The 72,089-nt window shown below is 44.3% G+C and overlaps 1 pseudogene; it reads right to left on the bottom strand.

The window, feature by feature from the left end:
• Positions 1-32,517: 32,517 nt before the first annotated feature.
• Positions 32,518-54,437, bottom strand: LOC120066545 (annotated as a pseudogene).
• Positions 54,438-72,089: the final 17,652 nt, after the last annotated feature.

Raw genomic sequence — 72,089 nt, 5'->3', positions numbered from 1 at the left:
AATTACCTTAATTACCTTGACACTGGTGCCCTTCACATTGACACGTTGTCTCTGAACCGGTACCCCCTGTTTATAGCCTCGCTATTGATATTTACTGCTGCTCTTTAATTATTTGTTTTTCTTATCTCTTACTTTTTTTAGGTATTTTCTTAAAACTGCATTGGGCTTGAGGGCTTGTAAGTAAGCATTTCACTGTAAGGTTGTATTCGGTGCATGTGACAAATAACATTTTATTTTATTTTATTGCATCAAGAAATTCCTCCTCTGTAATTTGGCCTTCACATGAGTCTTTCTGTACAGTTGTTAATTTTACATTATTAGTAGAAAAAAAATCCTTACAATTATCTTCAGTTAGTGGAGATGGAGGAGACTGAACCATATGCTTAAAGTACTTTTCTTCCTCTTTCAAAATATAGTTTGGTGAATCCTGGGTGACTCCATCATTTGTAACAAGTTTCAGCAAATTATATTTGGTAGAATTTCTATGTTGAAGATTTAAAAATAATTTGGTGCATTTTTCCCCATATTCCATCCAGTTCGCTATTTTTTTAAAATAATACATTACACTTGATCTTTCTTGAATAAATTACTCAATTTCTTTTTGTTTTTCCTCTGACTTATTCTTTGCCTCTGTGGTACAGTGTATTGTTATCTATCTGCACTATGTCACGTTCCTGACCTGTTTTCTCTTGTTTTGTATTTATTTAGTATGGTCAGGGCGTGAGTTGGGTGGGTTGTCTATGTGTTGTTTTCTATGTTGGGGTTTTGTGCGTTCGGCCTGGTATGATTCTCAATCAGAGGCAGCTGTCAATCGTTGTCCCTGATTGAGAATCATACTTAGGCAGCCGGGGTTCACGTGTGTGTTTGTGGGTGTTTGTCTTTCGTGTCAGTATTCGTGCCACACGGGACTGTTTTCGGTTGGATTCTATTTGTTAATTTGTTTCATTGTAGTGTTCAGTTAATTTTATAATAAATTATGGACACTTTCCACTCTGCGTCTTGGTCCGATCCCTACACCTCCTCTTCAGATGAAGAGGAGGAAATCTGCCGTAACAGAAACACCCACCACCAAAGGACCAAGCGGAGTGGAAAAGGGCAACAACAGCAGCAGCAGCAGCGGCAAAAAACCCAGGACTCCTGGACTTGGGAAGAGATCCTGGACGGCAAGGGACCCTGGGCTCAGCCAGGGGAATATCGCCATCCCAAGGCAGAGTTGGAGGCAGCGAAGGCAGAGAGGCGCTGGTATGAGGAGGCAGCGCGGCGACGCGGTTGGGAGCCCGAGAGTCGGACCCAAAAATGTCTTGGGGGGGGGGGGAACACGCGGAGTGTGGCAAAGCCGGGTAGGAGACCTGAGCCAACTCCCCGTGCTTACCGTGGAGTGAGAGGGCGTCGTACTGGTCAGACACCGTGTTATGCGGTGGAGCGCACGGTGTCCCCAGTACGCGTGCTTAGCCCAGTGCGGGCTATTCCACCTCGCCGCACTGGTAGGGCTAGGTTGGGCATCGAGCCGGGTGTCATGAAGCCGGCCCAACGCATCTGGTCTCCAGTGCGTCTCCTCGGGCCGGCGTACATGACACCAGCCTTACAAATGGTGTCCCCGGTTCGCCAGCATAGCCCAGTGCGGGCTAGTCCACCTCGCCGCACTGGCAGGGCTACGGGGACCATTCAACCTGGTAAGGTTGGGCAGGCTCGGTGCTCAAGAGCACTTGTCCTCCTTCACGGTCCTGTAATTCCGGTGCCACCTCCACGTACCAGTCCTCCGGTGGCAGCCCCCCGCACCAGGCTGTCTCTCCGTTTTCTCTCTCCAGTTGCTCCCACCTGTCCAGCGCTGTCAGAGCCTTCCTCCACTCCAGCGCAGCCAGAGTCTGAACTGCCTGCCTGCCCAGCGCTGTCTGAACTGCCTGCCTGCCCAGCGCTGTCTGAGCTGCCTGTCTGTCCCGAGCCGTCAGAGCTGTCCGTCTGTCCCGAGCCGTCAGAGCTGCCCGTCTGTCCCGAGCCGTCAGAGCTGCCCGTCTGTCCCGAGCCGTCAGAGCTGCCCGTCTGTCCCGAGCCGTCAGAGCTGCCCGTCTGTCCCGAGCCGTCAGAGCCGTCCGTCTGTGTTGAGCAGCCAGAGCCGTCCGCCAGACAGGAGCGGCCAGAGCCGTCCGCCAGACAGGAGCGGCCAGAGCCGTCCGCCAGACAGGAGCGGCCAGTGCCGTCCGCCAGACAGGAGCGGCCAGTGCCGTCCGCCAGACAGGAGCGGCCAGTGCCGTCCGCCAGACAGGAGCGGCCAGTGCCGTCCGCCAGACAGGAGCGGCCAGAGCCGTCCGCCAGACAGGAGCGGCCAGTGCCGTCCGCCAGACAGGAGCGGCCAGTGCCGTCCGCCAGACAGGAGCGGCCAGTGCCGTCCGCCAGACAGGAGCGGCCAGTGCCGTCCGCCAGACAGGAGCGGCCAGTGCCGTCAGCCAGCCAGGATCCGCCAGAGCCAGCCAGCCAGGATCCGCCAGAGCCAGCCAGCCAGGATCCGCCAGAGCCAGCCAGCCAGGATCCGTCAGAGCCAGCCAGCCAGGATCCGCCAGAGCCAGCCAGCCAAGATCCGCCGGAGCCGCCAGCCAGCCAGGATCCACCAGAGCCGCCCGCCAGCCAGGATCTGCCCCTCAGTCCGGGGCTGCCCCTCAGTCCGGTGCTGCCCTTTGGTATAGTGGGATTGACATGGAGGGTGTTTGTTAGGAGGAGGCCACGGGGGCGAGTACGGAGGCGGACAAAGACATTGTTAAGGTGGGGTCCACGTCCCGCGCCAGAGCCGCCACCGCGGACAGACGCCCACCCAGACCCTCCCCTAGAGTTTTAGGGGGTGCGCCCGGAGTTCGCACCTTGAGGGGGGGGGGGGTTATGTCACGTTCCTGACCTGTTTTCTCTTGTTTTGTATTTATTTAGTATGGTCAGGGCGTGAGTTGGGTGGGTTGTCTATGTGTTGTTTTCTATGTTGGGGTTTTGTGCGTTCGGCCTGGTATGATTCTCAATCAGAGGCAGCTGTCAATCGTTGTCCCTGATTGAGAATCATACTTAGGCAGCCGGGGTTCACGTGTGTGTTTGTGGGTGTTTGTCTTTCGTGTCAGTATTCGTGCCACACGGGACTGTTTTTGGTTGGATTCTATTTGTTAATTTGTTTCATTGTAGTGTTCAGTTAATTTTATAATAAATTATGGACACTTTCTGAAGATGGGAGAACCTTCCAGAAGGACAATCATCTCTGCAGCACTCCACCAATCAGGCTTGTATGGTAGAGTGGCCAGATGGAAGCCACTCCTCAATAAAAGGCACATGACAGCCTGCTTGGAGTTTGCCAAAAAGCACCTAAAGGACTCTCAGACCATGAGAAACAAGATTCTCTGGTCTGATGAAACCAAGATTGTACTCTTTGGCCTGAATGCCAAACATCACGTCAGGAGGAAACCTGGCACCATCCCAACGGTGAAGCATGGTGGTGGCAGCATCATGCTATGGGGATGTTTTTCAGTGGAAGGGAATGGGAGACTAGTCAGGATCGAGGGAAAGATGAACGGAGATCCTTGATGAAAACCTGCTCCAGAGTACTCAGGACCTCAGACTGGGGCTAAGGTTCAACTTCCAACAGGACAATAACCCCAAGCACACAAAAAATGTCTGGAGCATTGAAGGTCCCCAAGAACACAGTGGCCTCCATCATTCTTAAATGGAAGAAGTTTGGAACCACCAAGACTCTTCCTAGAGCTAGCCGTTCTTCTTACAACAGGACATGTACCCTAAGCACACAGCCAAGACAACACAGGAGTGGCTTCGGGACAAGTCTTTGAATGTCCTTGAGTGTCCCAGCCAGGTCCCGGACTTGAACCCGATCAAACATCTCTGGAGAGACCTGAAAAAAGCTATCTCAATCTGACAGAGCTTGAGAGGATCTACAGAGAAGAATGGGAGAAACTCTCCAAATACAGGTGTGTCAAGCTTGTGTCATACCCAAGAAGACTCAAGGCTGTAATCGCTGCCAAAGATGCTTCAACAAAGTACTAAGTAAAGGGTCTGATTACTTAATCAAATGTGATATTTTATAAGTTTGTATAAATTTTCAAACATTTATAAAAACCTGCTTTGTCATTATGGGTTATTGTGTGTAGATTGATAAGGAAAAAGTAGCAATTGAAACAATGTTATAATAAGGCTGTAACTTAACAAAATGTGGAACAAGTCAAGGGGTCTGAATACTTTCCGAATGCCACTGTTTATCCACTAGTTCCAATGTATCATGTATCCATGAGGGCTCTCAAGTGGAGCAGCAGTCTAAGGCATTGCATCTCAGTGCAAGAGGCTGCATCACATTCAGCTGTGATTGGGAGTCTCATAGGGTGGTGCACAATTGGCCCTGCGTCGCCGGGGTAGGCCATCATTGTAAATAAGAATTTGTTCTTAACTGTTTTGCCTAGTTAAATAAAGGTTAAATAAAAAAAATAGGGTGATAGTTTGTAGTGTGATTCCATTTACGGTCCATTGAGGTACTTAAAACAGGATTATAATCTCTCACCATAATAATAGAGTCTTGTTTCGCTTGTAGGTTTGATAAATGATTATATATATTTTCAAAGATAAATGGATCATCATTAGTTGGACCGTATAGATTATTTAGCCATATATGTTTATTGTCAAATAACATACTTAAAATCATCCATCTACCTTGCGGATCTGTTTTGACAATTTGCATATTCGGATCAAAATTATAGTTCATTAATATCATCACCCCTTTTGACTTTCTTTGCCCAATGGAGAAGTATATTCCCCCCCAACTAAAGGACTTGATGTGTGAATGCATATGCTGTACAGTTGCAGCTGTTTGAGAAGGCATGTCAAATTGAGCAAATAAGCAACATTTGGGAAATTTGATTAACCAATGTCAAGTCCTAGCTGATGGATCTCTGATACACCCCCATTCCCCTGAAACACACACACGCTGGTCCCCCGTTGTTACCATTTCCCCAAGCATCTCTGTGCAGTCAGACCTTTGATTATTTCGTGCCACCAGGGCCACAGTAATTTGCCCCGTCTCTGATTGTTTGAGTGTGAACCCCTCCCCATGGGTTACTGCAGCTAGTTTTGCCAGCAATGCCACTACCAGGTTGGGGGCACCCCACTGGAATCCCCACTGGCTAGGTACAAAGTCGTCAAGGTTCTCATTAGCAGCTTTGAGAAATACCTTGCATATTATGCTCACCCATCAGAGGGCTTTGGCTTTGTAGGACTAACCCTGCCAGGCAGGAATATTGAGGGGCGGTGCTGCTTTAGTGGGTCTCTGACCACATTCATCTTTCTGTTTTGGATGCGTACAGGCTACTTAAAGTAGGTCCATAAAACAGATAAGGGTTTCTCTTTAGCGCATGGGTTGCTCGAGTGAGTGTCTAGAGGATAGGGTTGGGCACAGATCCATCATGATTGGACAATAAATAAATAAACTATATTCATAATTTATTTTAAAATGTATTTCCCATATCTGCACAAAATTGAAATCTCTCTCTCACAGCCCCTACTCGCAGACGCACACGGGCTCTGGTATTCACAACCATTTTCCCTTTTCACTCACTTAACTCCACACTTTTCCATACAACACCCCCCCCCCGCAACACATACTGTGCCTTCTATGTCCTCTGTTTGCTGTGTTTTTGTCCCTACCATGTTGATTCTGAGTACTTTTGTGTTCGAGTTCCTTATTATTTGAAGATGTACTATTTAGCTAATGGTCCTTTCTTGTAATGCTGTATTATCTGTTCATGAAATACTAAATACTAATTTTATAGAAAGTCGAATACTAATTATTTTACAACATTCCCGATCTTGAATCGTTTGGTCTAGATGTAGTTTATTTCTTTATCAATTGATGTATTTTGTTTTCCTATGTTAGCAGTCAATGTACAGAACGTAGCACACGTAGCTCTGAGTTCTGGAGTGACATTCCACAGATTCTAAACAGCTGTTGAACTGAACTCCTATTTACAATTAACTACTGACCATTAGTATTCTACTTTTTAGTCCTCTCATCCTCTGCATTGTGTATTTATCTTCAAAATATTCTTATACCTAAAATATATATTTTTTATTACAATCTCTAGCATGGATAGTATTGGGTATTCCATTATTTGACTCCATTATGGGAACTTTGTAATATTTAGAATAGCCATGGAGTAGTCTTGGTGTCTCGGTACATTTGGTTTTCAATATACAGTTTATCAACTACGAGAGCTACACGTTTCCCTTTTAATCTATTCTCCTTGAAGAGTGGGTACAGAACTTTGCGTCATTCTGCAATTTCCTTTGGGAACTGAATATTTCCTATTTTCGTGCCAGCAAGTCTTTTACCCAGGCTTTTAAACATTATTTTAACTTTATTAAAGAATGCGTATTTGGCAACGATTGGGCGCTCATATCTCTGTCCTCTCTGTCTGAGACGGTGTACACGTTCGAGTTGGATTTTGTCGACAACATCGCCTGGGATCTGTAGAGCAGTAAGAAATAATTATTTCACCATGTTTTCAGGATTTTTGCCTTTTTCTTTGATACCAGTAAGTACCAGATTTTCTATTACGCATGTCAACTAAGGCTTTTCAGAAACATGTCCTATTTTATAAGTTCATTAACGTCCGTTTCCATCTTATTGACTGTACCTTTAAACTTGTTTGTTTCTTTCTCCATTGTCGCAGCTTTTTCATCACTCATCTCGAGGCTCGCCTTCAACTCCTTTATATATTTACTGACTAATTCAAGTATGCCCAGTTTATCATTATCAACTTCAACAGATCGGTTTTCACCCTTACCATTCCGGTTGGTGAAAATAATAAATAATCTATGTCTGTCGAAGTCTCGTTTTCTTTTGGGGATTGGTTCTCCATGTTTACTCTCCATCATGTTTGGGTGTTGATTGTTTCGGTAATATTAGTCGATAAATTTCTCTCGCCTTATAATTTGTTTTGTTGTTACCCAGATTGAAGGTTATTACCCACGAGTATGTGGAGTGAAGTGCTAATATTTAGTCAAACTCATAGATATTGAATATTACGTTTTTATCTTGGGGCGAGCTGCACCACTGTGTTCAGTCCGCCGTCTTTATGCCACACCTGATCTTAATCAAAAGGGCTTTATTACAGACAGAAATACTCCCCAGCACACCCCCCTGGTTGTGAGGCCGGCTAAATGTACTGCCAAATTCTCTAAAATTAACATTCAATTCTCTGGCAACAGCTCTGGTGGACATTCCTGCAGTCACCAGGCCAATTGCACGCTCCCTCAAAACTTGAGACATATGTGGTGTTGTGTGTCCCCAGCACAAGGTGCATCCGTATAATGATCATGCTGTTTAATCAGCTTCTTGATTATGTCACACCTGTCAGGTGGATGAATTATCTTGACAAAGGATAAATGCTCACTAACAGGAATGTAAACAAATTTGTGCCCAAAATTTGAGAGAAATAAGCTTTTGTGAGAATGGAAAACGTCTGGGATTTTTTTATTTCAGCTCATGAAACATGGGTGTCACGAACGTGTGTAGAGACGGACCAAGGTGCAGCGGATGTTGAGTTCCACATAATTTATTAGAAAGTGAAACTTAGCAAAAAAAAACAATAAACTAACAACGAACCGTGACTACAGAGGTGCTACGTGCACTAACTCAAAACAATATCCATAAAACACAGGTGGGAAAAACAACTACTTAAATATGATCCCCAATTAGAGACAACGATTACCAGCTGCCTCTAATTGGGAATCATACAAATCACCAACATAGAAATAATAACCTAGAATACCCCCCAGTCACGTCCTGACCTACTTCACCATAGAGAAACAATGGTTCTCTATGGTCAGGGCGTGACAATGGGACCAACACTTTACACGTTGCATTTATATTTTTGGTCAGTATACATAAAAGTATTTGAGATACATGTGACCCTGCTCCAGTCCTTATCAGAGGAGGCTGGTAAGGGGAAATATAGGAGGACGGGCTCATCCTAATTCCTGGAATGGTCTCTATGTGTTTGAGAACTTTCCATGTATTCCATTCCAGCTATTACAATTAGCCCGTCCTCAGATATTTCCACCCACCAGCCACCACTGCTCCAGATATATACCTACTTTCTATAAAGAGTGGTGCACTGGCTGTGAGGTCTCTGATGCTCATGGTGTAGTCTCCTGTATGGCTAGCCCTCACATCCTTTATCTTCAGGGTATAGGTCAGACCATCCTCAGACACTGGCATGTCAAACTTTTCACCCCTCTTCACCTCCTTGCCCTTCACCTGCTACCACACAAAGAGAACAAGATAGTAACAAGTGTTTGTTTTTTATTCTGAAAACTGGAAGCTTAACCCTTTGAAGATAGTAGACCCGGGGCATGTTCATTAGGCACCAAACTGAAGAAAATGGACTGAATCAGAGAATCGGGGACCATCTGGATGTGTCAAATAAGAAATGCTTCTTTCTGTTTTCCATTGCAAAACATTTACGTTGAAAAACAACCCTGGTATTTTCAGTGATCATGGCGATTCTGACCACGGGAAAAAAGGTATGTTTTTATGATACTTGATTTTACTTTGATTTTATTTATTTCGTTCGTGCTCGCAGTCAACAAGACTACATTTTGCAGAATGCACAGTTACATTTAGACAATACTTTTTTTTGCCTACTGTGTGGTTCCTGTACCTTCCAGACCAGCGGGGCATCTGTCCTCTTGGAGGGAGACACCTCGAACACAGCCGTCTGGCGCTCTGTCACATGCATGGGCTTCAGATCAGAAACAAACCAAATCAAACCAAACCAAATCAAATTTTATTTGTCACATACACATGGTTAGCAGATGTTAATGCTTGTGCTTCTAGTTCCGACAATGCAGTAGTAATCAACGAGTAATCTAACCTAACAATTCCACAACTACTACCTTATACACACAAGTGTAAAGGGATAAAGAATATGTACATAAAGATATATGAATGAGTGATGGTACAGAACGGCATAGGCAAGATGCAGTAGATGGTATCGAGTACAGTATATACATATGAGATGAGTAATGTAGGGTATCGAGTACAGTATATACATATGAGATGAGTAATGTAGGGTATGTAAACATATTAGGTGGCATTGTTTAAAGTGGCAAGTGATACATTTTTTACATCAATTCCCATTATTAAAGTGGCTGGAGTTGAGTCAGTATGTTGGCAGCAGCCACTCAATATTAGTGGTGGCTGTTTAACAGTCTGATGGCCTTGAGATAGAAGCTGTTTTTCAGTCTCTCGGTCCCTGCTTTGATGCACCTGTACTGACCTCGCCTTCTGGATGATAGCGGGGTGAACAGGCAGTGGCTTGGGTGGTTGTTGTCCTTGATGATCTTTTTGGCCTTCCTGTGACATCGGGTGGTGTAGATGTCCTGGAGAGCAGGTAGTTTGCCCCCGGTGATGCGTTGTGCAGACCTCACTACCCTTTGGAGAGCCTTACGGTTGTGGGCGGAGCAGTTGCCGTACCATGCGATGATGCAGCCCGACAGGATGCTCTCGATTGTGCATCTGTAAAAGTTTGTGAGTGCTTTTGGTGACAAGCCGAATCTCTTCAGCCTCCTGAGGTTGAAGAGGCGCTGCTGCGCCTTCTTCACAACGCTGTCTGTGTGGGTGGACCAATTCAGTTTGTCCGTGATGTGTACGCCGAGGAACTTAACTTACTACCCTCTCCACTACTGTCCCGTCGATGTGGATAGGGGGGTGCTCCCTCTGCTGTTTCCTGAAGTCCACAATCATCTCCTTTTGTTTTGTTGACGTTGAGTGTGAGGTTATTTTCCTGACACCACACTCCGAGGGCCCTCACCTCCTCCCTGTAGGCCGCCTCGTCGTTGTTGGTAATCAAGCCTACCACTGTAGTGACGTCCGCAAACTTGATGATTGAGTTGGAGGCGTGCATGGCCACGCAGTCGTGGGTGAACAGGGAGTACAGGAGAGGGCTCAGAACGCACCCTTGTGGATCCCCAGTGTTGAGGATCAGCGGGGTGGAGATGTTGTTACCTACTCTCACCACCTGGGGGCGGCCCGTCAGGAAGTCCAGTACCCAGTTGCACAGGGCGGGGTCGAGACCCAGGGTCTCGAGCTTGATGACGAGTTTGGAGGGTACTATGGTGTTAAATGCTGAGCTGTAGTCGATGAACAGCATTCTCACGTAGGTATTCCTCTTCTCCAGATGGGTTAGGGCAGTGTGCAGTGTGGTTGCGATTGCGTCGTCTGTGGACCTATTGGGGCGGTAAGCAAATTGGAGTGGGTCTAGGGTGTCAGGTAGGGTGGAGGTGATATGGTCCTTGACTAGTCTCTCAAAGCACTTCATGATGAAGGAAGGAAGTGAGTGCTACGGGGCGGTAGTCGTTTAGCTCAGTTACCTTAGCTTTCTTGGGAACAGGAACAATGGTGGCCCTCTTGAAGCATGTGGGGACAGTAGACTGGGATAAGGATTGATTGAATATGTCCGTAAACACACCAGCCAGCTTGTCTGCGCATGCTCTGAGGACGCGGCTGGGGATACCGTCTGGGCCTGCAGCCTTGCGAGGGTTAACACGTTTAAATGATTTACTCACATCGGCTGCAGTGAAGGAGAGTCCGCAGGTTTTGGTAGCGGGTCGTGTCAGTGGCACTGTATTGTCCTCAAAGCGCGCAAAGAAGCCTAAGAGACTTGTCTGCGAGAAGGATGAGAGAAAGAGAGGGGAAGGACGTATGTTTATCTGAAGGTTATTTTGATGTTAGCTTCAGCTCAGAGATGAACAACATAGACTCAACTGCCTGTTTATTAACCAATACATATTAGTGAGGCCTCATAATGGAGTCCAACATTGCAGGGTGTGCCAAAATAAAAGTATGACTTTCAAAATAAAAGCATACCGCAGATCTTGACAGTACTACTCGATTTACCCAATTAATAAGGATGTTATGAGCCTGATTTAGTGTGTGAGAGTAATGAACTTGGCAATGACAGTGAGCTTGGCTGAAAGGCTCTTCTCTCCGACTGTCAGGGTGTATGTACTCATATCATCTAGTCCCACAATGGAGATGCACAGCATGCACTTAGTTCCCATTCACTTCTGCTCGCATTTTCCCAGAGAGTACTGGCTACGTAACAACTCTGTGCCCTGCATCACAAACAGGCTCACACACATAGGTAGTGTGGTAACCTTACATGGAATATCCACAAGTGTTTCACTGTTCATTGCCTGTATTTGCAAACTACAAAATGAAGGGGTACAGTCATATACAAACTGTAGAAAACAGGAGAGCGATATACCCAACTCAACATGAGGTAGTGTCATGTTAATACTATACATTAATACTGGGTGATGACATCACAGGAGGACAAAGGTCACGGTCAACACCAGTGTAAATAATAACAATGCTCCCGTGAATATTAATAATACTATACTGCAGTTAAGTACACCATCTATTCAGTAGGAATGATTTGTATAGCGTCCATTGTTTTGTGTATCAATTCATAAACCATGTGCCATGGAATGGGTACATCGAAAATCTCTTCCCAACTACTTTGCAATCTATATGGCACAGCTGTCAGTTTGTTGGTCCTCAAATGAAATCGGTATATGTTTTTATTTATCGCAACTTTTCTTTAACCATTTATGTTCTTTAGTACAGGGCCGACATACAAGTTCTTTACTTTTTCCCCCTTATACTCGCCTCTTCCATTTTTGGATGTCATTGTGGGTAGAGCAGACATTTCCGATTGTCTGTGTTAGCTGCATGTGTGACAACTCCACCAGTCCTATTTATGATATCATTCACAAAAATTATAACTTTTTCAAACATTTCTTCGAAAAATACGTTTAAAAAACTAGATTTGAGTTTAACCACTATTTGTTGTATTATTTGTTCTGTCTTTTCAGGTGCATTAAACTGAAATTGCAACCAACGTTCAAAGGCTTGTTTAAAAAATAAAGATATTTTGGAGATTTTTTCCTTTTCAAACAACCGAAAGTGAGCAGGTGTAATCTGAATAAAGGGGAAAGGGTCCTTCTTAAACATAGGATGAGACATTCGTACCAATTTACTAGAGAACCAGTTTGGATTTAAGTATAACTTTTGTATGACTGATGCCTTTAGTGAGAGGTCTAATGCTTTAAAATGTTATCATTTCTGCCCTCCGAATTCATATTTGTTATACAAATAGGCCCTTTTAATTTTGTCTGGCTTGCCATTCCAAATCAAAATGAATATTTTTTGTTCATATAATTTCAAAAGCATGTCACTAGGTGTAGGCAAAACCATAAGCAAATAGGTAAACTGTGATATGACTAAAGAGTTAATCAAGGTGATTTTTTTCTCACAAATAGACAGGTATTTTCCTTTCCTTGGTAGCAAAATCGTATCTATTTTTACTAACTTTCTATAAAAATATATTGTATTGAGATCATTTCTTTCTTTTGGGATATGTATACCCACACTAACACTTCTCCCCCCCCTTAATTTAAATCAACAACAGTGTTTCGTATTTTCTTCACAATACTTTAGATAACATACATTTTTCTTTGAACTATGTCTGCTGTTCAAAAACTAACACCATGAGTCTCCTAGTCTCAACCATAGAGTCAGTCTTTCAGGAGCCTTGTGACCAACTCCTGGTGTCCCACTAGACACAGTGAGGCCTGCCCCAATGGAGCTGTGTCTGAGGCCACAGGAGTGGGTCGGATGTTTTGTAAGAGAAAGTCCATCACCCTTTCCTGGAGCCACTGAATACCCCTGTTCCCCAGACACTGTTCCCTGTGGTGTTTCAACTTGTGCTGCTTTGTCTGAAAACGTTGTATTATTCTTTGTCATAGTGCAGGTCGGATATGGTCCTGGTGTCTGTGCATGACTCAACCATCAGTCAGTTGGCCTTCAAAGGATACTGGACCACTCGGAATGATACCTGACAACCAGCGTTGGCTGCTTGTGAAGTTGTGGATGTAGACCGTGTGGCTTGAACTGTCTCTCTCTCTTGCGCGGCGGCCGTGTTTCTCTTATTGTTTCAACCTGCCGTCGTTCCACTCACACTTTGATATCCGGATGCAGTAGGTCCAGGTGAGCCTTTGGCTTTCCGCCCATCAGCATCTCAGCTGGAGTCTGTCCTGTTGTTGTTTTGTGGTGTGACGCAGTAATGGAACAAGAACCGAGAGAGCTTGGTCGCGATGGTTCACCCAATCATCCTTTTGAGCCACTCTTTCAGTGTCTGCACAGCCCGCTCCGCTAAGCCATTAGAGGCCTGGCGAAATGGAGCTCTGCAGACATGGTCAATCCCGTTTCTCGATATGAATTCTTGAAACAAGTCACAGGTGAAGGTTGTCGCATTGTCTGACAATGCCTAGAGAGCCAGGCAGACCATGGGTTGAAAACACTTGACGCAGCATCTCGATGGTTATTGTCGCTGTGATGTTGTTCATAATGTGAGCTTCGGGCCACTTGGGGATCGTGTCCATCATGACAATGAACATGTAGACCCATAAAAGGGACTGCAAAGTCTAGGCCACTTCCACGGATGTAGTGGAGCGGGCGGGGCCATCTTCTGGTTGATCTGGTACTCAGAACAGAATTTTACTTGATCCATGTTTGGCCCCCAGATATAAGATCTGGCTAAACTTTTCATCGAGGAAGCACCCGGGTGAGCCTCATGAACCTTATCCATGACTTGTGAACGGCCAGGGGGTGGGACCCCCACTCTGGACCCCCAGAGTATGCAGCCATCTTGCACACGGTCTCAGTCCATCATCCTCTATGATAGGAGACCAAACCTGCATAAGGAATCTTTTCACTTGGGACAGGATAGGATCCAAGTCTGTACACTGTTTAATCTGTTTGGCATTCACAGGTGAGTTTGACAATCTCTCCGTTAGGAAAATTGTCTCAGGAGGCACCACAGTTGTGGTGGGCATCTCTAGTAGTGGGAGACGGCTGCGTTTGCATTGTCCTTCCCCCCTTTGTACACGATGGTGGTTTGGTAAGCTGAAGGTTTGAGAGCCCAGCGTTGTGTCCTTGCTGTAGACATGGGAGGAATACATCTTGATTCAGTAAAAAGGCTCCTCAGGGGTTTGTGATAAGTGCATACGCTGAAATGACGACCGTAGAGGTACTGATGAAAACATTTTACAGCAATGGCTAAACCTTCCTTGTCGATCTGTGAATATCCCTTCTCAGAACTTGGCAGCGTGCGCAATGCAAATCCAATGGCTTTTTCTGACCCATCCTCCATCTGATGAGAGAGTCCTGCCCCGACGCCATAAGGCGAGGCGTCACATGACAGGATGATCTCTTTGTCTCGGTCGAAGTGAACCAGCAGTTGCTGGTGCTGATTGTAGTAGTACTTTTACTTCCATGAACGCTTTCTCTTGTGCTGGCCCCCACTTCCAATTACAGTCTTTGTGGAGCAGCTGGTACAGTGGAGCCAACACCGTTGACAGCTCAGGGAGGAACTTACCATAGTAGTTCACCATGCCCAGGAACGAACTGATTTTGTGACCTAGGTATGTCACGCTCTGTACTTGTAAGGTGCACTTGCTACACTTCAGGCGCAGCCCTGCATCAGAGTATCTTTAACACCTGGTCCAGATTGCTGCAATGCTGCTCCTCCAGCCCCCCCTTAACCAGGATGTCATTCAGGTACACGGCTACATGAGGGATCCCATGCAACAGATTGCCCATTGTCCCTCTGGAAAACGCCTGGACTGGACACCACTCCGAAAACCAAGTGGTTGTATTTGAATGCCTTTGTGGGTAATGACTGTGCCATACTCTTTTGAATCATCGTCCGGGAGGAGTTGTTGGTAGGCGTGGCTCATGTCAAGCTTTGAAAACATCTTGCCTCCTGCAAGCCTCACAAACAGGTCCTCCACCTGCGGCAGCAGGTAAGCCTCCAGCTTGGAGACCTTGTTGATGGGAAGTTTGCAGTCCCACCTATACACACAGTGCAGTCACTTTTCAGAACGGGAACAATTGGAACTGCCCAGCTAGAGAACTGAATGGTCGTAATGATGTTTGTTTCCTGCAGCCGCTCCAACTCAACCTCCCCTTTCTTTCCCGTGACGTATGGCACTGTCCTGGTCTTTAAAAAACAAGGCTCTGCTTGAAGATCCATGAACAGCTTAACTGCAGAAACCTGCAACATGCCCAGTTCATCTCTGAAAACCTCAGGGTACTTTTCAATGACATCCTCAGTCACTTGTGTGTGTTCCATCTCACCCCAGTTGAGTTGTGTTTTGTTGAACCAGTCACGCCCTAGTAAACTAGGCACATTCCCCTTCACCACCAGGAGCCATGCTCTCGCTTCCTGGCTGTTGTATGCAATGTCCAGCTCTACAGCCCACAACAATGGTATGGTCTCTCCAGTGTATGTACAAAATCTGATCCCTGCCGGTGTGATGGCAGGAGATGGTTTTGAATCCCAGGTCTTTCTGTAGTGATGATAGATGCAGATGCAGAGATGATAGATGCAGAGACCCCTGTGTCAACTTCCATCCACATCTCTTTTCCATCTACCTCTACCGCTCGCTCACATTAAACATGTCGTATGAACAATCCTCTTCTTCTGTGCTTTCTAGGTACTCTTAAATTTGAACTTGTCCTGCCCAGTCTGCCCACCCTCTGGCTTGCTCTTAGCACTCCTGCACTTTTTTAGCTAAATGGCCCTTTTTGTTGCAATTGTAAAAGTCAGTGTGGCTTCCCCCAGCTGCATGCTGTCCTTACTAACGCCACAGACTAATCTGTCACGGCTCATGCCCTCAAACACAACCCCAAACTCACAATGTTAAAAGAGTTGACGTAATTCAGCAACAAAGTTGGCAACAGACTGACCTGTTTTCAGACAATTGCGATTAAACTTGAACCTCTGGACAATCACTGAAGGCTTCCGACAGTTGAAAGTGAAGTGTCCAGCTGATAATCACCCCAATAATTTCCTCAAAACTGAACCGAAAATCTCCTGAAACGAATTTCACACATATATAACAACAGATGAAATAAATTAAGGAGGAAAAATGGGGAGAATGGGTGAGTTGATGAGCGAGGGGAAGCGAACGATGCATAATTACGTAGTCACCGATTTAAGAATGAAGATCTAAATATAATCTTAAAATGGTATATGTACCCTATATCAGTCATCTGAATCTAATCAGTCTTATCAGTCTACTCTGGCCTACTTGGAGTAGGCTAAACAGTGAGCGCATGCGTAACTGTAAATGCTGAATGGCTTTCAATATCTGGGAAAATATCCACATCGGGCAGCAGGTGAGCAAGTGTCAGAGGCCTCACTTTGGCAAGGCGAGGAAAGTCACCACGGACAATTTGTTAAATTCACTGTCATTCGCAAACAATTTCCTTGCAAAGAAAACAAGTCTGACCGGCACCATGAACAAAGTGAGATGGGGAGCTCCCTCCCTCACAAAACAAGATACCTGCACAGCTGTTGTACTCCACAAGGGTACTGAAAAATGACAAGAAAACAGGAATACAATAAAAAGAAAACCGGAGACTATTATCCAGCACAACAAAACGAAAGTATATCAAAGTGTGTCAAGCAAGTGAAATTTACTAGAAATTGTGTCAACTGTTAGGACAAAGGATAACAGCTAAATGACATCCAACGTATGCCATCGAGTGAAGATGCACACAATATAAGCATGAGCTGACAGTAATTTACCATTTTTGACTGCTGTCATATTGACACGTCTATTCATTATAACGTAATTATTGATTTTGTGCCGAGTTTCACTATTTATAAAGCCCACCTGGCGCTTATAATGATGTTTAGGCTACTGATGTTTTAATCATTTAACTGTGGGCATTTTGACCGTGCTTATTGTTGGTTGGGGTATTTTTATTTTGGCATTATAAAATAAGCTGTTACCATGTTCCAACACCATATGCCTTCTGTTCTATAGTTCTAACAAAGACACTCCGCCAAGAACATTTCTTGAACACTTTAATGTTTTTTTGTTTTTACAGCCTACAGTAGCATAAACTAATGAAAACGCTAATGTTTTACCTGAAATAAAATAAAAATCTGAGTCTAACGTTACCGAAGGCCTTCATAAACGCAACACATTTCTAATTTTTGGTGTTACATATATTAAATATATTAACTACATTTTTAGAATGTTGCAGTCAAAATGACGGCTCATTAGCATGAAGGGGGGTCCATGGAGGCCCAGCAAATGGTACACACATAGAGACGGCAATCATAAATCTTTCACCTGTGTTGTAATTGTGTATTGTATTGTACTTGCAGTTGAAGTCGGACGTTTACATACACTTAGGTTGGAGTCATTATAACTCGTTTTTCAACCACTCCACACATTTCTTGTTAACAAACTATAGTTTTGGAAAGTCGGTTAGGACATCTACTTTGTGCATGACATAAGTCATTTTTCCAACAATTGTTTACAGACAGATTATTTCACTTATAGTTTACTGTGTCACAATTCCATTGGGTCAGATGTTTACATACACTAAGTTGACTGTGCCTTTTTAAACAGCTTGGAAAATTCCAGAAAAGGATGTCATGGCTTTAGAAGCTTCTGATAGGCTAATTGACATCATTTGAGTCAATTGGAGATGTACCTGTGGATGTATTTCAAGGCCTACTTTCAAACTCAGTGCCTCTTTGCTTGACATCATGGGAGAATCAAAAGAAATCAGCCAAGACCTCAGAAAAAAACTGTTGACCTCCACAAGTCTGGTTCATCATTTCAAAACGGCTGAAGGTACCATGTTCATCAGTATCAAACAATAGTACGCAAGTATAAACACCACGGGACCACGCAGCCGTCATACCTCTCAGGAAGGAGACGCGTTCTGTCTCCTAGAGATGAACGTACTTTGGTGCGAAAAGTGCAAATCAATCCCAGAACAACAGCAAAGGACCCTGTGAAGATGCTGGAGGAAACAGGTACAAAATCATCTATATCCACATTAAAACGAGTCCTATATCGACATAACCTGAAAGGCTGCTCAGCAAGGAAGAAGCCACTGCTCCAAAACCGCATTAAAAAAGCCAGACTATGGTTTGCAACTACACATGTGGACAAAGATCGTACTTTTTGGAGAAATGTCCTCTGGTCTGATGAAACAAAAATGAACTGTTTGGCCATAATGACCATTGTTATGTTTGGAGGAAAAAGGGGGATGCTTGCAAGCCGAAGAACACCATCCCAACCGTGAAGCACGGGGGTGGAAGCATCATGTTGTGGGGGTGCTTTGCTGCAGGAGGGGCTGGTGCACTTCACAAAATAGATGGCATCATGAGGGAGGAAAATTATGTGTATACATTGAAGCAACATCTCAATACATCAGTCAGGAAGTTAAAGCTTGGTCGCAAATGGGTCTTCCAAATGGACAATGACCCCAAGCATACTTCCAAGGTTGTGGCAAAATGGCTTAATGACAACAATGTTAAGGTAATGGAGTGGCCATCACAAAGCCCTGACCTCAATCCCATAGAAAATTTGTGGGTCGAACTGAAAAATCGTGTACGAGCCAGGAGGCCTACAAACATGACTCAGTTACACCAGCTCTGTCAGGAAGAATGGACCAAAATTCACCCAACTTATTGTGGGAAGCTTGTGGAAGGCTACCTGAAACGTTTGACCCAAGTTAAACAATTTAAAGGCAATGCTACCAAATACTAATTGAGGGTATGTAAACTTCTGACCCACTGGGAACGTGATGAAAGAAATAAAAGCAGAAATAAATCATTCTCTGTACTATTATTCTGACATTTCACAGTCTTAAAATAAACTGGTGATCCTAACTGACCTAAGACAGGGAATTGTTACTTGTATTAAATGTCAGGAATTGTGAAGAACTGAGTTGAAATGTATTTGGCTAAGGTGTATGTAAACTTCCGACTTCAAACTGTATTTGTCTTAGTGGCTCTGTATGTGGCTCAGTGCTAGTGCAAGAGCATGGCACCAGCAACACCAGAGTTTTTGGGTTTGATTCCCACTGGGGTTACGTACTGTTTTGACTGTTATCACTTTGGATACAAGTGTCTCCTACGTAAATGGCATATATTATGTATTCAAATCAAATTTTATTAGTAACATGCGCCGAATACAACAGGTAGTAGACCTTATAGTGAAATGCTTACTTATGAGCCCCTAACCAACAATGCATTTTTAAATGAAAATAAAATACACTAATAAGAATAAGAAATAAAAGTAACAAGTAATTAAAGAGCAGCAGTAAAATAACAATAGCAAGACTATATAAAGGGGGGTACCGGTACAGAGTCAATGTGCGGGGGTACATGTTAGTCCAGGTAATTGAGGTAATGGGTAGGTCGAGTTTTTAAAGTGACTATGCATAGATGATAACGACAGATAGTAGCAGCGGTGTAAAATTGGGGGAGGGGGGGGGGGGGAAATTCAAATAGTCTGGGTAGCCATTTGATTAGATATTCAGGAGTCTTATGGCTTGGGGGTAGAAGCTGTTTAGAAGCCTCTTGGATCTATACTTGGCACTCTGGTACCGCTTGCCATGCGGTAGCAGAGAGAACACTCTATGACTAGGGTGGCTGGAGTCTTTGACAATTTTTAGGGCCGTCCTCTGATACCGCCTAGGATAGAGGTCCTAGATGGCAGGGAGGTTTGCCCCAGTGATGTACTGGGCCGTACGCATTACCCTCTGTAGTGCCTTGAAGTCGGAGGCCGAAAAGTTGACATACCAGGCAGTGATGCAACCAGTCAGGATGCTCTCAATGGTGCAGTTGTTGAACCTTTTGAGGATCTGAGGACCCTTGCCACATCTTTTCAGTCTCCTGAGGGGGAAAAGGTTTTGTCCTGCCCTCTTCACGACTGTCTTGGTGTTCTTGGACCATGTTAGTTTGTTGGTGATGTGGACACCAAGGATATGGACACCTGCTCCACTACAGCCCCGTCGATGAGATTGGGGGCATGCTCGGTCCTCCTTTTCCTGTAGTCCACAATCATCTCTTTTGTCTTGATCACGTTGAGGAAGAGGTTGTTGTCCTGGCACAACACGGCCAGGTCTCTGACCTCTTCCCTATAGGCTGTCTCGTCGTTGTCGATGATCAGGCCTACCTGTCACATCGGCATAAATTATTCGGGAGACAGGCGCAGGAATGCGTAACAGGGTTTTTTATTAAGCCTTGTAAGGTCACAGGGACGAAGACCAAAAAAACACGTAACAAAACACAGGGTTGAACCCCAAACCAAACAGCAAGGAGTACCTCGAATAAATAACACGCGCACAATGATTAACACAGGGATGAGACCCGTAATCATCTGCGCAATCCGCAATGGCACAAAAGCCAAAACACACAGCACAGGTACTCACACGCACCAATGGACATTGTAACAATATTGGACAGCCCATTGGAAACCAAAGGGCACACTTATACAAGTACTAATCAGTGGGAATAGGGGACAGGTGTGCGTAATGAAAGTTCCGGATAGATCTCTGACACTACCACTGTTGTGTCATCGGCAAACTTAATGATGGTGTTGGAGTTGTGCCTTTCCATGCAGTCATGAGTGAACAGGGAGTACTGGAGGGGACTGAGCATGCACCCCTGAGGCGCCCCTGTGTTGAGGATCAGCATGGCGGATGTGTTGGGCACAGGGACTATGGTGGTCTGCTTAGAACATGTTGGTATTACAGACTCGGACAGGGAGAGGTTGAAAATGTCAGTGAAGACACTTGCCAGGAGGTCAGCGCATGCTCGCAGTACACGTCCTGGTAATCCATCAGGCCCTGCGGCCTTGTGAATGTTGACCTGTTTAAAGGTCTTACTCATATCGGCTGTTCTTCCGGAACAGCTGGTGCTCTCATGCATGTTTCAGTGTTATTTGCCTCGAAGTGAGCATAGAAGTAGTTTAGATCATCTGGTAGGCTCGTGTCACTGGGCAGCTCTCAGCTGGGTTTCCCTTTGTAGTCTGTAATGGTTTACCAACCCTGCCACATCCGACGAGCGTAAGAACCGGTGTAGTACGATTCGATCTTAGTCCTGTATTGACGATTTGCCTGTTTGATGGTTCATCGGAGGGCATAGCGAGATTTCTTATAAGCTTCCGGGTTAGAGTCCCACTCCTTGAAAGTGGCAGCTCTAGCCGTTAGCTAAGTGCGAATGTTGCCTGTAATCCATGGCTTCTGGTTGGGGTATGTACTGTGGGGACGACGTCATCAATGCACTAATTGCTGAAGCCAATGACTGATGTGGTCTACTCTTCAATGCCATCGGAGGAATCCCGGGAACATTTTCCAGTCTGTGCTAACAAAACAGTCCTGTAGCTTAGCATCTGCTTCATCTGACTCGTTTTTTATTGATCGAGTCACTGGTGATTCATGCTTTAATTTTTGCTTGTAAGCAGGGATAAGGAGGATATAATTATGGTCAGATTTGCCAAATGGAGGGTGAGGGAGAGCTTGTATGCGTCTCTGTGTGTGGAGTATAGGTGGTCCCGAGTTCTTTTCCCTCTGGTTGCACATTTAACATTTTTATTTTATTTTACCTTTATTTAACCAGGTAGGCAAGTTGAGAACAAGTTCTCATTTACAATTGACAATTGGTCCACCCACACAGACAGCGTTGTGAAGAAGGCGCAGCAGCGCCTCTTGAACCTCAGGAGGCTGAAGAAATTCGGCTTGTCACCAAAAGCACTCACAAACTTCTACAGATGCACAATCGAGAGCATCCTGTCGGGCAACTGCTCCGCCCACAACCGTAAGGCTCTCCAGAGGGTAGTGAGGTCTGCACAACGCATCACCGGGGGGAAACTACCTGCCCTCCAGGACACCTACACCACCCGATGTCACAGGAAGGCCATAAAGATCATCAAGGACAACAACCACCCAAGCCACTGCCTGTTCACCCCGCTATCATCCAGAAGGCAAGGTCAGTACAGGTGCATCAAAGCAGGGACCGAGAGACTGAAAAACAGCTTCTATCTCAAGACCATCAGACTGTTAAACAGCCACCACTAACATTTAGTGGCCGCTGCCAACATACTGACTCAACTCCAGCCACTTTAATAATGGGAATTGATGGAAATTATGTAAAAATGTACCACTAGCCACTTTAAACAATGCCACTTAATATAATGTTTACATACCCTACATTACTCATCTCATATGTATATGTATATACTGTACTCTATACCATCTACTGCATCTTGCCTATGCCGTTCTGTACCATCACTCATTCATATATCTTTATGTACATATTCTTTATCCCTTTACACTTGTGTGTATAAGGTAGTAGTTGTGGAATTGTTAGGTTAGATTACTTGTTGGTTATTACTGCATTGTCGGAACTAGAAGCACAAGCATTTCGCTACACTCGCATTAACATCTGCTAACCATGTGTATGTGACAAATAAAATTTGATTTGATTTGGCCAAGATAAAGCAAAGCAGTTCGACACGTACAACAACACAGAGTTACACATGGAGTAAAACAAACATACAGTCAATAATACAGTAGAAAAATAAGTCTATATACAATGTGAGCAAATGAGGTGAGATAAGGGAGGTAAAGGCAATGGTGGCGAAGTAAATACAATATGGCAAGTAAAAACACTGGAATGGTAGATTTGCAGTGGAAGAATGTGCAAAGTAGAGATAGAAATAATGGGGTGCAAAGGAGCAAAATAAATAAATACAGTAGGGGGAGAGGTAGTTGTTTGGAAAGACCGATTTAAGTTTCCCTGCATTAAAGTCCCTGTCCACTAGGAGCACCGCCTCTGGGTGAGCATTTTCCTGTTTGCTTATGGCGGAATACAGCTTATTGAGTGCGGTTTAAGTGCCAGCATCAGTCTGTTGTGGTATGTAGACAGCTACGAAAAATACAGATAAAAACTCTCTAGGTAGATAGTGTGATCTACAGCTTATCATGAGATACTCTACCTCAGGCGGGCAAAATCTCAAGACTTCCTTAGATATCATGCACCAGCTGTTATTTACAAAAATACATAGTCCGCCGTCCCTTGTCTTACCAGACGACGCTGTTCTATCCTGCCAAAACATTGTATAACCAGCCTCTGGCCCCTTTTTAACCGCTTTCTCTTCTCGGCCTGTTCTCGGGAAAGCAGTACGTCATTCACGTCGGGCTCGTCGGACTCGTTAAAGGAAAAAAAGTATTCTGCCAGTTCGTGGTTAGTAATCGCAGTTCTGATGTTCAAAAGTTATTTTCGGTCAGAAGAGAGGGTAGCAGCCACATTATGTACAAAATAAGTAACAAAATAAGTTACAAACAACCTAAAGAAACTAACAAAAAACACAATTGGATAGTAACACGTAAAACATCAGCCTTCTTCTCCAGCGCCAACTAATGTATTGGCCAATGTAATTTTAGTAAAGCAGTGTGAACCCCCCCCCCCCCCCCCCCATCCCACGTCAAAAAGACCAAGGCAACTTCATTTTTGGATACAAGTACTATATAGGGGATGCATTTCTTTACTTTTTTGGACCTCCTGGATTATTTGGATCATTTTGATATCCTTCCATCCACAGCTCTGTCCATGAATTTGAGAGTGCTTACATTACTCCAGCCCTATCCTTCAGCTTTATTTACAGAAACAGGGGTGATGAGAATGCTTTGTTATTATTTCAATCGCTGATTGCCGCTTTAAGTACAAAGTGATTTCATCCCTTTGTGACCAAGAGAAAGTGGTCTTGTTTCAATTCGACAAAATAATTTTGTCGAATTGAAACAAGACCACTTTCTCAGACACACATCAATACCAGTCTGCCCTTTGAGGAAATATACAGTGACACTCGCAGCCAGAGAAAATCTATTATTTGTCTGGATAGGTCAGAAAATGTGACGTGGCACTCCCTATGCAAATGAGGTGTCAGATTTCACAGGCTAAATCACAATTGAGAGCGGGAGGCAACATCTGAAGTGGGACAACCACCACTTTCACTGAGTATACAGCAATTGATGTTGCACGGTTCACAGAGCGCTCTGTACACAAAAATGTCTGTTGGAACCCGTACAGAACAGCTCAAAGTCCCCTAAATAGGGGACTTTACATCTGAGGCTGACACTTAACAAGCATCCCTCACCCATGAAACAGATTGCAATGAGAGATGCATATGTCAGCACTCACAAGTTCATTGTTTTATAATAGCTACTTAAGCCTCACTTGAACTCTCCGGCTCGTGCGAAACACAGCACTAAATCCACTCCAGAACATTTTATAGATAAAAGGACTCTGATTATGTGTTGTGTATCTCGTTTCGTCAATCTCGTTTTCCGCATGATATATGGAGTGCTGTATATGTTGAAAGCCATGGCATAGGCCCGTGGGGAAATGATGAGGTTGTGTTCAGAGTCAATGGCTCCTCCTTTGCATCCCATTCCAATCTGAAAACCGTCAGTTTTGTAGACTGATTTGAGCCATTTGTCTTTTGGTTAAATGGTGAGGCGAATGGAGCATCGGCATGTTCCAACCCTGCCTGGATTCAGTACCTTGGTCTTGTTTCCTTGGCATGAAAAGGAAAGAAACAGCACTAAATGGAGTGAAAACGGGAAGGTACTAGATTAACTTTTCCAACTTCTGTTTTCATTTTTAATTGAAACATGTTTTTCTACAGTGGGCCTTATCAACATGACCCGTGCATACCTATCAAAGAAGACCTCTGTCACATTGCAAGGTCCCTTTAGGCTTAGTTCAAGAATACTGGCAAACAGAACAATTGATAGCAATTGGAGGGAGGGTCAACAACCAAGTTAGAAGTATCGGAATAATAAGAACCTACACATCGAAACCCAACTAATTGAAGACAGTCCAAGTTTTATTTATTTATACTGAACAAAAATATCAACACGACATGTAAAGTGTTGGTCCCATGGTTTCATGAGCTGAAATAAAAGCTCCATACGTGCAAAAAGCTTGTTTCTCTCAAATGTTGTGCCCAAATTTGTTTACATCCCTGTTAGTGAGCATTTCTCCTTTGTCAAGACAATCCATTCACCGGACAGGTGTGGTATATCAAGAAGCTGATTAAACAGCATGATCATTACACAGGTGCACCTTGTGCTGGGGACAATAAAAGGCCACTCTAAACAGTGCAGTTACTCACACAACACAATGCCACAGATGTCTTAAGTTTTGAGGGAGTGTACAATTGGCATGCTGACTGCAGGAATATCCACCAGAGCTGTTGCCAGAGAAGCCACCTCCCAATGTTGTTTTAGAGAATTTGGCAGTACGTCCAACTGGCCTCACAACCGCAGACCACATGTAACCACTGGCCTCACAACCGCAGACCATATCCAGCCCAGGACCTCCACATCCGGCTTAGTCACCTGCGGGATCGTCTGAGACCAGCCACCCGGACAGCTGATGAAACTGAGGAGTATTTCTGTCTGTCATAATACCCTTTTGTGGAGAAAAACTCATTCTGATTGGCCGGGCCTGGCTCCCCAGTGGGTGGGCCTATTCCCTCCCAGGCCCACCCATGGCTGCTCCCCTGTCCATAGATTAGGCCCGGCCATTTTTTTCAATTGGCTGATTTCCTTATATGAACTGAAACTCAGTCCAATAGTTGAAATTGTTGCATATTTTTGTTCATTATATATTTTATTAGGATACCCATTAGCCGACGCCAATGGCGACATCTAGTCTTACTGGGGTCCAACACATAATGAACAATTTACATACATTTAAAAACATTAACATGTAGCGTATGTGTGTGCATCTATCAGTTACACATACAGTGGCAAGAAAAAATATGTGAACCCTTTGGAATTACCTGGATTTCTGCATAAATTGTTCATAAAATTTGATCTGATCTTCATCTAAGTCACAACAATAGACAAACGCAGTGTGCTTAAACTAATAACATACAAATTATTGCATTTTTCTTGTCTATATTAAGTACATCATTTAAACACTCACAGTGTAGGTTGAAAAAAGTATGTGAACCCCTAACCTGGAGTCCAATCAATGAGACAAGATTGGAGATGTTGGTTAGAGCTGACTAGCCCTATAAAAAATACTCACCCAATTTGAGTTTTCTATTCACAAGAAGCATTGCCTGATGTGAACCACGGCTCGAACAAAAGAGATCTCAGAAGACCTAAGATTAAGAATTGTTGACTTGCATAAAGCTGGAAAGTGTTACAAACGTATCTCTAAAAGCCTTGATGTTCATCAGTCCACGGTAAGACAAATTGTCTACAAATGGAGAAAGATCAGTACTGTTACTACTCTCCCTAAGAGTGGCCGTAAGGGAAAGATGACTGCAAGAGTACAGTGCAGAATGCTCAATGAGGTTAAGAAGAATCCTAGAGTGTCAGCTAAAGACTTACAGAAATCTCTGGAACATGTTAACATCTCTTTTGACGAGTCTAGGATACGTAAAACACTAAACAAGAATGGTGTCAAGGGAGGACACCACGTAAAGAAGTCACTGCTGTCGAAAAAAACATTGCTGCACATCTGGAGTTTGCAAAAGTGCACCTGGATGTTCCACAGCGGTACTGGCAAAATATTCTGTGGACAGATTAAATTAAAGTTGAGTTGTTTGCAAGGAACACACAACACTATGTTTTGGAGAAAAAAAAGGCATAGCACACCAACATAAAAAACGTATCCCAACTGTAAAGTATGTTGGAGGGAGCATCATGGTTTGGGGCTGCTTTACTGCCTCAGGACCTGGACATCTTGCTATCATTGACGGAAAAATGAATTCCCAAGTTTATCAAGACATTTTGCAGGAGAATGTTAGGCTATCTGTCTGCCAATTGAAGTGCAACAGAAGTTGGGTAATGCAACAGAAGAATGACCCAAAACACAGAAGTAAACCAACAACAGAATGGCTTCAACAGAAGAAAATACGCCTTCTGGAGTGGCCCAGTCAGAGTCCTGACCTCAACCCAATTGAGATGCTGTGGCATGACCTCAAGAGAACGGTTCACATCAGACACCCTAAGAATATTGCTGACCTGAAACAGTTTTGTAAAGTGGAATGGTCCAAAATTCTTCCTGACTGTTGCGCAGGTCTGATCCGCAACTACAGAAAATGTTTAGTTAAAGTTATTGCTGTCAAAGGAGGGTCAACCTGTTATTAAATCCAAGGGTTCACATACTTTTCCCACCCTGCACTTTGAATGTTCACACCATGTGTTCAATAAAGACATGAAAATGTATGATTGTTTGTGTGTAATTAGTTTAAACAGACTGTTTGCCTATTGTTGTGACTTATATGAAGATCAGATCAAATTTTATGACCAATTTATGCAGAAATACAGGTAATTCCAAAGGGTTCACATACTTATTCTTGACACTGTACATGTCAGTACATACACACAACAAGTAGGTCACATGGGGGAGAGGCATTGTGCCACAAGGTGTTGCTTTATTTGTTTTTTGAAACCAGGTTTACTGTTCACTTGCACTATATAAGATGGAAGGGAGTTCCATGCACTCATGGCTCTGTATAATACTGTACGTTTCCTTGAATTTGTTCTGGACCTGGGGACTGTGAAAAGACCCCTGGTGGCATGTCTGGTGGGGTAGGTGTGTGTGTCAGTGCTGTGTGTAAGTTGACTATGCAGACAATTTGTAATTTCCAACACATTCATGTTTCTTATAAAAACAAGAAGTGACGGATTCAGTCTTCAACTCTTAGCCAAGAGAGACTGGCATGCATAGTGTTAATATTAGCCCTCTGATTACAATGAAGAGCAAGACTTGCCGCTCTGGTCTGGGCCAGCTGCAGCTTAACTAGGTCTTCTTTGCAGCACTTCACCATATGACTGGACAATAATCAAGATAAGATAAAACTAAAGCCGGCAGGACTTGTGTCAAAAAAAGCAGAGCATTTCTTTATTACGGACAGACCTCTCCCCATCTTTACAACCATTGAATCTATATGTTTTGACCATGACAGTTTACAATCTAAGGTAACACCAAGTAATTGTCACGATGGTTAGAATAACTGGACCAAAGCGCAGCGGGATCTGGGTTCCACATCTTTTTATTTCTAAGTGAAACTCACAGCAAAACCAAAACAATGAATCTCAAAACGAAACGTGAAGCTAACAATAGTGCTAACAGGCAACTATCCATAGTCAAGATCCCACAAAGCACAAAGGGGAAATGGCTGCATAAATATGATCCCCAATCAGAGACAACGACAAACAGCTGCCTCTGATTGGGAACCATACCTGGCCAACATAGAAACATAATCCCCTAGATGACCCACCCTAGTCACACCCCGACCTAACCAACAGAGAATAAAAAGTTCTCTATGATCAGGGCATGACAGTAATTTAGTCTCCTCAACTTGTTCAACAGCCACACCCTTGGAGCACTCATAATGGTGAATCCCAGATAGAAACAGGAGCACTTTCTCCAATGTGTCTCTGATGTTGTGTGTTTGTGTGCTTACATGCTTGCATGCATATGTGTGTGTCCATGTGTGTGTGTGTATGTGTTCCATGCATAGTATGCTACATCCTGTATGCACAGGCAGTCCAATTTCTCTGTCCGATGGTGTCCATTAATGACAGCTAACTTACTGTACTTTGAGTACATGGTGCTTGTGGATGTCATCATGGAAGGTCTTGGTCCCCTTAGACAGGGGCTTACCACTGACCCTCTCCCAGGTCACACTGGGCATAGGTCTCCCTGTCACTTTCACCTTGAGTGATTCCTTGTCTCCTATCGAATCGAATAGAATCAACTTTATTGTCCATTTTGTGACTAAGTCAAATGTCTTATTTTTTGTCTAATCTTAGCCCCATAACTCAAAACATTGATACTGTATATTCAATCAGTCCTGAGCCCATAGTAGACTGGAGAGAGTGGCTCATTCTTAAAGATGAACTCCAGCTAATTTAGAAATATAGACATTTAAAAACAATATCCTAAGTATAAATACAGTAATGTACACAGACATAAAGGTCCAATGCAGCCATTCTTATCTCAATATCAAATCAGTTATGGGTAACTTTACTGTGTTTGTTTTCAATTAAAATTGTCAAAAATAAACAAATATAGCTTCTTAGCAGAAAGCTATTTCGCAAGCAATATTTTTGCTAGGACTGTCTGGGAGGGGAAAACTACCTGTTATTGGCAGAAAGGTTTGGAACTCTCTTTCTTATTGGTCTATTAACTAATTTACCACCAGGTGATGTCACCGGGCAGGCCAAAACTTCATCCCACCAAAACAGGCAGAAATTATCTGTTTTTTTCCAAACAGCTCTTACACTAAAAGGGCATTATTATAGTTTTCTTTAATTATTCCAACCTCAGTGTGGAAATACACTGAATATACAAAACATTATGAACACCTGCTCTTTCCATGACGGACTGACCACGTGAAGCCAGGTGAAAGATGTGATCCCTTATTGATGTCCCTAATTGATGTCCCTAAAATCCACTTCCATCAGTGTAGATGTAGGGGAGGAGACAGGTTAAACCTTTTAAATGTAACTACATGTAATCTAAAATGTAATCTACGTAATCCCCGAAAGTAATTATTTGTCATGAGAGGACCATAAACAATAACGAGTATTTGAATTTATATTTATTAAGGATTCCCATTAGCTGCTGCCAAGGCATGTGTACAGTCGTGGCCAAAAGTTTTGAGAATGACACAAATATTAATTTTCACAAAGTCTGCTGCCTCAGTTTGTATGATGACAATTGGCATATACTCCAGAATGTTATGAAGCGTGATCAGATGAATTGCAATTAATTGTAAAGTCCCTATTTGCTATGCAAATTAACAGAATCTCCCAAAAACTTTTTTACTGCATTTCAGCCCTGCCACAAAAGGACCAGCTGACATCATGTCAGTGATTCTCTCGTTAACACAGGTGTGAGTGTTGACGAGGACAAGGCTGGAGATCACTCTGTCATGCTGATTGAGTTCGAATAACAGACTGGAAGCTTCAAAAGGAGGGTGGTGCTTGGAATCATTGTTCTTCCTCTGTCAACCATGGTTTCCTGCAAGGAAACACGTGCCGTCATCATTGCTTTGCACAAAAAGGGCTTCACAGGCAAGGATATTGCTGCAAGTAAGATTGCACCTAAATCAACCATTTATCAGATCATCAAGAACTTCAAGGAGAGAGGTTCAATTGTTGTGAAGAAGGCTTCAGGGCGCCCAAGAAAGTCCAGCAAGCGCTAGGACCGTCTCCTAAAGTTGATTCAGCTGCAGGTTCGGGGCACCACCAGTACAGAGCTTGCTCAGGAATGACAGCAGGCAGGTGTGAGTGCATCTGCACGCACAGTGAGGCAAAGACTTTTGGAGGATGGCCTGGTGTCAAGAAGGGCAGCAAAGAAGCCACTTCTCTCCAGGAAAAACATCAGGGACAGACTGATATTCTGCAAAAGGTAGAGGGATTGGACTGCTGAGGACTGGGGTAAAGTCATTTTCTCTGATGAATCAACCTTTCCGATTGTTTGGGGCATCCGGAAAAAAGCTTGTCCGGAGAAGACAAGGTGAGCGCTACAGTCAGTCCTGTGTCATGCCAACAGTAAAGCATCCTGAGACCATTCATGTGTGGGGTTGCTTCTCAGCCAAGGGAGTGGGCTCACTCACAATTTTGCCTAAGAACACAGCCATGAATAAAGAATGGTACCAACACATCCTCCGAGAGCAACTTCTCCCAACCATCCAGGAGCAGTTTGGAACAATACCTTTTCCAGCATTTTGCCATAAGGCAAAAGTGATAACTAAGTGGCTCGGGGAACAAAACATCGTTATTTTGGGTCCATGGCCAGTAAACTCCCCAGACCTTAATCCCATTGAGAACTTGTGGTCAATCCTCAAGAGGCGGGTGAACAAACAAAAAGCCACAAATTCTGACAAACTCCAAGCATTGATTATGCAAGAATGGGCTGCCATCAGTCAGGATGTGGCCCAGAAGTTAATTGACAGCATGCCAGGGCGGATTGCAGAGGTCTTGAAAAAGAAGGGTCAACACTGCAAATATTGACTCTTTGCATCAACTTCATGTAATTGTCAATAAAAGCCTTTGACACTTATGCAATGCTTGTAATTATACTTCAGTATTCCATAGTAACATCTGACAAAAATATCTAAAGACACTGAAGCAGCAAACTTTGTGGAAATTAATATTTGTGTCATTCTCAAAACTTTTGCTGTATTTGCATCTGTGCCTATGTGTGTGTGTTTCTTCACAGTCCCCGCTGTTCCATAAGTTGTATTTTTATCTGTTCTTTAACTCTTATGTGGTGTTCGGGTCTGTGGGTCCCATTTTCAATGTTTACAAAAAAAATATTATACAATAAATTATTTTTTCAACCTGAGACTCATTGGCCTTGACTCATTTTCTGTGAAGAACATGTAAAATAACACATTTTCATCGGGTACATATTTATATTACAGATGTGGGGTTCGGGTTCCACTGGACCCAAGGCTAATAAAAGTGTGGAAAAGTGTGTGTGCAGGCGAAAACAAGTAAAAATGAAACAAAAAGGTTTGTTATGTGCCTTCACTCTGTCTTCCTCCTCCCTGGGCCTGTTTCAACATAGCACCAAGAACCTGTCTGTCTCCCAGCCCGTCTCCCGCTTTTCTCGCACTCTTTACCCATTGTAGTGTGTGAAACTACCCAAAGTCTTGCAGGAACCTGCACAATGTTATTACAATACATTATTTCGATACTGCATTTTTTACAATGTATTGAAATAATGTATTTCCCACACTCTACCCCAGCCAGGTGCAAATTGGGGGAGGGACACAACAAATACATAGCTTTGCATGTGTTGCTCCTTACCACAATCAGTATGGCAAAAATAGTATGGCAAAAACACTCTTTGCTCAGAGGGCCTTAGAAACTTGTTTTGCAGAGAGAGATGCTAGTGTGGAAGGAGTGTTTCCACTTTGGAAGATGAAGAATTTTCCAAATATGAGGATCATGTCTCTGTCAATTCGGAGTCTGACAGTGAGTTGAAAGAACAGGATGAGATTGACCCTCAGTCAGCCGTGAGCAACCAGCTCATCAGCAGCCTGCAGGAGGAGAAATATGGATGTGACATTTTTGGGGAAATTGAATGGTGTTCTTGCCCTAGGAATGAGCCACCCCGCGTGTCTGTCAATGTGATAAGGATGCAACCAGGGTCAACGCAGATGGCGGTTACTCACGTGCAAAACATATAAAGTCTTATTTTGAACTGTCCATCCCAGAGAGAGATGCAATTAGATGGACCAAACTCATTTACATGCATACTTTGGGGTTCTTATCCTTGCTGGTGTTCTCAGATCCAATTGGGAATCCACAGAATCCCTGTGGGATGCAGGAACTGCCAGAGAACTTTTCCGTGCAACAATGTCTCTGGAAAACTTCCACATTATTTTCAGGATTATCTGCTTTGATAACCGAGACACTGTTATGCGCAGGTGAACCAAAATGCAGAATCAGACAAGGAGACAGGGATAAGGTAACAAAGGTATTTATTGAAAAGCGGGGGGGGGGGGGGGGGGGGGCTCGGGCGGGTAGCAGGGAAGGTGGAGCTCAGGCTGGTATCAGGGATCCAGGAACTGAGGCTGGGGCAAGGGGAATAGGGACAGGGTAACCAGGTCCGGAGCAGAATCCAAGGAACCAGTAGAGCGGGGGTCCAGGGCAGGGAAGCAGGACTGACGAGACGAGGGACTGGAGACAGGGACCAGAGTCAGAGCAGACAGAACTGTAGCGGAGAGAAAAGCAGCGTCAAGCTAGGAAAACAGACACCACAGGATAAGAAGATCTATGCAGGAACAAACGGTTTGAAATGCAGACTGACCGAGCAGAGGCTACAATCTGGCATCGTAGAAGTGGCAGGGCCGAGTATTTGTAGAGGTCCTGATTATGGAGCAGGTTGCAGCTGGTGGGGGTCTGCTCTGACTCCAGCACACCTGTCTCCACTCACATAATCAGATACACCCACACAGAAAGAGAAAGGGAGAGAGCACTGGGGGAGTGGCAGCAGATTATGGAGACAGAGGATGAGAAGTAGAGGGTGTGGCAGGGGCAGATGTAACAGACACCAGACCAGCTTATGCCATTTAGGGCCCGCTGCCCCTTCAGGCAGTACATAAGGTCTAAATCCGCAAAATATGGAATCAAGATCTGGCCTGCCTGTGATGTTACTTCATCATATGCGTGGAACTTGCAAGTGTATACAGGGAAGCAAGATGGAGGAGCCCCTGAGAAGAACCAAGGGTTCTGGGTTGACCTGGACTCCGTGGCCACAACATCACATGCGATAACTTTTTTACTATGCACAAGCTGGGACAGGAGCTCCTCAAGAGGAAGCTGACGATGGTAGGAACAGTACAAAATAAACAAGCTAGAGCTCCCACCTCAGCTGTTGAATACACAGGCCTATCAATTCCTATAAGTTTGTGTTCATGACAGACACGTAATGAATATGCTGCATAAGGATGGGAGAATCTGTGGCCAGGAACATAAAAAAAAAACAGAAATCATAATGGGTTACAATGCCACAAAAGGAGGGGTGGACAATTTAGACAAGCTGGTGACTGGCTACAGCTGCAAAAGAAGAACCCTACACTGGCCACTTGTGATATTCTTCAACATCTTGGACATCTCGGCGTACAACGCGTTAGTCATCTGGATGGCGTTGAACCCAGATTGGAACAGAGGGAAGCTCCAGAGGAGACGGTTCTTTCTCGAGGAGCTGGGCAAGGCATTGTTAAACTTCTTATGGCTGCAAGCCCGAAGCCGGGCACAATATGACAACAGCCACTTCAAGTGCAGGGCGCGAAATTCAAAATATATTTTTTTGAAATATTTAACTTTCACACATTAACAAGTCCAATACAGCATTTGAAAGATAACAGGGTTACTTCAAGCAGTTTAGTCATCTCAACTTGCTCAATTCCCACATGATGTATTACTAGAATTAGTTTAGGGTTTAGTGAATGATTTGTCCTAAATACAATACTTTTAGTTTTGAAAAACTTAGGACTAACTTATTCCTTGCCACCCATTCTGAAACTAACTGCAGCTCTTTGTTAAGTGTTGCCGTGATTTCACTCGCTGTAATAGCTGACGTGTGTAGTGTTTGAGTCATCCACATACATAGACACACATAGGCAGCTGCCCTGGGGAATTCCTGATTCTACCTGGATTATGTTGGAGAGGCTTCCAATCATCAGTCATTTGCAAAAGTGCCGTGTTTGTTGAATGTCCTTCCCTATAAGAGTGATGAAAGTCTTTTGTTTACAGTAAAATTGCATTGTATCTGGTCAAACACAATTTTTATTCCAAAAGTACTAAGGGTTGGTAACAGGATGATTGGTCGGCTGTTTGAGCCAGTAACGGGTGCTTTGCTATTATTGGGTACTGGAATTACTTTTGCTTCCCTCCAGGCCCGAGGGCCTACACTTTCTAGTGGGCTTAGATTGAAGATATGGCAAATAGGAGTGGCAATATAGTCTGCTATTATCCTCAGTAATTTTCCATCCAAGTTGTCAGTTGTCATTGTTGATAGACAACAACAATTTTTCACTTCTTCCACACTCACTTTACCGAATTCAATATCACAATGATTGTCCTAATCAGTTACAGTGCATTCAGAAAGAATTCAGACCCCTTCACTTTTTCCAAATGTAGTTACCACAGTTGACAGTGCATGTCAGAGCAACAAACAAAAAAAATAACACGAGGTTGAAGAAATTGTCTGTAGAGCTCTGAGACAGGATTGTGTCGAGGCACAGATCTGGGGAAAGGTACAAAACATGTCTGGAGCATTGAAGGTCCCCAAGAACACAGTGGCCTCCATCATTCTTAAATGGAAGAAGTTTGGAACCACCAAGACTCTTCCTAGAGCTAGCCGTTCTTCTTACAACAGGACATGTACCCTAAGCACACAGCCAAGACAATGCAGGAGTGGCATCGGGGCAAGTCTCTGAATGTCCTTGAATGGCCCAGCCAGAACCCGGACTTGAATACGATCAAACATCGCTGGAGTGACCTGAAAATAGCTGTGCATTGACACTCTCCATCCAACCTGACAGAGCTTGAGATGATCTGCAGAGAAGAATCGGAGAAACTCCCCAAATACAGGTGTGCCAAGCTTGTAGCATCATACCCAAAAAGACTCGAGGCTGTAATCGCTGCCAAAGGTACTTCAAGAAAGTACTGAGTAAAGGGTCTGAAAACTTTTGCAAAAGTTATATTTCAGTTTTTTATTTTTAATACATTTGCAAGCATATCTAAAAACCTGGTTTTGCTTTGTCATTATGGGGTATTGTGTGTAGACTTTTGAGGGGAAAAAACAATTTAAACCTCCAACTGTGTTCCGGTCGAATTGGACCGATTTACAAGTTTTCTCTCTGAAAAATGTAGTTCATTTAATCTGATTGTCATAAGGTTCCATGACTTTGTCCACACAGGGCATCTGAACACACAAAATACATTTGGATGATTTTTATAACATTCTAGGTGTTTTATTTAACTTTTGTACACCTGTGGTGTTCCCGGTCAAAAAAGACCGGTCATTAGAAATTAATGCGTGAGACTACAATTAATGTATAAAATTGAGTTCAGGCACATGCCCATTCATCCGATGGACAAACTTCCTCTCCCAGACCCCCACATGCATGTGTGTTTGAGCATACGCGCACACACACACACACACACACACACACACACACACACACACACACACACACACACACACACACACACACACACACACACACACACACACACACACACACACACACACACACACACACACACACCTACCTCACTCCCCTTCTTGGCTTCCATGGCAACCCCCACTGGAACCTTTCCCTAATAGAATCTTTCCCCCACAGGAATCACACCTGTTGGCATTCTCACAAACAATCTCTGGTATTCTCACAAACAAACAATCTCAACATTGTTTCAATAATTGATAGAACTTTTCTCGCAGCTCTGGTATATAAAGCTTTTTTGAGGCCTTGCTCACAATTCATTCAGTGGCAGCACAATGACCAAACAACATTCTGTTTGTGAGGCTCTTGATCATATCTTTGATCATGACACTGGTGAGGAGGAGAGAGTCCTTGTTAAACTTTGACACAAAGTAGTCTGTAACAAATAGCACAATATGTTTCATCTGAGTGTTTATTATAGTCAAAATAATCCATACATTATGCTTTTTTAACTCAAAAACGAGTTGTATGAGCTCAGGTCAATGAGGCCTACAGGCCATAAATAGCAAATAGAAGTTCAAAACTTGTAATGTTTACAAGAACTTATGTTATAAAAATATCTAACACAACATTAGGTGATAATATATGTATTATTATGGATTTATAATCAGCTATAATGGGGCGGTCATTTTGGACCGGGAACACAGAATTAAATAACATGAAACGAACACAACAATTTAAAAATAAGTTTGTAACGTAACAAAATGTGAAAAAAGTGAAGGGTTTTGAATACTTTGCAAATGCACTGTGTACATGGATGTGTGGTGTCAGCGTTTGATACTGGCATCTCATTCCTAAATTTGCTAATCTTGCCATTGAAAAAATCAGTAATTAGCAATATCCGTGGGTTTTGTGATGAATGAGCCATGTGATTGAAGTGTTTACTCTCATTTATCTTTGTTTTCATAGTATAGTTTCTTCTTTTTATTCAGTTTATTCACATGATTTCTCAATTTGTAGCATGTTTACCAATCGGTTGTGCAGCCTCATCCCTCTCAAGCATATAGTTTTTCAATTCCACATTAATCCACAGGGGATTTAACAGTTTTTACAGTCATGTTCTTAATGGGTGCATGCTTATTAGTAAATGGAATAAGCAATTTCATAAATGTGTCAAGTCGAGCGTCTGGTTGCTCCTCTTTACACACCACGGACCAACAAATAATCTTTACATCAACAACATATGAATCACTACAAAACGTATGCTATGACCTCTTATACTCTATATTAGGCCCAGCCTTAGGAACTTTGGTTTTCCTAGATATGGCTACTATATTGTGCTCACTACATCCAATGGATTTGGATACTGCATTAAAGCAAATTTCGGCAGCACTTGTGAAGATGTAATCAATACATGTTGATGATTTCATTCTTGTGCTGTTTGTAACTACCCTGGTAGGTTGACTGACAACCTGAACCAGTTTGCAGGCACTGGTTACAGTTTGAAGCTTTTTATTGAGTGGGCAGCTTGATGAAAGCCAAACAATAGTGCTGCATACTCCAAGAGAGGTTAAAATGTCACTTTTTAGTTGTTGAGTTATAGTCACTTTTGAGGACACAAGTACAACTATTATGAAAATATGAGATATTTTATGACGTATTTCCTATTCAACAAAACTGGATGAATAAGGCTTGACATGACTTATATTCTTTCTAAATATAGTAGAATCAAATGATAAAACCACTGACTATAAGATTTCACCTTTCTTATAACTGTAAAATACATATTTGTATGTTTAGTGTTAGAGGACATTTGCATATTTTCTAACGGTCTCTCTTGATCAAAACATCTGCCCCCACCGCTTTGAATGTCACACAGATCCTGAATTTGTTAGGAACTCACCTTTCATGTCATATTAATCTTGTCCACCTATGACCAAAAGAAAGTGTTTTTTTATCTCTGAATTATTTTAGATGAATGGCTATAAATCGATCTCTGAATATGCTAGTGTAACAGTATAACTTTAAACCGTCCCCTCGCCCCGACCCGGGCGCGAACCAGGGACCCTCTGCACACATCAACAACTGACACCCACGAAGCGTCGTTACCCATCGCTCCACAAAAGCCGCGGCCCTTGCAGAGCAAGGTGCAACATTACTTCTAGGTATCAGAGCAAGTGACGTAACTGATTGAAACGCTAGTAGCGCGTACCCGCTAACTAGCTAGCCATTTCACATCCGTTACACTCACCCCCCTTTCAACCTCCTCATTTTCCGCAGCAACCAGTGATCCGGGTCAACAGCATCAATGTAACAGTATAACTTTAGACCGTCCCCTCGCCCCGACCTCGGGCGCGAACCAGGGACCCTCTGCACACATCAACAACGGTCGCCCACGAAGCATCGTTACCCATCGCTCCACAAAGGCCACGGCCCTTGCAGAGCAAGGTGCAACATTACTTCTAGGTGTTATGCTGGTGAATGAGGACCCAAAAGCGACGTAATAGAAACAGAGTCTTTATTCCAGTATTAAACAAACAATGATTCTCCTGGATATTATCAAAGGTAAATCCAAAACAGGAAACTGAAATCCTCTCGTCAGTAGAGAGGAACGACTGGAGACGCGACCACAGACTGCAGGTCGCTTCAGGAAGGCACAGGCCGTAGCTGACATAGACACCTGCTCACACGCAGCATCTGAAGAAGGCAAAAACACGACAGGGCGGAACAAGGACACAGAACAGCAAACATCAAACAAGAATCCGACAAGGACAGAAGCGGAAAACAGAGGAAGAAATAGGGACTCTAATCAGAGGGCAAAATAGGGGACAGGTGTGAAAGAGTAAATGAGGTCGTTAGGAGAATGAGAAACAGCTGGGAGCAGGAACGGAACGATAGAGAGAGAGAGCGAGAGAGGGAGAGAGGGAGGGGAAGACAGAGGGATAGAAAGAGGGAAAGAACCTAATAAGACCAGCAGAGGGAAGCACAGGGACAAGACATGATGATCAAAGACAAAACATGACAGTACCCCCCCACTCACCGAGCGCCTCCTGGCGCACTCGAGGAGGAACCCTGGCGGCAACGAAGGAAATCATCAATCAACGAACGGTCCAGCACGTCCCGAGATGGAACCCAACTCCTCTCCTCAGGACCGTAACCCTCCCAATCCACTAAGTACTGGTGACCACGTCCCCGAGAACGCATGTCCATGATCCTCCGTACCTTGTAAATAGGTGCGCCCTCGACAAGGACGGGGGGGGGGGAGGGAAGACGAACGGGGGCGCGAAGAAAAGGCTTGACACAGGAGACATGGAAGACAGGGTGGACGCGACGAAGATGTCGCGGAAGAAGCAGTCGCACAGCGACAGGATTGACGACCTGAGAGACACGGAACGGACCAATGAACCGCGGAGTCAACTTGCGAGAAGCTGTCGTAAGGGGAAGGTTACGAGTGGAAAGCCACACTCTCTGACCGCGACAATACCTAGGACTCTTAATCCTACGTTTATTGGCGGCTCTCACAGTCTGCGCCCTGTAACGGCAAAGTGCAGACCTGACCCTCCTCCAGGTGCGCTCACAACGTTGGACAAAAGCCTGAGCGGAGGGAACGCTGGACTCGGCGAGCTGGGACGAGAACAGAGGAGGCTGGTACCCAAGACTACTCTGAAACGGAGATAGCCCGGTAGCAGACGAAGGAAGCGAGTTGTGAGCGTACTCAGCCCAGGGGAGCTGTTCTGCCCAAGACGCAGGGTTTCGAAACGAAAGGCTGCGTAATATGCGACCAATCGACTGATTGGCCCTTTCTGCTTGACCGTTAGACTGGGGATGAAACCCGGAAGAGAGACTGACGGAAGCACCAATCAAACGACAGAACTCCCTCCAAAACTGTGACGTGAATTGCGGGCCTCTGTCTGAAACGGCGTCTAACGGGAGGCCATGAATTCTGAACACATTCTCAATGATGATTTGTGCCGTCTCCTTAGCGGAAGGAAGCTTAGCGAGGGGAATGAAATGTGCCGCCTTAGAGAACCTATCGATAACCGTAAGAATCACTGTCTTCCCCGCAGACGAAGGCAGACCGGTAATAAAGTCTAAGGCGATGTGAGACCATGGTCGAGAAGGAATGGGAAGCGGTCTGAGACGACCGGCAGGAGGAGAGTTACCTGACTTAGTCTGCGCGCAGTCCGAACAAGCAGCCACGAAACGGCGCGTGTCCCGCTCCTGAGTAGGCCACCAAAACCGCTGGCGAATAGAAGCAAGCGTACCCCGAACGCCGGGGTGGCCAGCTAACTTGGCAGAATGAGCCCACTGAAGAACAGCCAGACGAGTAGAGACAGGAACGAACAGAAGGTTACTAGGACAAGCGCGCGGCGACGCAGTGTGAGTGAGTGCTTGCTTTACCTGTCTCTCAATTCCCCAGACAGTCAACCCGACAACACGCCCTTCAGGGAGAATCCCCTCGGGGTCGGTAGAAGCCACAGAAGAACTAAAGAGACGAGATAAGGCATCAGGCTTGGTGTTCTTATTTCCCGGGCGATAGGAAATCACGAACTCGAAACGAGCGAAAAACAACGCCCAACGAGCTTGACGTGCATTAAGTCGTTTGGCAGAACGGATGTACTCAAGGTTCTTATGGTCAGTCCAAACGACAAAAGGGACGGTCGCCCCCTCCAACCACTGTCGCCATTCGCCTATGGCTAAGCGGATGGCGAGCAGTTCGCGGTTACCCACATCATAGTTGCGTTCCGATGGCGACAGGCGATGAGAAAAGTAAGCGCAAGGATGGACCTTATCGTCAGAATGGAAGCGCTGGGACAGAATGGCTCCCACGCCCACCTCTGAAGCGTCAACCTCTACAATGAATTGTTTAGTGACGTCAGGAGTAACAAGGATAGGGGCGGATGTAAAACGCTTCTTGAGGAGATCAAAAGCTCCCTGGGCGGAACCGGACCACTTAAAGCAAGTCTTGACAGAAGTCAGAGCTGTGAGAGGGGCAGCCACTTGACCGAAATTACGAATGAAACGCCGATAGAAATTAGCGAAACCGAGAAAGCGCTGCAACTCGACACGTGACTTAGGAACGGGCCAATCGCTGACAGCCTGGACCTTAGCGGGATCCATCTGAATGCCTTCAGCGGAAATAACAGAACCGAGAAATGTGACAGAGGAGACATGAAAGGCGCACTTCTCAGCCTTCACGTAGAGACAATTCTCTAAAAGGCGCTGGAGTACACGTCGAACGTGCTGAACATGAATCTCGAGTGACGGTGAAAAAATCAGGATATCGTCAAGGTAAACGAAAACAAAGATGTTCAGCATGTCTCTCAGTACATCATTAACTAATGCCTGAAAGACAGCTGGAGCATTAGCGAGACCGAACGGCAGAACCCGGTATTCAAAATGCCCTAACGGAGTGTTAAATGCCGTTTTCCACTCGTCCCCCTCTCTGATGCGTACGAGATGGTAAGCGTTACGAAGGTCCAACTTAGTAAAGCACCTGGCTCCCTGCAGAATCTCGAAGGCTGACGACATAAGGGGAAGCGGATAACGATTCTTAACCGTTATGTCATTCAGCCCTCGATAATCCACGCAGGGGCGCAGAGTACCGTCCTTCTTCTTAACAAAGAAAAACCCCGCTCCGGCGGGAGAGGAAGAAGGCACCACGGTACCGGCGTCGAGAGAAACAGACAGATAATCCTCGAGAGCCTTACGTTCGGGAGCCGACAGAGAGTATAGTCTACCCCGAGGGGGAGTGGTCCCCGGAAGGAGATCAATACAACAATCATACGACCGGTGAGGAGGAAGAGAGTTGGCTCTGGACCGACTGAAGACCGTGCGTAGATCATGATATTCCTCCGGCACTCCTGTCAAATCACCAGGTTCCTCCTGAGTAGAGGGGACAGAAGAAACAGGAGGGATAGCAGACATTAAACACTTCACATGACAAGAAACGTTCCAGGATAGGATAGAATTACTAGACCAATTAATAGAAGGATTATGACATACTAGCCAGGGATGACCCAAAACAACAGGTGTAAAAGGTGAACGAAAAATCAAAAAGGAAATGGTCTCACTGTGGTTACCAGATACTGTGAGGGTTAAAGGTAGTGTCTCACATCTGATACTGGGGAGAAGACTACCATCTAAGGCGAACATGGGCGTGGGCTTCCCTAACTGTCTGAGAGGAATGTCATGTTTCCGAGCCCATGCTTCGTCCATAAAACAACCCTCAGCCCCAGAGTCTATCAAAGCACTGCAGGAAGCAGCCGAACCGGTCCAGCGTAGATGGACCGACAAGGTAGTACAGGATCTTGATGGAGAGACTTGAGTAGTAGCGCTCACCAGTAGCCCTCCGCTTACTGATGAGCTCTGGCTTTTACTGGACATGACATGACAACATGTCCAGCAGAACCGCAATAGAGGCAAAGGCGGTTGGTGATTCTCCGTTCCCTCTCCTTAGTCGAGATGCGAATACCTCCCAGCTGCATGGGCTCAGTCTCTGAGCCGGTGGGAGGAGATGGTTGAGATGCGGAGAGGGGAAGCACCGTTAACGCGAGCTCTCTTCCACGAGCTCGGTGACGAAGATCTATCCGTCGTTCTATGCGAATGGCGAGTGCAATCAAAGAGTCCACGCTGGAAGGAACCTCCCGGGAGAGAATCTCATCCTTAACCTCAGCGTGAAGTCCCTCCAGAAAACGAGCGAGCAACGCCGGCTCGTTCCAGTCACTGGAGGCAGCAAGAGTGCGAAACTCTATAGAGTAATCCGTTATGGATCGATCACCTTGACATAGGGAAGCCAGGGCCCTGGAAGCCTCCTTCCCAAAAACTGAACGATCAAAAACCCGTATCATCTCCTCTTTAAAGTTCTGATAATCGTTAGAACACTCAGCCCTTGCCTCCCAGATAGCTGTGCCCCACTCCCGAGCCCGACCAGTAAGGAGTGATATGACGTAAGCGATCCGAGCTCTCTCTCTTGAGTACGTGTTGGGCTGGAGAGAGAACACAATATCACACTGGGTGAGAAAGGAGCGACACTCAGTGGGCTGCCCAGAGTAACATGGTGGGTTATTAACCCTAGGTTCCGGAGACTCGGAAGACCAGGAAGTAGCTGGTGGCACGAGACGAAGACTCTGAAACTGTCCAGAGAGATCGGAGACCTGAGCGGCCAGGGTCTCAACGGCATGACGAGCAGCAAACAATTCCTGCTCGTGTCTGCCGAGCATTGCTCCCTGGAACTCGACGGCAGTGTTGAGAGAATCCATAGTCGCTGGGTCCATCTTGGTCGGATTCTTCTGTTATGCTGGTGAATGAGGACCCAAAAGCGACGTAATAGAAACAGAGTCTTTATTCCAGTATTAAACAAACAATGATTCTCCTGGATATTATCAAAGGTAAATCCAAAACAGGAAACTGAAATCCTCTCGTCAGTAGAGAGGAACGACTGGAGACGCGACCACAGACTGCAGGTCGCTTCAGGAAGGCACAGGCCGTAGCTGACATAGACACCTGCTCACACGCAGCATCTGAAGAAGGCAAAAACACGACAGGGCGGAACAAGGACACAGAACAGCAAACATCAAACAAGAATCCGACAAGGACAGAAGCGGAAAACAGAGGAAGAAATAGGGACTCTAATCAGAGGGCAAAATAGGGGACAGGTGTGAAAGAGTAAATGAGGTCGTTAGGAGAATGAGAAACAGCTGGGAGCAGGAACGGAACGATAGAGAGAGAGAGCGAGAGAGGGAGAGAGGGAGGGGAAGAGAGAGGGATAGAAAGAGGGAAAGAACCTAATAAGACCAGCAGAGGGAAGCACAGGGACAAGACATGATGATCAAAGACAAAACATGACACTAGGTATCAGAGCAAGTGACGTAACTGATTGAAACGCTAGTAGCGCGTACCCGCTAACTAGCTAGCCATTTCACATCCGTTACACTAGTGATAGTGATGAAACCACTCTCTCCTGCTACGCTACAATTGTGGCGAAAACCTGCGCGGAGCCTTCACCATGCGCTGCCACTTTAAGAGCGCATCAGCAGTCAGAAAGGAGGAAATAAATAGCTCTTCCTGCTCTCTGGGAGGTAGCTCTTGGTTGGCGCGGCAGTTTGATTCGGGTGTCCAATGCTGCAGAAGTCTTGTTTTATTTTCAGCGTGCTTAGTTTGTAAAGTGTTTAACACAGATGATTGCAAATCCTCTAATGTTGATGACTGGGTTCTTTCGTGTAAATTGTTTCTATGGAGTTGCCGTTAAATTGCTCTGCCATTATTATTGTATGAGGTATTATTGGTTGGGTTACACCTGTGCTGTGATGTGTCTTATTGTTTCTCTCCACTGGCTATCTGGCAAACAGGCTACACTCTAGGCAGTCTCGTGTGTGTGTGTGTGTGGTAGTGATACTCTATACTAATATTTTCCTTTTCAATAGGGTTAATACCTGCCTGGCGCCCGAACAACATCTTTATCTTTACCCCTCTCTAACAATACCGCTACAGAATTAGAGCCCGAACAGGTATTTGAAGTGAAGCACCCATGACACCACCCACACAAAGTTGAATCATGTCTTGTTGGCACCTCACACTGTGTCAGTGTGGACACACCTAATGGTAATCGTGACCGGGATTCTTTCATTGTGGAAGGACTCGATGGTGTAATGGAGTTGGAGAGCACTGTCCCTTATCCTCAGGCTTCTGGCTCAGCTATAACTTCTCCACCATTACCCTCTCCTCAACCTCTTCCTGTTACCTTGCCCAGACAGACTGGGAGAGGTGTCTCTGTGCTCACTGGACAAAAACAACAATGGACACACACCAATCATAGTTTAACAATGCCACTCGCAAACTCAGTGAAAGTGTGGAGGCTCATCAGAAAGATGTGCAGTGGAGGTTGGCTCACCTCCTCCATCAAATGGAGGAAAACCAACAAACTGTTCAGAGACAGAAATATTTACAAGATTCTCAGAAGCAGGATATTCAAGGAAAAATGCAAAGTTTCAACACTAATGGAAACTAACCATCAATATAAGGGCACAGGGCGAGACCCAGATGCAGACACGGGAGGCAGATGGTTCGAGTCTCTGATATTTATTAGTATCCAAGGGGCAGGCAAGTGAATGGTCGTGGACAGGAAAAAGATCATTGACAAGGTCAGAGTCCAGGAGGTACAGAGTGGCAGGCGGGCTCGAGGTCAGGGCAGGCAGTATGGTCCGGCGGGCGGGTTCAGAGTCAAGGCAGGCAAGGGTCAAAACCAGGAGGACTCGCAAAAGAGAGAAAATAAAAAGCAGGCGCACGGAAAAACACGCTGGTTGACTTGACAAGACAGGACGAACCGGCAACGGACAAACCGGGAACACCGGAATAAATACCCAGGGACTAATGGGGAAAACGGGTGACACCTGGAGGTGGGTGGAGACAATCACAACGACAGGTGAAACGGATCAGGGCGTGACAATCAAGTCATAACCTATCTCGAGGAGGAACAAAAACAGAGAGCAGAGGAGTCAGCCTCTGTTGTGACGGGAGTGTGTTCTTATCTGAAAGAAGTTATGGAGGACATGAAGAACTCTCTCACAGGGGAACTACGATGTTTGAGGGAACAGACTCATAAGGAGATCTTTAATGAGATGGAAAAAGCACAGAAGGCCACAGATCTTCAACTGGAGGTAATGCAGTGCTTTCCCTTCTGGACAAATCCTCTGCACTTCCCTCAGGCCTTGCAATCAAGGGAATAGGAACAGGTAGCACTACAAAAACCCCTCTGAAGATACTGTTAAACAACAGAACTCCCATTTCCCCAAGACACTGTCATGCCTCCTCTAGAGAGCTCCCTCCCTATCAAACTACTTTTCCCCACTTTTGGCAGCCCAGAAGAGGATGTTGATCCACTGATTTTCTTATCTAAGTGCAATGATTTCCTTTCTATCTGGCCCCTTACTGACTTGGAAGTTCTTACCACCCTCCGCAGTGTTCTCCATGGTACAGCAAGAGACTGTTGGGAGATAGCCCGTGAACATGTGTCAACCTGGGAGGAGTTTCAAAAAATATTCCTCTCAGCCTTCCTCTCAGAGGACTATGAGGATGAACTGGCGGAACGGGTTCGTAACAGAGTCCAGGGAGAAGCAGAGCCAATACGAGACTTTGCCTTCTGCTATCGAGTTCTATGTAGGAGATGGAAGGCTGACATTCCTGAGTAGGAGATGGTCAAACTCATTCTTAAGAACGTGGTTCCCCGCCTTGCCAGTCAACTTCGGGAACGTGTGCAGAATGTGGATGATCTGGTGCGTCTTGGGACTGGAAGCACCACCTCCAACCTCAAAACACTGTTTCCTCATCCCGGTATCCCCATAACTCTCCTGGGGCTAAACAGTCTCCGCTATTTGTGCCCAAGATCCAAGACAAAAGTCCAGTGATGTGCTGGAGTCCACCATCCTCCAGGTTCTTGCCCCCTCTATGGCCAGCGTCAGGATTCAAGAAAAGGTCAGAAAGGACAGAAGACCGACAGTCTAGACAGGCGTGGTGGCTTGCATACAATTGGGTTGGCCTTAATGCCCACTATGAAGCCTTTAGACAGCACAACTAGCTGTCTTATTCCTATTCCGCAACAACTATTGGTTCCTCTGACTCCTCTGGTTCCTCTGAACTGGAGAGGGAAGGCCATAATCGACACAGGAACAACTTTCACCCTGATGCAAGAGGCCCTGTGGCAAAACATGGCATTACCTCATGAGGAGCTTCGATCCTGGGAGGAAGTACCATTGTACTTGGCCAACGGAGAACCTACCACTCCCTTGTGCTGTATTGATATGACAATAGAGCTGCATGATGAGATTATTAACCTTCCTGTGGCTATTCTTGCAGATCCGAGCCTTGTATTTTCTGTAGTCCTTGGCCTGGACCTCCTATCCTTCAGGGGACTGACCATCTCGATGTCCGAACCATCGCATCGGCTACGCTCTGACCATTCCCAGCCTCATCCATTTAAACCTGGAAATGCACATATGCTACCTTATTCGGAGTTCTGGCTAGGTCAAGTCGAAGACAATGACAAAGACAGAGAGTTCCACCAGTGAAGCCAGAGAACCAGTTTATTACCCTGATTACAGCCGTAACCCCCCCCCCCCTTCTATTCGAGAGCAAAAGCAAACCTGATGCTGATTTCTACATCAAAGAAGCAGTGGAACAGACATGTCTGTTGGAGGACGAGAGGTGGCAGCTCTCCCAGATGTTGGAGATGAACAGTGAGGTCTGTACTCTTACACCCGGCGTTTCAACCGTCTTCAAACACAAAATCTATACCCAAAATCTATACTTACCTCCCTCATGATTCCATCTATTTTGTGAAGTGCACCAGCCCCTCCTGCAGCAAAGCACCCCCAGAACATGATGCTGCCACCCCCGTGCTTCACGGTTGGGATGGTGTTCTCCGGCTTGCAAGCCTCCCCCTTTTTCCTCCAAACATAATGATGGTCATTATGGCCAAACAGTTCTATTTTTGTTTCATCAGACCAGAGGACATTTCTCCAAAAAGTACGGTATTTGTCCCCATGTGCAGTTGCAAACCGTAGTCTGGCTTTTTTATGGCGGTTTTGGAGCAGTGGCTTCTTCCTTGCTGACCTTTATAGGACTCGTTTTTTTGGGGGGATATAGATACTTTTGTACCTGTTTCCTCCAGCATCTTCACAAGGTCCTTTGCTGTTCTTCTGAGATTGATTTGCACTTTTCGCACCAAAGTACGTTCATCTCTAGGAGACAGAACGCATCTCCTTCCTGAGCGGTATGACGGCTGCATGGTCCCATGGTGTTTATACTTGCGTACTATTGTTTGTACAGATGAGCATGGTACCTTCAGGCATTTGGAAATTGCTCCCAATGATGAACCAGATTTGTGGAGGTCTACAATTATTTTTCTGAGGTCTGATTTCTTTTGATTTTCCCATGATGTCAAGCAAAGAGGCACTGAGTTTGAAGGTAGGCCTTGAAATAAATCTACAGGTACACCTTGACTCAAATGATGTCAATTAACCTATCAGAAGCTTCTAAAGCCATGACATAATTTTCTGCAATTTTCCAAGCTGTTTAAAGGCACAGTCAACTTAGTGTATGTAAACTTCTGACCCACTGGAATTGTGATGCAGTGAATTATATGTGAAATAATCTGTCTGTAAACAATTGTTGTAAAAATTACTTGTGTCATGCACAAAGTAGATGTCCTAACCGACTTGCCAAAAATATAGTTTGTAACAAGAAATTTGTGGAGTGGTTGAAAAACGAGTTTTAATAACTCCAACCTAAGTGTATGTAAACTTCCGACCTCAACTGTATATATATATATTAGATTAATTTGTTCCGTAATGTTGCATCTTACTAAATTAACTTATTGGAGTTCACCTACGGTACATTCAATTGATTGGACATAATTTGGAAAGGCACACACCTGTCTATATAAGGTACCACAGTTGACAGTGCATGTCAGAGCAAAAACCAAGCCATGAGCTCGAAGCAATTGTCAGAGGCAGGCTTGTGTCGAGGCACAGATCTGGGGAAGGGTACCAAAAAATGTCTACAGCATTGAACATCACCAAGAACACAGTGGCCTCCATCATTCTTCAATGGAAGGAGTTTGGAACCACCAAGACTCTTCCTAGAGCTGGCTACCCGCCCAAACTGAGCAAGGTTCAGGGAGGTGACCAAGAACCCGATGGCCACTGACAGAGCTCCAGAGTTCCTCTGTGGAGATGGGAGAACCTTCCAGAAGGACAACAATCAGGCCTTTATGGTAGAGTGGCCAGACGGAAGCCACTCCTCAGTAAAAAGCATATGACGGCCCGCTTGGAGTTTACCAATGAGGCACCGAAAGGACTCTGACCATGAGAAACAAGATTCTCTGGTCTGATGAACCAAGATTGAACTCTTTGGCCTGAATGCCAAGCGTCACATCTGGAGAAGACCTGGCACCATCCCTACGGTGAAGCATGGTGGTGGCAGCATCATGCTGTGGGATTTTTTTCAGTGGCAGGGACTGGGAGACTAGTCAGGATCAAGGGAAAGATGAACGGAGCAAAGTACAGAGAGATCCTTGACGAAAACCTGCTCCAGAGCACTCAGAATCTCAAACTGGGGTGAAGGTTCACCTTCCAACAGGACAACGACCCTAAGCACCAAGCCAAGACAACGCAGGAGTGGCTTCGGGCCAAGTCTCTGAATGTCCTTGAGTGGCCCTGCCAGAGCCCGGACTTTAACCCGGGCTTTAACCCTGAAAATAGCTGTAAAGCGATGCTCCCCATCCAACCTGATAGAGCTTGAGAGAATCTACAGAGAAGAATGGGAGAAACGCCCCAAGTACAGGTGTGCCAAGCTTGTAGCGTCATATCCAAGGAGACTCAAGGCTGTAATCTCTTCCAAAGGTGCTTCAACAAAGTACTGAGTAAAGGGTCTAAATACTTATGTAAATGTGATATTTTATAAATATGTATGAATTTGCAAACATTTCTAAAAACCTGCTTTGCCATTATGGGTTATTGTCTGTAGATTAATGAGGGGAAAAAAAATAAGGTTGAAACATAACAAAATGTGGAAAAAGTCAAGGGATCTGAATACTTTCTGAAGACGATGTAGGCCTACCTGATGATATGTGGCTGCTGTGTTAAAAGACAAATGGCTTTTTAGCGAATTCATTGATGATCAGATACTTCAGTTGTAACTGGTTCTGATGCGCTCAATTTTTGAGTTGATAGACAACTTTAGCACTGTTCCAAACTTAGACTATCCTCTTTTTTAACAATAGCCTGTGTCGTGACGTGACTATCATTAAGCTGATGACTGTTATTTATTTTATCAAACTAACTATGTTTAATTGTTACTCGGTAAAATTAATCATGTAACAATTAACTCATTAGGAATTTGGGGCACCACGGAAGAAGTTGTTTAACCTTTTCATACGTTAGTTCCAAATATCTCTAACCACCGCCCCAGCGTGATTTTCTTTTATGCACGTGATGTTAGAATGCACTCACCATTCCAAAATGTGATTGTTGTTACGCATTTAATCCGCGCTGCCCTCAAGCCAAGGCACGCTGCCTGTTTTTATTTATAGGCTGTTTCAACTTGTCAATTTCAAATGATTTTCTAACAAGTTTTATTTTCTAAGAACAGTTTGAATTGAGGTATGTTCCACCTCATTAATTCACATAAAAGTAGGCCTTTTTACTTTTGCGGACAATTTTTTGGGGGGTGGATTTCTGACACGGAAAAAATTCCCCAAACACTTCCCAATTGTTTGTGCAGTTCAATGTCTGCAGACATTTGCGCATCTCCGGTCAGAACAGGATCTGCACACACGTGTTCACATTTTCCGTCTGGTGCCCGCATCGCAGTCATTGTTGTTTTCGTTACTAATAATAACTTTTGAAATGTGTGCCTTTCTATCAAAGTAAGTGCCTTATTACGTTATAATAGTTTCTGTATGTTGTGTTATGTCAATTCTACTGTAGCTCATTTCATAACCTTTATGGTGTTATAGTCAATCGTGCTTATGTAGCTAGCTACATTATTCTATTAGCTCTGTAAAACAATGCTAATTGCGTCGGAGAAGTATTAGCTTGTGTTGTATTTTGAAGCTACCCTGGCCTTCTGACTCCCAAGTGGCGCAACGGTCACTGCATCTCAGTGCTAGTGGCATCACTACAGACACCCTGGTTCAAATCCAGGCTGTATCACAACCGGACGTGATTGGGAGTCCCATAGGGCGGCGCACAATTAGCCAAGTGTCGCCCGAGTTTGGCTGGTGTAGGCCGTCATTGTAAATAATAATTTGTTCTCAAATGACCTGCCTAGTTAAATAAATAAAAAATATATGACCATGGTTTGTTTTCATTTGGCCTGTTTAGCATAACTCTGTTCTGCCCTGCCCCCTTTGTGGAGCTCAACAGTTACTGTTTCTTACTGTTATAACTCAAATTTGTGATTTTGTCAATGCAAATATTATTTTTATAGCAGTGTTTATTATGTTACTTGTTTGTAATATTGTTGTATTGCTATATTCTGATATTGTATTCTAATTACTAATAATTCCTCTATATTCTGTACTTTCAGAAACCACACACACAAACAATATTTGCCAATATCAAAACTGGAGCTGGAGCTGGACATCTTTCAAGCTGCAGATTGAGGCCATCTTTTGTATGCTAGCGTACACTCCTTAACAGTTTTACCGGATGAAAACACAGCAAGAAAACACATAGGCCAATATGTAATAGTCGTCTATTTTATTGCGGTATTGGTGGTGGTTGGTTGAACAACAACAACAAAATCTTGTTTTACTAAAGGAGAAAAAAACTGAATATGCATAACCTATATTTCATATTCATGCAGTGACTACAGTGGGGCAAAAAAGTATTTAGTCAGCCACCAATTGTGCAAGTTCTCCCACTTAAAAATGTTCATCATAGGTACACTTCAACTATGACAGACAAAATGAGAAAAAAAATCCAGAAAATCACATTGTAGGATTTTTAATGAATTTATTTGCAAATTATGGTGGAAAATAAGTATTTGGTCACCTACAAACAAGCAAGATTTCTGGCTCTCACAGACCTGTAACTTCTTCTTTAAGAGGCTCCCCTGTCCTCCACTCGTTACCTGTATTAATGGCACCTGTTTGAACTTGTTATCAGTATAAAAGACACCTGTCCACAACCTCAAACAGTCACACTCCAAACTCCACTATGGCCAAGACCAAAGAGCTGTCAAAGGACACCAGCAACAAAATTGTAGACCTACACCAGGCTGGGAAGACTGAATCTGCAATAGGTAAGCAGCTTGGTTTGAAGAAATCAACTGTGGGAGCAATTATTAGGAAATGGAAGACATACAAGACCACTGATAATCTCCCTCGATCTGGGGCTCCACGCAAGATCTCACTCCGTGGGGTCAAAATGATCACAAGAACGGTGAGCAAAAATCCCAGAACCACACGGGGGGACCTAGTGAATGACCTGCAGAGAGCTGGGACTAAAGTAACAAAGCCTACCATCAGTAACACACTACGCCGCCAGGGACTCAAATCCTGCAGTGCCAGACGTGTCCCCCTGCTTAAGCCAGTATATGTCCAGGCCCGTCTGAAGTTTGCTAGAGAGCATTTGGATGATCCAGAAGAAGATTGGGAGAATGTAATATGGTCAGATTAAACCAAAATAGAACTTTTTGGTAAAAACTCAACTCGTCGTGTTTGTAGGACAAAGAATGCTGAGTTGCATCCAAAGAACACCATACCTACTGTGAAGCATGGGGGTGGAAACATCATGCTTTGGGGCTGTTTTTCTGCAAAGGGACCAGGACGACTGATCCGTGTAAAGGAAAGAATGAATGGGGCCATGTATCGTGAGATTTTGAGTGAAAACCTCCTTCCATCAGCAAGGGCATTGAAGATGAAACGTGGCTGGGTCTTTCAGCATGACAATGATCCCAAACACACCGCCCGGGCAACGAAGGAGTGGCTTCGTAAGAAGCATTTCAAGGTCCTGGAGTGACCTAGCCAGTCTCCAGATCTCAACCCCATAGAAAATCTTTGGAGGGAGTTGAAAGTCCGTGTTGCCCAGCAACAGCCCCAAAACATCACTGCTCTAGAGGAGATCTGCATGGAGGAATGGGCCAAAATACCAGCAACAGTGTGTGAAAACCTTGTGAAGACTTACAGAAAACTTTTGACCTCTGTCATTGCCAACAAAGGGTATATAACAAAGTATTGAGATAAACTTTTGTTATTGACCAAATACTTATTTTCCACCATAATTTGCAAATAAATTCATTAAAAATCCTAAAATGTGATTTTCTGGATTTTTTTTTCTCATTTTGTCTGTCATGGTTGAAGTGTACCTATGATGAAAATTACAGGCCTCTCTCATCTTTTTAAGTGGGAGAACTTGCACAATTGGTGGCTGACTAAATACTTTTTTGCCCCACTGTATGAAACAACAACTGCATTTCCACCCCCCACGTCTAAAGGCACACTATCATGGCAGGTCACCTGTCAAGTCACCTGACAGGTCAGTCAGTCAGTAATTGCTGCAGATGTGCTCAACAGTGCTTGAGCATATGGTACTCCCCAAAGCATGGTGAAACACATAGAGGTTTATCACAAGCTAAACACATGTACTTTGTCAACCTCCTCTGCTTCCTTCTCCTGGTTCCAGACAGGCAGACTTTGCAGTGCCTCCGTGTGCGACAACCTTGAGCAGCAGTTTGAGGGACTTTGCAGGTAAAATGCCGTGCAGTGAGGTGTAGGGGATTGTCTGCAGCGGATCGACCCCCAGTGGATCGGCGCTGAGGGGTGTGGTGCTCCTCCAGCAGCTCTCTCATTAGGTTTTCTCTGTACTTTTGGTAGGTAATTACTTTAACTATGAAGGAGTGGGGAGGATGAGGGAAGGGAGAGGATGATGAGGCAGTGGGTAGGTGGGTGAGATATTGTCACTATAATTGCATAATGGAGCTGTATGTGATTTGCATGTGAACTGTACGTCCAATTACAAAAAAATACCTTGTTCAGTAATCATTTCACCTGTCAGTTAATGGTGAACTATGTGGCCATTGAGGGCAGCAGTGTTGATCAGATGGAATATCTTCTTATAGGGTGGGGTATAATTTGTGAAACGTTCCAACAGGAATCTGTTCCAAAAACGTAAAGTACAAGGTTGCCAACAAACAACGCATGCAAAGTAGCAACGCATACAAACCTAGCTATCTAGCTGCCGAATAGGCATCAACTCACCACGTAGCTTATTCTTAATGTTTGTCCATAGGCAACCAGAGTGAGGACAGACGTTTTTCGGGAAATAAACACAGTGAGTGATAAACGCAATGAAATAGACCACTCCCAACCCGGTATCTTATTCTGCCGCTCTACAACTTTGTATGCGTTGTTTGTTGGAAGCCTTGTTATTTACGAAGTTTTTGGAATAGATTCCTGTTGGAACGTTCCACAAATTATACCCACCCCTTCTTATACCACTTGGGCGTTTTCCGAGTGTATTCCAGAAAGCTGTTTATCATGCCGCCTTATCACTGCCCCCATTTTGAGGTTATAGTCAAGCACACAGTCTGGTTTGATCTTTCTCTCTTCCGTCAGGTGGTCCACCTTCCCTGTGGCCAACTTTGTTACTGTATGGACAGTGGAGAGGACACGGCCGTCTCGTTTGTCATGCCACTTTACTGCCAGCTGTTGACCGTTCTCCTTGAACTCAACCTCCCCTCTCTGCATCTTCCTGCATCGAAATGCCTGCATCCCTTTCCTGTTCGACCGGACTGTGCCACAGGCCCCTGTGCTGTTGGAGAGCAGACGCTGGAAGAGTGTGGGACTGCTGTACCAATTGTCCACATACAAAGTGTGTCCCTTGCCAAGATGAGGAGTCAGCATGGTCATCACCACGGACCTGGACACCCCATAATGTTGGATGTCAGTGGTGGATGTCAGTGGTGGACCCTGTGTAAACTATAATGTCCAGGACAAATCATGTCTTCACGTCGCACATGGCGAAGAACTTGACCCCAAACCTGTGCCTTTAGGAGGGAATATATTGACGGAACGCCAGCCTAACCTTCCATAACATCAGGGACTCATCAATGCATAGGTCCTTGTATGGCTCAAATACTGATGTCAGGCTGGTAAGAACATTTCTTATTTTGTGCACTGAGTCATTTAGGTTGGCAGTAGCATTGTTGAGGAAATGCAGGCATCACAGCAGAACTAGGAAGCGGTCTTGGGAAAAGAGGGGGTCAAACATAGGATCTGTTAGGATCTGATCTACCATTCCCATGAGAAGGACTGTCACCAGGAAGGTATACATTTTACTAATTGTGGTTGTCACCCATTTAGCGAGTTTCCCCCTCATTCCTGGCTCTCTCTTTTCTTGTAGCTCCAAGACAAAGCGATGGGTCTCCTCTACTGTCTCCCACCAGCTCTTCTGTCAGAAACAACTTGAAGCACTCTGCCTCAGATGAAAATGGCAAGGGGCTTTGCACTCCAGACTGGGACTCATCAAAGCAAACAGCAGGGCCAGGAGGGGTGAAATAGCTGGCGGACTTCCAGCTACCACAGAACTCCTGCACTTCATCCACTTTTGGTCTGCCTCCATCACCACCAGCATCTTCAAAGGGACCTGGGACTTCGTCAGTGGACAAGGGGTCCTTAGATTCAGGGTTCTCAATGGCTACAAGGTTGGGGGGTAGCACCTCACTGTCACTGTCAGAATCCAATTCCTGACTTTCATACTCATTGTCAGAATTTTAAAAAATCTCAAGAATTTCCGCATTTATGAGTTGTCTCCTTTTGCTAATTGCTAATTAGCTTAGTTCACTAGCTACTTACATAAACAACAACACTGAATGGCTCAGAGTGGGAGTGTCAGAGGTTACGTGATTGACTGCTGGCACGTGCCACTTGTATCATTAAATCTGATCATACGATCAGAAAATGTTTTGTGTGGTAATTATTTATATATTTACTGTTTTATTCACATGTTTTCAAGTACTGATGACAGAACATGTATTCCGATTGTTGCATAGATTGTAATGAACACATATTATGTGTGTAAAATACTTTTTCGAAGTTTGTACTGATTATGATGAGCTAAGCTAACTCCAGCTATGTGTGGAGCCATGTTTGTTGACATACAATGCATTCTGGATTTCACGTAATCGTCTGTCCGACCAAAGACATTATAACAAAATGAGGTGAGTAAGGGTTCACTAATTTTTCTAGAATTTCCAGAAGTGAATGGTGGGATGTGAACAATGGTAGACGACACACCCCCTTCAACAGACCAAACTCATCTTGTCTTATTATCTTTGGTTTCTGTGAAAAAACAAACATGGCCAAGCTCAGAAACTACCCATTGTCGGATTACTTTTGATTTCTAGAAAGGGTTTTACTCAATTATTTCGATCAATGGTGAGCTCACCCGTGATCTGATTAATTATAAATAGTAATTGCTATTAGCTAATTCATATTGTAGTTTCTGTCAGCCGAGAGTTATAAAAATATGACCGCTTGTGTTACATCAATCTTTCCTCAGTTAGCACTAGGACAAATGTAGCCTACATTTTCCGGTTTGGATGATTGTGTTATGCTGTAGCTACTTCTAAGAATGTCTGAACATTGCATCCAAAAATAAACTGCTCACATTCTGGACATAACTTTAAGGGCTGTGTTTGTGTAAAATGTTTCTGAAAAAACAGTGTGGCCAGCTCAAATGCTGATTGTTGCGTCAATCGAAAATGGACGTTCGAAATAAGCGTTCTAATCAAGCGTTCTAATCACACCGATTTGATCGTACACTATAGGGACCACTGTAGAATGATCACACCGGTGTGTTGGTACATGTGAAAAGGTTAATGAGTTACCATCTCCCGAATTAACTCTCAGAAAATATATAGACATATCGATAAAAGTCACTTATTAATCATTACCTCATCAGTCTCATTCTGAACATAATATACCTATTGATATCTGCAAGAACCGTAACCTTATTGATGAATCAGCAATACACAAATTGGCTTATTTATTTATTTACTAACTACCTAAATAAGAACACAGAATAAATAAACACATTTACATGAGATAAAAGTCCCTAGTGGACTGACACTATATGATTGCTTGTTACACATTGGAAAGGGGATGGGGAAAGATAAAGAGAGGGAGAGACAAAGAGAGTCAACTTATCATATATACATTTGGAAGTTATGCTCACGGAAATATTAATACTTAGCACCCTAACCACCGCTTATTCTGATTAGAAATGCAATATATATTTACGCGTAGCTGTCCTTGATCGTCGTCTACCTCTGTTGAACTAAATGGACCAATCTATGGGTAGTGATTCGACGTAAGGCTCTGGTTGTCCACCAGAGGTCACAATGTCATTCTTCTTTCGTAGTGGAGTGGTTGTTAGAATAGATACTTCAGATTTACCAATGGTTGTCTAAGAGAGATCTTTTCTATCCCCTCATGTCTTTGGTCAAATTCTAGGACCACTTTTACATGCACAGCTGCAGATTGTGAATGTTTCTCGTCTCCTAGGTGAGATTATCTTCTCATGTAGAGGTTGAGAGCTTCACAGTTTCTAACCATTTCAACGTGTAGATCACGGTCTCGTAGTGATCTCAATGATTGATTATTCAGGGTTCAGCTCCCAACCACTTTACATGCCAATAGTAACCCGGCAATGATCTGGTCTCATTATTTTCAGACGTGTAGTCACTGCTCCACACTTTCTGGTCTTGTAGTTTTAACCATTTGTGACGTCCGGCTTACACGATCCGTCTGCTTGGTCTGTAGAGTTTAAACCATTTGTCACATTCAGCTCATGCTGTATGTTGGCTGGTCTGTGTAAATTTTGTTTACAGCGAGTCCTTTTAAGCACTCTGGCCAAAAGGGGTGTTCCATCACGCCGACACAATGTCTGTGCTCACTTGGGCGGGGTTACTTACTGGGCACACGTTTATATAAAAGCTATTATCTCATTTAGAAGGCTAAAATCTTCACAGAAGTATTTTCATATTTAATCATATATTTTATACAACATTTAGATGTAAACTTGATACATAGGATGCGTACACTTTGTGTTACAGGATAATCTTCAAACATTTGCCTAGCTGATGGGTCTTTTGATCCACTGTCAGGAGAGTCATGACACCTGTGTAGAAATCAAAGATCTCCAGTGCGGCAGCATGCACTCATTCGTTGTCATGCTCTGGTATTAAAAAACATTCAGCTCATCTCAAGTCATGTAAAATTACATGAAAGGAGTTCATATTTTTTTTTGTATTGGACAACAAATAAGATGATAGATTAATGCAGTGCTATTGTTTCACCCCTACTGTTATCTGCGGTGGTGTTACGGCTTTCTTCCTGGGATGAAGGAGAGGACCAAAACGCAGCGCGGCTAGTGTTCAACATGATTTAATAAAGATAATAACGTGAACACTACAAGCAACAAAACAATAAATGCGAAAACCGAAAACAGTCCTATCTGGTGCAGAACACAAAGACAGGAAACAACCACCCACAAACCCCAACACAAAACAAGCCACCTAAATATGGTTCCCAATCAGAGACAATGACAAACACCTGCCTCTGATTGAGAACCATATCAGGCATACATAGAAATGGACAAACTAGACACACAACATAGAATGCCCACCCAGCTCACGTCCTGACCAACACTAAAACAAATAAAACACACAAGAACTATGGTCAGAACGTGACAGGTGGTCTGCGAATCCACAACCTCCGGACTACTTCTTCATGTAATGCTTACAAAACGAGGAACAGTTTCTAAAACTGCGTATCTAAAACTCTGCTCTGTCCTAGGAGTGAGGGCAAATGGTAGGCATGTTCTCTGCTTTCCACTTTATGTTGAAATAATTATTTTGGGTATAGGGGAGGGTCATCGTTCAGGGAGGGTGACAATGACTCAACTCTTACTGAGATCGATGTAACTCCTACTGACAATGATTCAACTCCTGCTGACACAACTCCTACTGAGATTGACTCAATTCTTACTGAGATTGACTTAACTCCTATTGACAATGCAATTCTTACAGAGACTGTGAGCATCCTAATGTGGACACCATAAGAAGAAAGGGAGCTGGGAAAGAGAGATTTTGATTATGCGCAATGCTGAATTTCACCCTAATGGGCACTGATTGGGTGCGGCCTCTCCTCAAAGTCAGGCATGGACTGCCCTTCCGGGATCTGAAGGGACTTCTGCACCTGGCTGAAGGACTCCACTATGGCCGACACCTTACGCTGCACCACAGAATGCTCTGACAGAGGAGAGCATAATCAAATACAGACAAAAACACTGACAGCCGATCCCAATTAGCTCTCTACCCATCTCCCTTGGCCCGAACCATTCAATGTTTGCAAATATGAAGGGTCTGGAGGATAGGTATACACTATTCTGTATAAGCATTGTAGTGGAGGAGCTTCCACCATATTGCTTCCACCATATTGCTTCCACCTTATAGATAATGACATTACATTTGATGCCAGAGCTCGGGTGCATGCGTCGAAATCGCAAACAGTTTACTTTAAAGCAGTGTGCTGAAGCCTGTATCACTTTATCAGAAGCACATCCTCAGTGACATCCTCTGAAGCTTCTGCAAGATGCCACTAGTTTTGTCGTAGTTCAATTCCAAGCTGCTTTCAAACACTTACCTCTACTGGACACCGTACTTACAAATGTATTGAGGATGTAGCTTAGCAAGTAGATTAACAGGTAGAGTTAGGAACTATGGACATTCAGGGACACCAGGGTATGGGGTGAATTTTAGTGTATTGGCACACTATAAAAATTACGTTTTATGTGAAACCACACTTTCTGAGGTATTAGTATAGTATAAGCTTCTGTCTTAAGCATCCTAAATAATGCTATAGATTCACCGTTTATGAAAAATAGTAAACTTGAAGGGAAAAAGATAGCATGATGTAAGATGCAAACCTGGTATTCCAACTGATTGTAGGCTACTAAAGCCAGTGGCTGAGCCACAGAGTTTTGATGAAACCTGTGGAAAAAAACAATGCTATTTATTGCTGACCAGCAATGCACTAATGTGCATTGTTAACCGCTAATGAAGCTCAGAGTAATTAACAGTTTTTCGGCACAATTTGGTGAAAGATCCAAAGGCTTCAGAAAGCCTCGGTTTCCCATCACTACTTCTAGATCATCAAACAGAATGATTATGCTCCAGGACCAGCAGAAATATAGAATACTTTAGCTAATCTATTAAAAACAAGTACATGTTCAAACAAGTATGAGCCAAGATGACGCTGTGAGAGGGAATGTTTTCTTGCTTGTCCAAGCAACTTTGAGTGTTAGGTGGTTAACAGTCTAATATTTGTTATCAGTGTAGCAAGAAACTAAGTATAACTTGTTTTAGCTACATATGGCAAGTTTAGAGTTCCTTTTAAAGTTGAATGGGAAAAACACGACAGATAGACAATAGCAGATGTAATATCCAAGTCTCACAGAAGACGGCAGGAATGCTAGCTAGCTACGATGAGAGCCAGAGCAGCATGGATACACAAGATCTCGCTAGCTCAAGCAAGAGAAAGAACAAGATGGACCAGGATGAGATCCTTGCCACCTCTATACCTCAACAATCCACCGGAGAAAAAAGAGAAAGAGGATATTTCCATGTCTGAACTTTTCTCTGCAATCCAGACCCTGACTACTAAACAATACGCCACATTCTCCAAAGTGTCCATCATAGAGCGGGCTACCAAAGAAAATCAAAGAAGATTGATCATTTGTCAAAGACTGTCCGTCAGCTTCACACAGTTGTGAGCGAGAACAAGGAAAATATAACGTTCCAAGAGAACGAGCTGAAGACACTGAAATCCCACAAAAATTAGCTGTGTGAGAATAAAGTTGAACTTTGACGGTATTCTCGCAGGTGGAATCTGGAAATCCAAGGTGTAAGAGGAGAGGTAGAGGGAGAGGACATTAGGGAAGCAGTCATCAATATCCTAGGAAAGGTGGCTCCGTACATCAAAGACAAGCTAAGAGACGTAATCGACGTGGTACATTGCCTTTGGAAACGAAGATCTGATGGACCCTCTTGCAATGTCATCCTACACTTCACTATGCACCACTACAGGGACATCATCTGGAAAATGGCCAAGGGGAACAAGTTTCTGGACGAGAAGAAGCTCCGGATGAAAGAGGCTCTGATACCGCAGGATCAGACTTCCAGCGAGAAACTGTGGCCGCTTATACAGAAAGCACGACAAGAGGGAAAGAAGGCTAGGTTCAAGGGCCCACGCGCGTTCATCGAAGATTACTGGTTAACACTTGAATTGTGCGTACTGCCAAGAGTACATTTATTGCCATTAGTAAATGTAGCGTTCAAACTACAATTTATTGCCAACCCCAAAAAATTAAAAAGGGATTTGTTATACTGTTAACCACCGCTACCTCAACTGAGCGTGGTTTTCCGATCAGAGTAACACTCTCAAGGTTTACTGTTTGTTTTACTGTTCACATTACTACATCTGTTGTCTAGTTTCTGGATCTATTGTCTAGTTTGTGTATAGTTTGGGTCTTATTTTTTAATGGAGGAGTTTGTTTTCAACTCACTCAATTAGCTTGAATGCTAGGGGTTTGAGAGATCTTACAAAAAGGAAAGCCTTATTTTTCTATTGTAAACACAGTAACGCAGATTTTGTCCTTCTTCAGGAAACTAATTTGTGTGAAAGTGACTTTACGTTTTGGAAGTTACAATGGGGAGACATGCCCTATTTCAGTCATGGATCAAACCATTCTGCTGGTGTTTTGATGCTTATTCACAAGTTTAAAGGCGACATTCTAGAGTCCACATCTTCACAGGATGGCAGATGGGTCATTGTAACTGTTAAACTTGACAATGCTATTTTCATCATCTGTAAAGTGTATAGACATAACTAAACTGCTCAGAATAAGACATTTTTTGCCCAATTTACCAGAAAATTACAGAATTTACGCAACAAATACTCAGAGGCTTTTCTAGTTCTCTCAGGGGATTTTAACGAAACACCTGATGACTTTGCTGATCGTTTTCCTCCTAGAATGAGTCAAAGCTCTCAAAATAGCAATATCATCACAACATTATGCAAGGGTCTCTCTGTTGATGATGCCTGGTGTTATTACAATCCGGATGCAGGGTTATAGCTGGACCAACAAAATTATGTCACGAAAATGAGGAATAGATTAATTTTTGTTACAATTTGTTATAGATGTAGATCATCAGTTGTCCAGTTGGCTCCCTTTTCTGATCATCATTTGATTTCCCTGAATTTACAAGCTAGTAATATATCGAAAGGTATTCGAGGATATTGGAAATTAAACTAAACACTTCATAAAGATCGTATTTTCATTGGAAACATAAAATAGTTAGCCAAAGATATTTTTTGCAAGAAAAGACTTGGGTCCTGGAAGTTGATGGGAATTCTTCCAATATAAAGTCAGAGTTGTAGCCATTAAACGTTCCAAAGAGCTGAAGCGCCTGAAGAACCTTAGAGAAAAAGATTTCATGAGCAAGCTTGACAGTTTTCTAAAGAAAGATAATCTATCTCAAGAAGAATAGTCTGCATTTAAATCTTTACAACTAGAATTAGAACAGCTTTACATGGATCTGGCAGGGCTTGTAAACTATTACAGACTACAAAGGGAAGCACAGCCGCGAGCTGCCCAGTGACACGAGCATACCAGATGAGCTAAATTACTTCTATGCTTGCTTCGAGGCAAGTAACACTGAAACATGCATGAGAGTATCAGCTGTTCCGGACGACTGTGTGATGACGCTCTCCGCAGCAGATGTGCGTAAGACCTTTAAGCAGGTCAACATTCACAAGGCCGCAAGGCCAGACGGATTACAAGGACTGTACTCCGAGCATGCACTTACCAACTGGCAAGTGTCTTCACTGACATTTTTAATCTCTCCCTGGCTGAGTATGTAATATCAACATTTTGGTCACAGTTATGAAAACTCCACTACGGTCTCCACCAAGAAACAGGGCCTTTATTTCACTGATTCCAAAGCCTGAAAAAGATTGCTCTGGTTTATGCCAAAATATTAAAGAAAGGAATAGATACCATTATAAATGTGACTCAAAAAGGATTTCTGAAGGGCCGTCACATAAGCTCCAACATTCGTTTAGTATTGGACCTTTTATATTATTCAGATGCAATTGATTTAGATACTGTTGTTTCTTTTTGGACTTCGACATAATGCCTTTGACATAATTGAACATTAATTTCTATTTCGGTCTCTTAAACTTTTTGGTTTTGATGAAAATTGTTTTAAAGTAATTTGCATGTTTTACAAAGATATAAATAGTTATGTAATACTAAGCCTTAATACTCCAAAAGATTCAGAATCAACAGAAGTGTACGACAGGGATGCCCAGTTTCGCCCTTTTTATTCATTTTGGTAGTGGAACTTCTATCTCTAGATATTCTGAATAACGCAAATCTGCGTGGCTTTTCCATTTTTAACAGAGAAATCAAAATTTACCAACTGGCTGACAATACTACTCTTTTTTTAAAAGACAAAGACCAGTTTGCCCATGCCCTTAATGCTATCACTGCATTCTCTATTGGATCTGGATTAAAACTGAACATTTCTAAATATGAAATCTTTTGTTTATATAACTCTGATGATAAAGAAATATAAAATATTCCTGGAAAAGGACTGTGTTAACTATTTAGGAATACATCTATCAAAAAAACACTTAGTCTGACAACATATGAATTTCTTTCCTAAAATTAAGAAAAACAAGAATATATTTCATAATTGGATACAAAGGGATCTATCTATACTTGGGAGAGTGTTTCTGTCCAAGGCAGAGGGACTATCTTGCTTTGTGTACCCCTTCTTATCTTTATTTGTAAAGAGATCAACAAGTCCTTTCTTGACTTTATCTGGAAAAATAAGTCTCGCAAACTAAAAAAGTCAGTGCTCCCAAATAAAAGATCTGTAGGAGGTCTGGAAGTGTTGGATTCTGTTGACATAAATATCACTTTCAAGATCAATTGGGTGAAAAGATTTGGTAATTCATTGCAAACAATTTGTTTAATAAATTGGGAGGTCTTCAATTTTTACTGAAATGTAATTATATCCCCGAAAGATTACCTGCTAAATTGGCTAGGTTTCACCAACAAGCTTTAATGTCCTTGAAAATATGTTTCCTGCACAATTTTTCCACACATAAAGCTCTTTTTAAGAACAATCCAGACATAACTTTAAGGATTAACTCATTGTCCTACCCAAGCTGTCATGAGAGGATTATTGACTATGTTCTTGATGTTTTCGACAACAGGGGTAATATTCTTTCATATGAACAATTTATAACTTTAAATGAGTTTCCAATACCTTTCAGAGAGTTTATTTCCGTGATCAAAGCCATTGCCAGTGGTCTTACTAAACTAATGAAAACTCATCTTAGCTTTGGTGATGATCACAGACCTTATGCAAAACTCAGTTTGGAAGGCATGGGCTTACTTGAGAAATCTTGTTGTAACAAATACATAAGACACATTTTTCATTCACGGATCCAATTTACGCATAGAGGAACATTTTTATGGAACATGCTTATTCGTGACATTGTCTTGAAAAAAGTTTGGTTGATGCCTTACAAATATTGTATACCAAACAAATTTAAGGAAGTGACTTTGAGATTCACCATAAGATTTATCCATGTAATTCTATGTTGTCCAAATTTGTTGATATTGATGATATCTGCCTTTTCTGCAAAAAAGGTGAAACTCTGACTCACTTGTTCTATGAATGTAAATCTGTGATAGATTTTTGGAAAAACCTTGCAGAATACTTATTTACCTTTTTTAACAGTACCCATGTTTATGACATGAAGGATATAATATGTTACTATTGCAATGATACCAAGACCATTAAAATGATTGCGAATTGTTTTATTCTTGTTGCCAAATACTTTAGACACAAACAAAGATTCCAGAATTCTATATCAAAATTACAAGTATTTTTGATTGAATTTAATAATCTTGTTAAGACATTATACATAGTGAATAACAATAAGAATAACATATTTCTGAAGCATTGTAATGAGTCTTTTTCTGAGTGAATACAATTGCACTAGAATTGTCAGATTTTTAAAATGATTTTGTATATATATTTTTTTGGCATGTATTTAGTATTTTCTTGTTTATACCTGTGTTTTGTTCCAATACGTACTTAACATTTAGGACTTAACATCCATGGTCTTGAGGGAGCTTGACCTTGTAAAACTAGGTTATTAATACATTTTTAGAGGTTTATTATGAGAGGTCTGGTCCTTACCTTCCATGGTCTGAGATGAAGAGAATGAGGAGGTGTGGGTGGAGACCTTGCATAGCTTGATGGAACTCATGGAAAAGGATGAGGAAGAGGAGGAGGAAGAGGACATCTGCATCTCTGCTAGCTGCTCCATCATGCTGCTCCCACTGGCTTTTAAGGACCTCTGTAGCCATTGCCACCATAGAAGCTGGAGGCTGTGATTGGTGGGTGGGCTGGTAGGCTTGTATGTGATTGGTCAGTGGGCTGGTAGGGTGGTCTGTGGTTATTAGGTGGGTTGATAGCCTGGCCTGTGATTGGTGAGTGGGTTGGGTGAGCCGGACCGTGGTTTGGGTCAGAATGCTGGGGAGAGACAAGAAGAGTATTTTCAAAATAGGTGTTGAAATTGTCACATTTTTGTCACAGTGTGGCACCATAGAAATACTGTTATAGGAGATAATATTGAGTCATACAGTAGTGCTTATCCTCTGATTTATGGTAATGTGTAGGCTAATGAAGGGTCATATATGATTAGATCTAATATTGAACCTAAGATAATGTATGATAATGAGTTAAGTGATATGGGGCAGGGAAGTCCAACATTTTTGTTGTTGTTAACCCAAAAACTGTTTGTCTGCGAACCAGCCTTCATTTTATTTTATTTTACCTAGATTTAAAAGATTATGGAAGTATATTGTTATGCAGGTGAATGAGGACCCAAAAGCGACGTAATAGAAACAGAGTCTTTATTCCAGTATCAAACAAACAATGATTCTCCTGGATCTATCAAAGGTAAATCCAAAACAGGAAACTGAAAACCTCTCGTCAGTAGAGAGGAACGACAGGAGACGCGACCACAGACTGCAGGTCGCTTCAGGAAGGCACAAGCCGTAGCTGACATAGACACCTGCTCACACGCAGCATCTGAAGAAGGCAAAAACACGACAGGGCGGAACAAGGACACAGGAGCAGCAAACATCAAACAAGAATCCGACAAGGACAGAAGCGGAAGACAGAGGGAGAAATAGGGACTCTAATCAGAGGGTAAAATAGGGGACAGGTGTGAAAGAGTAAATGAGGTAGTTAGGAGAATGGGAAACAGCTGGGAGCAGGAACGGAACGATAGAGAGAGAGAGCGAGAGAGGGAGAGAGGGAGGGGGAGAGAGAGGGATAGAAAGAGGGAAAGAACCTAATAAGACCAGCAGAGGGAAGCACAGGGACAAGACATGATGATCAATGACAAAACATGACAGTACCCCCCCACTCACCGAGCGCCTCCTGGCGCACTCGAGGAGGAACCCTGGCGGCAACGGAGGAAATCATCAATCAACGAACGGTCCAGCACGTCCCGAGATGGAACCCAACTCCTCTCCTCAGGACCGTAACCCTCCCAATCCACTAAGTACTGGTGACCACGTCCCCGAGAACGCATGTCCATGATCTTCCGTACCTTGTAAATAGGTGCGCCCTCGACAAGGACGGGGGGGGGGGAGGGAAGACGAACGGGGGCGCGAAGAAAAGGCTTGACACAGGAGACATGGAAGACAGGGTGGACGCGACGAAGATGTCGCGGAAGAAGCAGTCGCACAGCGACAGGATTGACGACCTGAGAGACACGGAACGGACCAATGAACCGCGGAGTCAACTTGCGAGAAGCTGTCGTAAGGGGAAGGTTACGAGTGGAAAGCCACACTCTCTGACCGCGACAATACCTAGGGCTCTTAATCCTACGTTTGTTGGCGGCTCTCACAGTCTGCGCCCTGTAACGGCAAAGTGCAGACCTGACCCTCCTCCAGGTGCGCTCACAACGTTGGACAAAAGCCTGAGCGGAGGGAACGCTGGACTCGGCGAGCTGGGACGAGAACAGAGGAGGCTGGTACCCAAGACTACTCTGAAACGGAGATAGCCCGGTAGCAGACGAAGGAAGCGAGTTGTGAGCGTATTCTGCCCAGGGGAGCTGTTCTGCCCAAGACGCAGGGTTTCGAAAAGAAAGGCTGCGTAAAATGCGACCAATCGACTGATTGGCCCTTTCTGCTTGACCGTTAGACTGGGGATGAAACCCGGAAGAGAGACTGACGGAAGCACCAATCAAACGACAGAACTCCCTCCAAAACTGTGACGTGAATTGCGGGCCTCTGTCTGAAACGGCGTCTAACGGGAGGCCATGAATTCTGAACACATTCTCAATGATGATTTGTGCCGTCTCCTTAGCGGAAGGAAGCTTAGCGAGGGGAATGAAATGTGCCGCCTTAGAGAACCTATCGACAACCGTAAGAATCACAGTCTTCCCCGCAGACGAAGGCAGACCGGTAATAAAGTCTAAGGCGATGTGAGACCATGGTCGAGAAGGAATGGGAAGCGGTCTGAGACGACCGGCAGGAGGAGAGTTACCTGACTTAGTCTGCGCGCAGTCCGAACAAGCAGCCACGAAACGGCGCGTGTCACGCTCCTGAGTAGGCCACCAAAACCGCTGGCGAATAGAAGCAAGCGTACCCCGAACGCCGGGGTGGCCAGCTAACTTGGCAGAGTGAGCCCACTGAAGAACAGCCAGACGAGTAGAGACAGGAACGAACAGAAGGTTACTAGGACAAGCGCGCGGCGACGCAGTGTGAGTGAGTGCTTGCTTTACCTGTCTCTCAATTCCCCAGACAGTCAACCCGACAACACGCCCCTCAGGGAGAATCCCCTCGGGGTCGGTAGAAGCCACAGAAGAACTAAAGAGACGGGATAAGGCATCAGGCTTGGTGTTCTTATTTCCCGGGCGATAAGAAATCACGAACTCGAAACGAGCGAAAAACAACGCCCAACGAGCTTGACGTGCATTAAGTCGTTTGGCAGAACGGATGTACTCAAGGTTCTTATGGTCAGTCCAAACGACAAAAGGGACGGTCGCCCCCTCCAACCACTGTCGCCATTCGCCTAGGGCTAAGCGGATGGCGAGCAGTTCGCGGTTACCCACATCATAGTTGCGTTCCGATGGCGATAGGCGATGAGAAAAATAAGCGCAAGGATGGACCTTATCGTCAGACTGGAAGCGCTGGGACAGAATGGCTCCCACGCCCACCTCTGAAGCGTCAACCTCGACAATAAATTGTTTAGTGACGTCAGGAGTAACAAGGATAGGAGCGGATGTAAAACGCTTCTTGAGGAGATCAAAAGCTCCCTGGGCGGAACCGGACCACTTAAAGCACGTCTTGACAGAAGTCAGAGCTGTGAGAGGAGCAGCCACTTGACCGAAATTACGAATGAAACGCCGATAGAAATTAGCGAAACCGAGAAAGCGCTGCAACTCGACACGTGACTTAGGAACGGGCCAATCGCTGACAGCCTGGACCTTAGCGGGATCCATCTGAATGCCTTCAGCGGAAATAACAGAACCGAGAAATGTGACAGAGGAGACATGAAAGGCGCACTTCTCAGCCTTCACGTAGAGACAATTCTCTAAAAGGCGCTGGAGTACACGTCGAACGTGCTGAACATGAATCTCGAGTGACGGTGAAAAAAATCAGGATATCGTCAAGGTAAACGAAAACAAAGATGTTCAGCATGTCTCTCAGTACATCATTAACTAATGCCTGAAAGACAGCTGGAGCATTAGCGAGACCGAACGGCAGAACCCGGTATTCAAAATGCCCTAACGGAGTGTTAAACGCCGTTTTCCACTCGTCCCCCTCTCTGATGCGCACGAGATGGTAAGCGTTACGAAGGTCCAACTTAGTAAAGAACCTGGCTCCCTGCAGAATCTCGAAGGCTGACGACATAAGGGGAAGCGGATAACGATTCTTAACCGTTATGTCATTCAGCCCTCGATAATCCACGCAGGGGCGCAGAGTACCGTCCTTCTTCTTAACAAAAAAAAACCCCGCTCCGGCGGGAGAGGAAGAAGGCACCACGGTACCGGCGTCGAGAGAAACAGACAGATAATCCTCGAGAGCCTTACGTTCGGGAGCCGACAGAGAGAATAGTCTACCCCGAGGAGGAGTGGTCCCCGGAAAGAGATCAATACAACAATCATACGACCGGTGAGGAGGAAGAGAGTTGGCTCTGGACCGACTGAAGACCGTGCGCAGATCATGATATTCCTCCGGCACTCCTGTCAAATCACCAGGTTCCTCCTGAGAAGAGGGGACAGAAGAAACAGGAGGGATAGCAGACATTAAACACTTCACATGACAAGAAACGTTCCAGGATAGGATAGAATTACTAGACCAATTAATAGAAGGATTATGACATACTAGCCAGGGATGACCCAAAACAACAGGTGTAAAAGGTGAACGAAAAATCAGAAAGGAAATGGTCTCACTGTGGTTACCAGATACTGTGAGGGTTAAAGGTAGTGTCTCACATCTGATACTGGGGAGAAGACTACCATCTAAGGCGAACATGGGCGTGGGCTTCCCTAACTGTCTGAGAGGAATGTCATGTTTCCGAGCCCATGCTTCGTCCATAAAACAACCCTCAGCCCCAGAGTCTATCAAGGCACTGCAGGAAGCAGCCGAACCGGTCCAGCGTAGATGGACCGACAAGGTAGTACAGGATCTTGATGGAGAGACCTGAGTAGTAGCGCTCACCAGTAGCCCTCCGCTTACTGATGAGCTCTGGCCTTTTACTGGACATGACATGACAAAATGTCCAGCAGAACCGCAATAGAGGCAAAGGCGGTTGGTGATTCTCCGTTCCCTCTCCTTAGTCGAGATGCGAATACCTCCCAGCTGCATGGGCTCAGTCTCTGAGCCGGTGGGAGGAGATGGTTGAGATGCGGAGAGGGGGAACACCGTTAACGCGAGCTCTCTTCCACGAGCTCGGTGACGAAGATCTACCCGTCGTTCTATGCGGATGGCGAGTGCAATCAAAGAGTCCACGCTGGAAGGAACCTCCCGGGAGAGAATCTCATCCTTAACCTCAGCGTGGAGTCCCTCCAGAAAACGAGCGAGCAACGCCGGCTCGTTCCAGTCACTGGAGGCAGCAAGAGTGCGAAACTCTATAGAGTAATCCGTTATGGATCGATCACCTTGACATAGGGAAGCCAGGGCCCTGGAAGCCTCCTTCCCAAAAACTGAACGATCAAAAACCCGTATCATCTCCTCTTTAAAGTTCTGATAATCGTTAGAACACTCAGCCCTTGCCTCCCAGATAGCTGTGCCCCACTCCCGAGCCCGACCAGTAAGGAGTGATATGACGTAAGCGATCCGAGCTCTCTCTCTTGAGTATGTGTTGGGCTGGAGAGAGAACACAATATCACACTGGGTGAGAAAGGAGCGACACTCAGTGGGTTGCCCAGAGTAACATGGTGGGTTATTAACCCTAGGTTCCGGAGACTCGGAAGACCAGGAAGTAGCTGGTGGCACGAGACGAAGACTCTGAAACTGTCCTGAGAGGTCGGAGACCTGAGCGGCCAGGGTCTCAACGGCATGACGAGCAGCAGACAATTCCTGCTCGTGTCTGCCGAGCATTGCTCCCTGGAACTCGACGGCAGTGTTGCGAGAATCCGTAGTCGCTGGGTCCATTCTTGGTCGGATTCTTCTGTTATGCAGGTGAATGAGGACCCAAAAGCGACGTAATAGAAACAGAGTCTTTATTCCAGTATCAAACAAACAATGATTCTCCTGGATCTATCAAAGGTAAATCCAAAACAGGAAACTGAAAACCTCTCGTCAGTAGAGAGGAACGACAGGAGACGCGACCACAGACTGCAGGTCGCTTCAGGAAGGCACAAGCCGTAGCTGACATAGACACCTGCTCACACGCAGCATCTGAAGAAGGCAAAAACACGACAGGGCGGAACAAGGACACAGGAGCAGCAAACATCAAACAAGAATCCGACAAGGACAGAAGCGGAAGACAGAGGGAGAAATAGGGACTCTAATCAGAGGGTAAAATAGGGGACAGGTGTGAAAGAGTAAATGAGGTAGTTAGGAGAATGGGAAACAGCTGGGAGCAGGAACGGAACGATAGAGAGAGAGAGCGAGAGAGGGAGAGAGGGAGGGGGAGAGAGAGGGATAGAAAGAGGGAAAGAACCTAATAAGACCAGCAGAGGGAAGCACAGGGACAAGACATGATGATCAATGACAAAACATGACATATATTTTCTCAACCCATCCACGACAAAACATGCAGTCTTTGAATATTTAATTGGAGCAGTAGGTGTCTCCTACAGTTGTACTATGCCACTTTACTGTATATATTACCCTATTAGAGAGAAGAAACCGATTGAGGGAGAACAGCACTAACCATGTCTTCTATATTCACACACAGGTGTCTCTAATGTTCCTGAGCGCTGTCTGACGGCAAAAGAGGTGATCTTCATTCAGTCGGGCAGAAGCACCTTCTTGTGGATATGTGAGTATAGTGTGTCGGTGTGTGTGTGTGTGTGTGTATGCTGATTAATACACCTTCATCTCAGTCGGAATTGGCTTAGTATTTCCTGGAGCAAGCTCCAAAGAAGATTGAAATACACCTCCTCTCATCCTGTGCTTTCTTCACATCCACCTCTTCTCTCCCTCCTTTATCTTCCCTGCACCAGTGAATAGAATAGCCTTTTGACTTACACTTGAACCATTACCCAAGTTGACAAGGTAAGCTTTGAGAGGTAAAGCATTTTGTCTCCTTTTTCTCTCTTCTTTCTCTCCCTCTAACACCCCTCTAATACTCTTTCTCACTGCCCTTTCCCCGCCTCTATCTCTCTCTATGTGTGTGCACCCGTGTGCGTGCGTGTGTGTGAGAGCGAGAGCGAGAGAGCGAGAGAGGGATTTCTCTCCTGAGCAGCCAATTACCTGCGTGGCAGACTCAACCCCCTATCCAGTAATTAAGTGTCACTCGCCGTTCGTATATTCAAACACTCAGGCACTAGTCACATACTCCAAAGGGGACGGTGGAGGGATATTTATGTTTGTGTGTGCGTGTATGTGTATGTGCACACATTTACATATGTGTGTTTGTGTGTGTGTGTGTTTGTTTATGTGTCTGCCTTTGTCTTGGGAAGGATAATACCTCACATCTGTGTTTCCTGCCCGACTCCCGGCATGCCAGTGAAATAATTAAGGCAAGGATTAGTGACATACCTGGGTAAATAAACAAATCAATCAAAAAGTTCCTGGCCCTTCCCCAATGAAACCAACCTCCTCTTGTCTCTGAAGGTGCAGAACTGCTTTGATCAGAGCCATATATAGAGAGCTAGGCCAGGTTTTAGAACAGCTTCCATGTTAGCGCCTTCATTCTTCAAAATTTAGTGATGTAACAATACGAAATTGCCTACGACAATTCCTTATGAAATGACCTGCTGTAAACAAGCAAAACAGAGCAGCAAATTTAACAGGCATTTTATTGATTAGCACTTGGGATAATCCTTCAGCACAACGCAGAAGCATCAATTATCACTTGAAAAAGTGCCGCTCTCGGAACGTTGTGCCAGAAGCCCAACTGACTCTGGCTGTGATGTCTGTGTGTGCGTGCGTGTCTGTGTGAAAACACAGCGCAGAGCTTCTGAAACCTCATGTCATTTTACATCAAGAAAATTCAAAGAGACGTTGACGCAAGCTCCCCTCTCAACTCAGAAAATGTGCATTATTAAACAAGTTACGACATGATGGATGATCCAGCGCAGTAGCCAACCTCATCTATTTTTCTTTCCTTCT

Source organism: Salvelinus namaycush, chromosome 21, assembly GCF_016432855.1.
Source record: "Salvelinus namaycush isolate Seneca chromosome 21, SaNama_1.0, whole genome shotgun sequence".
Classification (NCBI taxonomy): domain Eukaryota; kingdom Metazoa; phylum Chordata; class Actinopteri; order Salmoniformes; family Salmonidae; genus Salvelinus; species Salvelinus namaycush.
Note: the sequence above shows the minus strand (reverse complement) of the source record. Positions and strands in the feature narration are given on the sequence as shown.